Source organism: Humulus lupulus, chromosome X, assembly GCF_963169125.1.
Source record: "Humulus lupulus chromosome X, drHumLupu1.1, whole genome shotgun sequence".
Taxonomy (NCBI): domain Eukaryota; kingdom Viridiplantae; phylum Streptophyta; class Magnoliopsida; order Rosales; family Cannabaceae; genus Humulus; species Humulus lupulus.
The window spans coordinates 15,665,337-15,737,425 of record NC_084802.1 but is presented as its reverse complement, the minus strand read 5'-3'; the positions used below and the strand labels follow the sequence as shown (position 1 = coordinate 15,737,425).

Here is a 72,089-nt window from a genome sequence, read left to right as displayed (position 1 = left end):
TTGGTTCGAGCTATCGACATGAGACGATCATGAGATGTAAGTGTTCGGTCTAGTCATAACGGGTTTAAGTTCGGGGCTCGAGGTGAGTCTCGGGGTGAATTTAATGATTAGAGCATTACCGAGAATTAAAGGGTAATGAGATATGATTTATTGGTATTTGTGAATGTTGAGATTAGCGGGAATTGGAGAGCGTTAATTATAATTAACGGTATAGGTTGGAAATGACGAATTTACCCTCGGGAGTGTTTAGAAGCTTTTAAGTTGGTCTAGGGGCATTATGGTCTTTTGACCTTAAGGATTTATATCAGTTTTTGGGGGTTTGGAAGGCTGTAGAAACAGAGCAAAATAGAGCCTAACCTCATCCTTTCTCCCTTTCTCTCCCGTACAAACCTTCCTTCATCCTTTTCTTTGAATTTTGAGAGCCACCTTGAGGAGTTAAGCTTGGAGATCAAAGGGGGAAGCTAGGGAACTTGTCATGGCCATTAAAGGGGATTCAAAACCGTGTTTGAGGTGAGTTCAAGTTATGAATTTAAGGTGTGCTCTGTTTTTTTGAGTTAAGTTTTGAGTTTCTTAAGTTTTTAAGCTTAGGATTGGACTTTGTGAATTGTTGAGTTTTTGGTTGGTTTGAGCTTCAGGTTTTGGTGGTTTTGGACCATTGAGAAGTTTGGTAACATTGATTTGATGATTTGGAGATGTTTAGATGGGTTCTTGGAAGGTTTTAGAGGTGGAAAAACGAAGAAAAATGGCTGGTGCGAAGTTGGGCCGCGGCCCTGTTCTTGGGCGCCGCGGCCCTAGCTTGAAGAAGGTGGTGGAGGCTTTGTCAGGGGGGCGCGCCGCGGCATGGTCCATGTAGGGCCGCGGCCCTTAAGGGAAAAAAAAATACTAAATGGTGGTTTTGTGATGGGAACTTAACTCTAAGGGCCTAGGATCGATCCTACTACCTAGTTGAGTGGGATTTGATATTCCGGAGGCTTGGGTTGGGTTTGGAAGTATTTAATTACTCATTTTGATGAGGTTTTATATTTGGTTATGAATAGGTGACCGCTAATGGACTAGAAGTTGATCGTTCTCAATGGTCGTTCTTTTAATCGTTCTAGCTCGACTTTGAGGTAAGAAAACTGCACCCTGTGTATATGTGACATGCATGGCTGTTATTGGTGCGTGTTGGTTGATTATTGAGTATGACATGCATGGCTGTTATGATGCATGTTGGTTGATTATTGAGTATGACATGCATGGCTATTCTTGATGCATGTTGGTTGGTTATTAAGCGTGGCATGCATGGCTGGTATTGATGCACGTTGATTGCAGGATATATTGCATATGATGCATGAGAAACATGTGATTAGGACATGCTTTGTATAGTGGGTATGATATTGTTCAGAGCTTGAACCTCTGTGTTTATGCATAGTCCTAATTGTACTAATACCTGTTAAGTAAGCATGCTGAATACCTTGTTTATGGATAATAGACATGTGATATATGTTTGGCGGCATGGCGCTGACTTATTAGTCAGAATCGACAATGGTGTCAGAACCGTCTGTGAAGCTGTGACTTATTAGTTAAGTTCACCACGGGCTGAGCACTGGTCGTGTTTCACCGACCCAAGGGTCAGAAGTGGCAGTGCGTTGTGAACGCCGGGCCAAATAAAGATTGGATCCAATCAAGGTCGGCATTGAATGACTCATATGGGGTATTAATGCTGGACCGACCGGAAGGTCAATGAGAACTATAAGCGCTTGCCTGGTCTATGATCAGATGACTATAGCCAAGGTATATGACCCCGGTGACCGTTTGTCACATGGCTAAGGGACGTTGTCCATAGTTTCGACTCTAGAGTCGTGAGGAAGGTTATGTTGGTGACTAATCACCTTGCACCTGTCCTAATCAAACTTAAGAAAGAATCACTTATCAGTTAAGTCCTGGTGACCCTATCGTCACATGGCTAGAAGGAGCGATGCTCATTATTGTGACTTTTGGCTATTGTCACCTATTTTCTTGGGCTGATAGTCCTGAATGGTTATTATGGTTGTTGTTGATATTATATCATGCTTTATTATGTTTTCTTGCTGGGCTTTGGCTCACGGGTGCTACGTGGTGCAGGTAAAGGCAAGAGGAAGCTGGACCATCCTTGAGTTGAAGAGCTTAGGTGATGATGTGTACATATGCAGCTGCTCGTCTGCCACGGCCGAGGTTTAAAGTGGAACTAGGGTTGAACCCTGTTTTGCCGCTTAGAACGGCCTGTTGTAAATATTTTCTGTAATAAACTCTGAAACTTTATTTTCGGGATCCCAATGTATAAATTAAACGTTCTAGTGAAACGTTACATCTTAACCAAAGTTTTAATCCCTAAACCGCTAATCATACTTAGTTCACGATTTTGGCCAAATGACTCGGTTAGCGAGTTTAGCACTGTTTACAAGGCACACCGTAACGGTCCCTGGGGTTTGGGGCGTTACATGAACCATGTAAAAAATCCTCCTTGTTTTGTTGTATTTTTAGGCCATAGTTATTTACTGTTTATGTGCTCTACATTTACTGTTGACGAAAAACGGCGTCAACAGTTTGGTGCTTTCATTGAGAGCCTTAAGCAGTGCGATCCCTAAACAAGTTATGGCTGCAAACGATCAAAACATTCCCGAAGAAAACTATCCAAGACGCCCAGGGAAGTAGCCAATGGTAAACCCAGATATTGAAGAGAGAGGCGAGTCCTCCGATTCTCGGGGCCCACCAACACCTCCAAGGGATGAGGATATGTATTACAATCTTGAATGGTATGTTCCCATTGTGGAACTTGAAAACCGGCAGCTGAAACAACAATTGGCTGAAGCCAATAAGCGGAATGAGGAGTTGGCTAGGTTAGCCACAGAGGCTCAGGCGGCTCAGCCCCCACCGCCGCGTGAAAACCAAGCCCCTCCTCCGAGGGATGTGCATGTTCCTCCCCGCAGGCCTCGTGGGCGTCCACGAAAAAATGCTGCCACAAGGAGGCCAGAGCAACCTCCGGCACCAGCAGAGCCATCCTCTCCCTCGAGACCCCAGAGAAGTACCCGAGCTAGGGCTCCGGTTAATTCAACTGCGGAGGTACCAGCGGGAACTGGGAATAACCGAGCCCCTACAGAGGCCCGGACTCAAATCCCTGGTAACCCGCAGAATGCAACCGACCCGTCTCGAGCAAACTCCGGGCCATCTAGGCCTCAAAATGGGTGGCAGCCACCTTCACCCATACGCTTCCCGCCATCACCTATAAGATACCCTTCACCGCCTCGCAAGAATGCTCAACCAGCTCGTGATGATGAGGAAAGATGTGTGGGAAGGAGGCAAGGGAACAGAGAAGCCTTCAGGGAGTGAAGAGGCGCCTAATCTACAAGAAGTCAAATGTCCCAGTCTCACACTGCGGAGACAAGGCAGCATGAAAGAGATCCGTCTCGAAATAATCATGCAACGAGTCTTACCAGTGACGACTCAGGAGATACTAGATCGATCAATATGTATGATCGAGGTCGAAAGAATACTGGGAGCCGCAGGAATCGCTCTGACCTGCGGGAACACTTAAATCAGAATCGGGGTAATGTTAACCCGACAAACCCGGACCTGAGGGATCGCCTAAATGGGTGTAAAGATCCCTTGCAGAGGCGCGAGCCTAGAATTGTGATCAATGACATCCAATTTCAGGTGAGACCCCTCGCGGACCTGGTCCAGGAAAGAATTGATCAGTTGGAGAAGGCCTTCAGACTTTTGCAAAATGAGCAAGGTCGAGGTCAGCATGAGGATTTTGACGAGGAGCTCAAACCGTTCGCTCCCCATATTTCCAATACTCCGTTTCCTCAGGGATTTCAGATCCCTCATGTCCCAACTTTTGAGGGAAAGTCTGACCCGTACAGTCATCTAAGTACATTCAATACCATAATGAGAGCAAGTAACGTGGGTTACGAGCTCAGGTGTATGTTATTTCCAGCATCATTTACGGGAGCAGCCAAGAGCTGGTTCGAGAAATATAAAAGACACTCAATCACTTATTGGGATCAGCTATCAAAGGACTTCAAGAAGCAGTTCAGAGCCATGATGAGGGTAAGACCTGAGGCATCAACTCTGACTAACATTCGATAGCAACCAGGCGAGACATTAAAAAGTTACCTTATGAGGTTTAACTTGGAAGTTGCCCGGGCTCGAAATGTGGATGACATCGGTCATCTAATGGTTGTCCAGGCTGGAGTAATGCCAGGAACATATGAGTTTTATAACAGACAAATGACTATATTGTTACAACGTCATGCCATTCGAGCTCAAAAATGCTGGGGCCACATACCAGCGGCTCGTGAACATGATGTTTTCGGAGCAAATAGGGAACAACATGGAAGTTTATGTTGATGACATGCTAGTCAAGTCTCAACTTAACGATAACCATGTTGATGACCTCGAAGAGTGTTTTGCCGTGCTCCGGAAGTATAACATGAAGCTTAACCCTCAGAAATGCTCCTTTGGGGTATCGTCCAGAAAATTCCTGGGTTTCATTGTAAATGCTCGTGGGATAGAAGCCAACCCAGACAAGATCCAGGCCCTGATCGAAATGCCCTCACCTGGAAGACACAAAGATGTCCAAAGTTTGGCCGGCAGGATGGCAGCGCTAAGTAGGTTTATCTCGAAATCTACAGACCGTTGTCTTCCGTTTTTCAACCTATTGAGGGGAGGCAAGAAATTTGAATGGACGGAAGAGTGTGAGCTGGCCTTCTAGGAGCTTAAAAAGCACCTCGCAGAACCCCCCATATTATCAAAACCAATTACAGGAGAAGTGCTATAATTATATCTTGCCACTACCGAACACGCAATAAGTGCAGTGCTCGTGCGAGAGGAAGAAAAGGTACAGAGGCCCGTATATTATATCAGTAAAAGATTACTGGGGGCAGAGTCGAGATACCCCTCGATGGAAAAGCTAGCTCTCAGCTTAATTCATTAATCTCGAAAACTTCGACCCTACTTTCAGGTGCACCCCATCCATGTATTAACTGATCAACCACTGAGGCAAGTCTTGTCTAAGCCAGAAGCTTCAGGTCGACTTCTTAAATGGGCGGTTGAACTCAGGCAATTCGAGATCACCTACCACCCAAGGACGACCATTAGGGCACAGGCCTTGGCAGACTTTATAGTGGAATGTACTGGCATAACCAACGATGAAGTTATAACCCCGGCCCACGAGCTGTGGAAACTTTACATCGATGGGTCATCTAATGAGAATGGATCGGGGGCAGGGGTCATTTTGATTACTCCCGCTGGAAGCAGATTTCATTCTGCCTTAAGATTTGACTTCAATGCATTGAATAACGAGGCTGAATACGAGGCTTTACTAGCGGGACTCCGTATAGCCAAAGAACTCAAAGCTAAAGCAATACATTGCTACAGCGACTCTCAGCTTGTGGTTAACCAAATTTTGGGAGAATATCAGGCTCGCGGCACGAAAATGGCAACTTACTTAGAAAAAGCAAAGTCCGCATTGGAGCATTTCGAGTTTTATGCGATCGAACAGGTTCCTCGAGAGCAAAACTCGAATGCAGATGCCTTAGCTCGGCTCGCTACTTCCACCAAGAATGATGAGCTAAACGTTGTGCCAATAGAACACCTCTCGGCACCTAACATTAATGAGCCGGAGCAGGAAGACGTGTGTATGATTGATTCCGAGCCCACCTGGATGACCCCGATAGTTGAATACCTCGAGACCGGCGTCCTTCTGAAAGATCGGAACCAGGCTCGAAAGTTAATGTATCAAATTCCCCGTTACACCATTTTGGATGGAAAGCTGTATAAAAGGGGATATTCCATGCCATTACTTCGGTGTGTGACTCCACCCGAGGCCAAGAAGATCATTGAAGAAATTCATGAAGGGTTCTGTGGAGACCATACTGGGGGGCATAGCCTGTCCAAGAAAATCATATGCCAAGGTTATTTCTGGCCTACCATCAAATCGGATTCTTTCGAATACGTAAAGAAGTGTGATAAGTGCCAACGGTTCGCCACGATTCCTCGAGCTCCACCATCCGAGCTGACCATGATAACTTCCCCATGGCCATTTGCAGTATGGGGAATCGACCTCATAGGCTCTCTCCCAACTGGCAAGGGCAGAGTGAAGTATGTTGTAGTTGCCATAGACTACTTCACGAAGTGGACAGAAGCTGAACCGTTAGAAACAATAACCTCCAAGAAAGTCCTTGATTTCGTGGTAAAGAACATTGTATGCCGATATGGGATGCCGAGTAAAATTGTATTCAACAACGGAACCCAGTTCGATAGCGACTTGTTCACCAACTTTTGCGAGAAAAATGGAATAATAAAGAGTTTTTCGTTAGTAGCTCATCCCCAGGCGAATGGCCGGTCGAAACTGTAAACAAAACTCTCAAGAGTTCGCTAAAGAAAAAATTGGAGGAAGCAAAAGGACGATGGCCCGAAGAATTGCCCCAAGTCCTATGGGGATATAGGACCACAGCCCGAACATCAACAAGACATACCTCGTTCTCTCTGGCGTACGGTTGCGAGGCTATGTTGCCTGTTGAGGTCGAAATTCCTACAATTCAAACCCACGCTTATGATCAAAGCTCGAACCACACTCAGCTCGAAGAAACCTTAGACCTGATAGAAGAAAGAAGAAACGAAGCTCAGCTGAGAAACGCTGCTTACCAACAACGAGCTACCATGTACTTCAACAAGAGGGTTTGAGATCGAAAATTCAGTGTGGGAGATTTGGTGCTAAGGCGTGTATTTTTGGCAACGTAAGATCCAGCAGCTGGCGTGCTCGGACCGAATTGGGAAGGACCCTACCAGATAGAGTCAATCATCTGATCCGGTGTCTACAAGCTAGCGAGATAGGATGGGAGCCTAATACCGCGAGCATGGAATGTCGAACACCTAAGACCTTACTATCAATAGTATAAGACGGATGTTGCTTGTAACCATGCTTGTCTATTTGTACTGTTTTGCCTACTTTTGGATTTTATCAAATAAAGAGTTATTTCGTCTGACATGATTTATTTTTGCAATCTCTCTTAATCTAATAACCTATGGTCACATTCATAGGATATTAAGGGGGCATCATTGGTATATATATAAATACCACCAGCTTGAAAAATAAATTAAGATATACAAAATACATACAAGTGTTTAGATGTAACCAAATGCACGAGCTTAGATAGTTTGGACGTAACCAAATTATCAAAAGATAAAAATGTTTGGATGTAACTAAATATGCAAACTAGATTAAAAAGATAAGTGTATGGAGTACAAACCAAACACGACCTTACCAGGTTTGGAGCAAACCAGCTAAAACTAATCGACGATAAGTTGGAACATAAACCCACTTCGAGTTAAGTCGAGATCAAGGCTGGAGTATCTTGTAAAATAATAGTTTCGAACTCATAACCTCGGAGAAATAACCGAGGACGAGAAAAAGTAACTAAAAAATAAGATATAACTAAACCGTTTGCATTACACATCATACAAGTACTTTCGGGTTCATGGTTAAAGTAATATCCGACCTTGACGAATAATGAGATCGGAAGTAGATAATTCAAGCAAACTGTGCATGAATGCATTGAGCCTTGAGCCTAAATCCAAATTATGTTTGTGCGAATAAACAAACATACGCGATTCTTTAATATAAAATGTGCAAAATATCTCGAATCAAGAAATGTAATGCATATATATTAAAAGAGAAGAAAAAGAAATTGTATCAGCCCTACGGGCATAAAGTAAAACAATTACAAAAATAAAGGGACACAGCCCCGAGATGAGATTCGAGAAGGAGCAGTCTCCTTAGCCTTCTCAGCACTAGCAGCACTAGACTCCTCAGGACGAATAGCATGACTATCCTTCTGAGCAACCTTCTGAGCGGCCTCCCGAGCGGCCTCCTCCGCCTCAAGCTGAGCATTCCACTTATTTAGGAGCTTTGCCTCAAGAGCACCTAGGAAGCTAGTATCGAGGTCGTCATTATTGGCCCATATTCTGTACATAGCCAGATCAACCGCCTGGTCCTTCTTCTCTTTGTACTTGGCAAGGAGGCGAGCCTTTTCACCCTCAATTATATCAAAAGTGGCGGATTTGTTTTCTTCGAGCTTTTTATTGGCCTCCTTGAGCCGAGCGTTCTCCTTCTCAAGCTCCATGATCTTAGCGTTCTCCTTCTCAAGCTCCATGAGCCTAGCATTCTGCTTCTCAAGCTCGGATGTTTTGGCGTTAAGCTCCTCGGCTCCTGCCTCAAGCTTTGCCTTTGTTGCCCTCAGTTCATCACTCAGCTTGAGCTGATGATCCTTGGCCTCCTGAGCGTAGGATTTGCTCGAATGGACCTCGTTATTTAGTCTATAGTTGAGCTAGGAAGAAATGGTAAGAGTCTGGCATACACAGAAATCAACGTTAGCATATGAACCGTCTATAAATATAGTTAATGGCGAGAAAAGAAAGGTTACTGCGGCGGCAAACTCGACACTCTTCTCGTAGAGTGTGTTGCAGTCTCGGGCATCGTTCAAAAATTGCCAGTGAGGAGCATCAAAACTGCTAAAGCTCTGGCCCACTCGGGACAAGACGTTCGAGCCCAGCGTAGCCCCATGGGACCCAGTAGCATTGTCAATTGCATACTCCTCAACGTGAGTAGAAACTGACAACTTGTGAGTTAGGGAAGCAGAAGGTTTTTTGGGAGGTGGACCGAGCGTCGGTTGGGGCTCGACCGTAGTAGAAGGCCCGACCTGCGGAGTCGGCACCACGGCGGAGCTCGTGGCGGGTGGAGCTGGTGGAGGAGGTGTCTTTTCGGTCCTCTTAAGGACCTTGGCAGGTCGGTCAATCTTTTGCGAACCCCTGGGGCGCTTGCTCCTCTTGGCACCGCCACTCTCGAGAATATTGTCGAGATCGGAGTTGTAACGCCCTGGATAACCAAGACCATTACACTGTGTGTTTAAAATAGTGCAATACTTGCTAACTAAGTCATTTAAACAAAGTGTGTATTCAATGTCATCAACAGATTAGGAATAAAAGATTTTGGTCACAAACAGGCTATTTTCATTAAAAATGACAGTTTAACACATGGAAACTCAAAACATGGTTTAAACGTCTTAGTTACCACAAATTCCAAGAGTTACAAATAATTCAAGCCACTCTAATGTCAAAATATACATTTTAGGTTTCTGTCCCTGTACAATTCCTCGACCGTGGCAGCCGAGCAGCTGGCAATGTACACCTCGCCCCCAGAGCTTTCCAACTCATGGTTAACTCAGCCTACCCTTGCCTTTACCTGCACCACGTAGCACCCGTGAGCCGAGGCCCAGCAAGAAAGCATGATAACATAGCAAGATCAACATCATTTATCAAATATCCCACAATGCACAACCAGGAATTCAGCATTTCATAGCATTTATCCAATCAGTGATAACACACAATAGATTAACAGTTTGTCATCCAGACAGCCAACAAACCATGTTCATAACACAATATTCACGATCATAATCAACAGTTTATCACATCCATCAAATAATATTCAGGGTCAGCGCCCTTAGTCGCACCCTCTATTTAACACACTGTCTTCAGCTCTCTTGGGCCGCCCCCAGTGTAATATTCACTGACTCCAGCCAGCTTAACCGAGCTCAGTGATAAATAAGCTGCCTTGGCTACCAGTGGCCGAGCCGCGCCCTGTGCGCAAATATTGATTCCGACACTCTTAGGCCGGTTATCACATGTTCCATGGCATAATAATACCACCTCATGACATGATATACAAATGTAGGGAGCTCTTAGTCCCATCGTGTCCACATGGTTAATCACATTCACATAACAATGCATACAAACATAGGGAACACTTAGTCCCAACCTAGCCACATAATCAGGTGCAGCTTTCTTACCTTTCAATTCGCTAGCTTTGATCACTTGACTCCTTGAGCACGACCCCTCTCGAGCCCTAGCGCTCACCTAAACACAATCATAGGTCAAAGTCATCACCAAACCTCAAGTCCAAAACCTAGCCTCGGGACCAATCCCGAGCCCCCGGGAAGTCCTAGTTCCACCAAACAAGGTGGTGGAACCAAACCCCAAACCCTTGGTCAAAAACCCTTGCAAATAACCCTAAAATCCCTTTCTGGAAATAGGGCAGCACTACAGCGCTCTTAGGAGGACGCTACAGTGCTACAAGCAGAACCAAATTCCCCCAGAAAGCTTGGCCTAGCGCTACAGCGCCCAAAGGCTAGCGCTGTAGCGAGGCAATACCCCAGTTTTCCCTCCTGCGATTTTCTCGAACCAAACTTAACCAAAACTTCTCCAAACCTTCACCAAACTAAAAAACAAGCTTATTAACACACTCCACTCATCCCAAGCATCCCAAATACTCAAAACCCAAGCACATGCATCCCTAATCTCAAAATTCACCATAGCCACTTCTAGACTTCAAAACTCAGCAGAAATCAATCAAAACATCAAAGTTAAAAGCTTAGAACTTGTACCTCTTATGGAAATTCGACCTCAAGTTGCCTCTAGACTTCCTTAGCCTGCTCCTCCTCAACTCTTGGCTCCAACTTCCCTAGAATTCCTCATCAACTCAGCTTAGATACCTTAGTTAAAAACCAAAACCAGAACTGAAGAAACTTCAAGGTCTTACCTCAAGTAGATGGCCTATCCTTGCTAAACCCTTGCCAAATCTTCAAGCTTAGCTCAGAAACCTTATGGCTTAATTGACCTAGCTCTCCTCTGAATTTTGCTCCAAGAAGAATGAAGAGAAATGGTGAGAAAAACCACAAACCGACTCTAGGAAAACTTCTATGTTTTCCCCTCCTTTCTTTTCCTTTCTTTTTCCTTCTCTTCAGACTTCTGTTACATTCTACCACCTCCACTAACATAAAGCCTCAATAGTATCTATCTTTAAAAAGCCAATTGACCAAAATGCCCTCCCTATTAATTCTAAACCCTTTAGTCCACTTAGGGGCATTTTAGTCATTTCACCCCAATTCCCGTTAACTCCTCGAGTGTCTCTAATATTTACCGCTTACTACCCAATACCTAATTAATCACCAATAATATTCCTCGATATCAGAATAGACTCCAGTATACTCACTAAATTCCCATTTATACCCCAGGCTCACCCCGAGCCGGGTATAAATCCCCGCCATGACTTTTCGCTAATCTGCTCACTAGGATAGTCTCGAGTCACAGATCACACACACACATATATATATATCCACATAATAGTGTGGTCTCAACATTAGCTTACCAATATATACACAAGTACGCAATTACGCTCTCAATGAGCCAAATTACCAAAATACCCTCCCAACAGAGTATATAACCCCATGCATGCTTTTTTCATCATATAATAATATGACCCACATAATCATGCATATAATCATATAATGGCATAATAAATCAATTATGGCCCTCACGGCCTCCTAATCAAGGTCCTAAACCTTATTAGGAAATTTGGGTCGTTACAGGAGTCCATCTCACCTACACAGTCACACCGCAGTATGAGTTAACAAAAAAGAAAGAAATGTATATAAAGTAACTCAACATCACACCAGTATGCAAAGTGATGAAAAGGTGAGTGGAGAAAAACCTAACTGGAACTCTCCGTCGAGCTTGAGCTCGGAGACCATGAAATTCCCCCATCTTCAGAAGAGGCGGGGGGAGTACCTTCCCTATATGTGGACGTCAACCTCGAAAGGTCCCTATAGTCATTGGTCCCGTATTGGACGACTATTCCATTCCACACCTCGTTCAGGCTATACATAGCATTGTATTGCCCGAGCCAGCTATCAAACCTATGAACCCGTTCATCTACCCAAGTCCATACGTAAAAATGGTTCCTATCGTCCTCGCACAATACTAACCTATCGGGTTTGTGTTTTAGTAAGGTGGGGGACCACATTTTTGAGCTTAGGATGACTGTACCTTGATCATCCGAGCCCGAGCTCGAGGCTTCATCATTGGCCTCGTTCCTTGATTGCGGGCTCCTTCGGCAAACTAGAGGCGGGGGCCTCACCTCTCTCCTTGGGGGGAGGATGCCTATTGACAAAGGCACGAGCTCCCAGCGGTCGTATTTTTTGTTGGACCAGTCCGAGGTGGACTGGCCATCTCCCAAGAGCCACTATTTTTCCCAATCCCAACTCTTCAACTAACACATTAACTCTCTAACACTATTTAAACCTTTTTTTTTTGAAAAAATTGCAAAATAATCATAAAAATGAGTAATTTTCTGTAACGCCCTTGTAACGACCTCCTTTCTTAACATACATTTATATAGTGTAAAAAACAAAGTTTTACCTGAATATAACACTACTGAAATTATGAATTTACAAAAACTTTATTAAACAATACATAAACTAATGTTCATAACTTCAAACCGTACAATACTCACAACTAAATAAAAAACTTTATCTTACATACAAATCTTAATACTTTTATAAATAATTTTTGTGGCGTTACTACACCTTAACGTAGAAATGAAGATGTATCCAACTGATAAATTGAAAGCTTTATGTAAATTACAACGTTCATGAAATACTTTTAAAGCTTTAAGTAAATTATAAAGTTCACAAAATACTTTTAATGAAATATAGTTATAAAGTCAAGTTTCTCGTTTATTTATAAAATAGCATAGCAGAACTCCACTCCCTTCAGGTCAGCCCCATATGTACAGTTATGTTGGCTCCACGTATACTCATCAACAATTTATATTTGGGGCCTCTTACCTACAATACAAAACATTATCTGATGAGCTAAGGCTCAGTAAGTAGAATAACTACCTCATATGCATTAAAATAAACATGCAACATGCTATGTATTTTCTTTCTTTCACTTTCCTTTCTTTTGGGCCCTAGAGGATGCTGCTGCCGGCATTACATAGGGAATCACATTCCCACCTGAACATAAACATGATAATAGGGAATTTCTCCCTCATAAACATTCATTATATAGGGACGTACATCTCCCTCCTTACTTATTTGGGACTTAGGTCTCCCAAGCAGCACCTCTACTTTAACGCTTTTAGTAACTCGTCTGTGAACATTAAGCGTGCTTATGCATAATAAATATAACATTCTTGAAAATAACTTATGCATAAGAACATGGCAGGATAACATATAAAGCATATAAATGCACATAAGACACGTAAAAGACTTGTATTGTAGATGAGGATTCTACTTACCTTGCGTCTTGATAAACAACCGAAATTGTTAGCTTCCTGATAAAAACACAAACTATTAACTTACATAAAATCTACATGATGTAATTTTAGTTTATAGTTGTTGTTATTCTATTTTTCTTTTCTTATTATTTTATTGTTTATTTTATGTCCAGGCATATGGTCATACTATAATTGTCCATGGCAAGATCCCAGTCTAAAAGTCATGGTCATGGTTATACGGAAATGTCTAGGTCATAGTATCAGTCCATAATAATAGGGAATAAAGTCATATAATAAAAGTCCAAATAGTCCAAAGTGTGACCATAGCCTATATAAGTTTAGTATTATAAAGATACATAAAAAAAATAGTTTATATTTCAATTTTGGCATTTGTAAAATATGACGACATGGTAAAATAATCCATATATAAATTTTAGCATTTTAATGGCATAGTAAAGTAATCTATATAAATTTTGGCATTATAATGGCATGGTAACATAATCCATATATAAATTTTGGCATTATAGTAAAATAATCTATATATAAATTTTTGGTATTATAATGGCATAGTAAAATAATCTATATATAACTTTTGGCATTATAACGACATAGTAAAATAATCTATATATAACTTTTGGTATTATAACGGTATAGTAAAATAATCTATATATAACTTTTGGCATTATAACGGCATAGTAAATTAATCTATATATAAATTTTGGCATTATAACTAATCTATATATAACTTTTGGCATTATAACGGCATAGTAAAATAATCTATATATAAATTTTGGCATTATAACAGCATAGTAAAATAATCTATATATAACTTTTGGCATTATAACGGCATAGTAAAATAATCTATATATAACTTTTGGCATTATAATGGCATAGTAAAATAATCTATACATATATAATAACTAAATAACTGAAAAGAAAGGCTCGGGAAAGAGCTTACCTAAAAGGTTTTCGTAGGCTAGCGTTTCGGACAGAACTTCGCCTAGATCTTCAAGGTTTAGAACTTTAGAAGGGTGTTAAGAAGATTTTTGGGTAGAGTAAGAGAAAGAAAAATGAGGTTTTTTTTGTGATTTCAATATGAGTTTTGGAAGGGCTATTTATAGGAAAATTTTTGGTTACTATGTTAATAAAATATTTAAAATATAAAGCATAGTGGAATAATAAAATATTCAAAATATAAACATGGTGGTTTGCTAAAGTCATCATTATATCACTACTGCATCATCATGTGGGAACCATGGGGTGGACCCCGCTGTGAGAACCATGTGGACCCTACCGTGGGACCCTTGCGGACCCCACTGTGGGACCCACTATGAATAGTACCCGGTGAATAGTAAAAAAATGAAAATTTCCCAATCTTCTTATATTACTTAGTTTAACATTTTTTACTCACAAACTTTTCTGAAAATGTTTCTCTAACACCCATAAATTAATTATTCCCACCTGTTGGTTACTTCAACAACTTAGAATTGTTAAAATCCCAAAATAGAAAACAACTATATCCCCAACGGTCAGGATCACTATTCACCAACGGTCATAAACGACTAGTTTTTGTCCTATAAATACTTGTTCCTTCAACCATTTACTTGCACAACTTCTTCATCTCTTAACCTTCTAGATAAAATTCATCATCAAAACATGAATTTCTCTTTATTTTTCTTAACTTTAGTGATTGTTTGCTTGTATTTAGCATCATTCTATGGGTATTATACTAATGAAATGCCCATGAATGTTATAGTTGCATATTCATTAGTTATTCTTCCACTTTACTTAATAGCTCTAGCATTCGGTTAGCATTGTAATGCACTCAAAAGTATGAATAAAAATATCTTCTCTTATTTTTCATAATTGTTGTAATGTAAATGGGAGTTACAGCCCTGGATAGCCAAGACCGCTACACTATGTACTTATAAAGGTGCACGACTCGCTAGTCAAGTCATTAATTTGAAAACGTGTCACTAGACATGTAAGATCTATGGTTAAAAAGGTTTCGGTCTCAAAAGACTCATTTCATATATTTAAAATGTAATAAACAAGGGATCCCATAAACACAAAGTTACAATAAGTTTACAGACTTCCAAAAGTACATACGTATCCACTAGCCATACTAAGGCAAAACAGACAGTCTTTAGGTTCCATGTCCTTGCCTAGACCTCAACTGTGGCGGCCGAGCACCTGGCTATGTACATTCCACTCGCCGAGCTCTCTAGTCAGGGCTGATCTAACTTGCCCTTGCCTTTACTTGCACCACGTACCACCCGTGAGCCAAGGCCCAGCAAGAAAACATCACAGATAACTCAAACAATAATAACAGACAAATAGCTCAGTATGCATGTATACTCACTAGATAGTCCACAACAGATAATCAGCATATACAATCCAATACAAGATACATTCGACCACATATACTGCTCATATCACATAATAATCAGGGCCGACGACTTAGGCCGAGCCATCTGTTTAACCCACTGAATCTGGCCCGCTTAAACCAAGCTCAGTGCATAATAAGCTGTCCTCGGCTACCAGTGGCCGAGCCGCGCCCTGTGCGCTAGTGAGACCCTTGGCACCCCTAGGCCGTTGGTTCACTAAATGGCTTGCATGGCATAATACCATCCTTTCAAGCTTTTACAATAGGGAGCCCTTAGTTCTGTCTCATATAATCAACCAGGTGCAGTTTTCTTACCTTTAGCTTTCAGATGAGTTAGTTACGGGCGATACTCCTTGAGCGCGATCCGATCCTTGAGCCCTAGCTTAACACCTAGTCACAACCATGAAGAAAGACACCATTAACAACCTTAAATGAGCTTCCAAGCCAAGTTATAGTACTCGGAACATTGAACTTCACCAAATATGGTAAAAGACTCAACCCCGAGCACCCTAGGTTAAATTCCCAAGCCTAAAATCTTAAAATCCCAAAATCCCTTAAGCGCCGCGGCATAGGCCACCCATGTCGCAGCATGGCCCCCAAACAGAGCCATCCAAGGCACAAAAACAGGTAAGGGCCGCGGCATTGCTTGGACCATGTCGCGGCCCGCCCTCCTTCCTCAGCATGCAACAACCTTGAAGGGCCGCGGCTCACCAAGAACCATGCCGCGGCCCGACCCTTCGAACCCAGAAAAAACCACCATTTTCAATCTCTAAACCTCACCTTAAGATATCCCAAAGACCCCAACTCAAAACCAATTAACTCCCAACTTCTTTAACATGATCTAAGCAACATAATTCCCAAGAAAACACAGTCTATCACACTCTAATCCTCTCCTTTCCATTTCTGAAACCCAAGTGATACAAACACCCAAACCAGTCACTCAAACACAATCTAGAACCTCTAAACTTGGAGTTAGAACTCACATTTGCTGTAGAATCACTTCACCAAGCTGTGGCCAAGCTAGGTCCCCAAGTTCCCTTCTTAATTCTGCCTTAGAACATCACAACTAAACTTGCTTCAGCACCTAGCTAAAACCCAGCTAAAACTCATAATTCAACCACAAAAAGCAGAGTTAGATGCTTACCTTAAATATTGCTCCAGTTCCTTGATTAAACCCTTGAGCTAGACTCCCAAATCCACTCTACAAATCTCAGAATTCCAACTTGCTTCTCCCTTAAGTTTTCTGTGTTTTTCTCTCCTTGGTTTCCTTTGAGCGTGTAAGTGAGCTGAGAGAAAATGCTTAGTCGGTTTGTGTTTTTCTTCTAAAGGCTTCCTTAAGTCTAACTTATCCATTAAGTTAATCCTGAGGCTCGGGGTACCGGAACCGTCCCCGAGGCTAAAATGGTAAAATCCTCCAATATTCCCGCCTAGACACCCTAACCTCAAATATATCTCCAATTATTTATTTTCATCACCCGATAGTCTAAATCACTACCTGATACCTAAAATACCCCTGACTTGCCCAAAGTCAATTATAATACCCCGTTGTGACTTTTCCTGCTATCTAGCCCTAGGATCGCCTCGAGTCGCCGGCTGCAGCTTTATCCACATCATAATGTGGTTCTCGCATATATCACATATCATATTACCACATAATATAATCAGTTATCATATAAGCATCATTAAACATATAATTACTCATTAAATCACAATTATTCTAGTAATGCCCTCCTGGCACACTAATCAAGGCCCTTAAGCCTTACTAGTGAATTTGGGTCGTTACAACTATCCCCTCCTAATGAGAATTTCGTCCTCAAAATTTACCTGAATAGCTCGGGATACTGATCCCGCATCGCCGTCTCCAACTCCCAGGTCGCCTCCTCGACCTTGCTATTCCTCCATAATACTTTCACTAACAGAATTGTCTTATTTCGCAGAACTTTATCCTTCCGATCTAAAATCCGAACTGGTCTCTCCTCATAGGATAAATCTGCCTGTAGCTCCAGGTCCTCATGCCTCAACACATGTGTAGTATCAGAGACATACTTCCGCAACATAGAGACGTGAAACACATTATGAACTCCTGAAAAGGACGGTGGCAAAGCCAGCCTGTAAGCCACCTGCCCAACCCTCTCTAAAATCTCAAAGGGTCCGACAAACCGAGGGCTCAGCTTGCCCTTCACTCCAAACCTCCTCACACCCCTCAACGGTGAAACTCGCAGAAACACGTGGTCCCCAACCTGGAACTCCACGTTCCTACGCTTAGGATAAGCGTAGCTTTTCTGTCTGCTCTGCGAGGCAAGCATTCTAGCTCGGATATTTTCAATGGCCTCATTAGTCTTCTAAACCATATCTGGGCCCAAATACCTTGTCTCACCCATCTCATCCCAGTGAATAGGTGATCTGCACTTCCTTCCATATAACATCTCATAAGGAGCCACTCCAATCGTGGACTGGTAACTGTTGTTATATGAAAACTCAACCAATGGAAGATACTTACTCCACGAACCCTCAAAGTCAATCACACATGCCCTAAGCATGTCCTCCAACACCTGAATCGTCCTCTCAGACTGCCCATCAGTCTGAGGATGAAAAGCTGTGCTAAACTTCAGCTGAGTCCCCATGGCTCTCTGCAAAGCTCCCCAAAACTTGGAGGTAAAGATAGGGTCTCGGTCAGACACAATAGACTTTGGAACCCCATGGAGACGAACTATCTCCCTCACATACAACTCTGCATACTGTTCCACCGTATAGGTCGACCTCACTGGTAGAAAATGAGCTGACTTGGTGTACCTGTCCACTATCACCCACACCGAGTCATGAAGTCCAACTGTCCTGGGTAATCCACCAACGAAATCCATCGTAATGTCCTCACACTTCCACTCTGGAATACCCAAAGGCTGAAGCAATCCCGCTGGTCGCTGATGCTCAGCCTTAACCTGCTGACAGGTTAAACATCTAGATACATACTCAACTACATCCTTCTTCATCCCGGGCCACCAGTATAATGTTCGTAGATCTTGATACATCTTCGTGGTACCCGGATGAAGTGAGTACGGCGTAGTGTGGGACTCATCCAATATCTCTCGCCTAATCCCCTCATCTGCCGGAACACATATCCGTCCATGATACCGAAGCAGACCTGTCTCTGAAACTGAATAATCCTTAGCTGTCCCCGCTAAGGCATGCTGCCTACTATCCTGCAACTGCACATCAGTCAACTGACCCTCCTTGACCCGTTCCAACAGGGTCGACTGCAAAGTGATATTGGCTAACTGGCCCACCACCAGTTCTATCTTTGCCCTAACCATCTCATCAGCCAATCCCTTTGAGATATGAGTAGAACTATACAACTGTCCTGGGCCCCTCCGGCTCAATGCATCTGCCACTACGTTGGCTTTCCCAGGATGGTAAAGGATGTCACAATCATAATCCTTAACCAATTCTAGCCAACGTCTCTGTCTCATATTCAGATCCTTCTGCGTGAAGAAATATTTCAGACTCTTATAATCAGTGTAGATCTCGCACTTCTCACCATACAGATAATGACGCCACACCTTCAGTGCAAACACAACTGCCGCTAACTCCAAATCATGAGTCGGATACCTCTGCTCATACTCCTTCAGCTGTCGAGACGCGTAGGCTATAACTTTCTCATTCTGCATCAGCACACAGCCTAAACCCAACCTCGATGCGTCACAGTAGACCACGAACTTCCCTTCCTCCGAAGGAAGACTCAACACTGGTGCAGAAATAAGCCGTCGTTTCAACTCCTGAAAGCTGTTCTCACACTTCTCTGACCAGACGAACTTCTGATTCTTTGTTGTTAACTCTGTCATCGGTGAAGAGATCTTCGAGAACCCCTCTACAAATCTCCTGTAGTAACCAGCCAACCCAAGGAAACTCTGCACCTCTGAGGCATTCCTCGGCCTCGGCCAATCCCTAACTGCCTCCACCTTGGATGGATCCACCTTAATCCCTTCTGCCCCAACTATATGTCCAAGGAAGGTCACCTCTGGTAGCCAGAACTCACACTTCTTAAACTTAGCGTACAACTGATGCTCCCTTAACCTCTGTAAAACCTGCCGGAGGTGCTGCTCATGCTCTGCCTCTGAACTGGAGTATACCAAAATGTCATCAATGAAGACAATGACGAACTGATCCAAGAAATCCTTGAACACTCTGTTCATTAAGTCCATGAAAGCCGCTGAGGCATTGGTCAGACCAAAAGACATGACCAGGAACTCATAATGCCCATATCGTGTCGGGAAAGCTGTCTTTGGTATATCCTCATCCTTGATCCTCAGCTGGTGATAACCAGATCGAAGATCAATCTTTGAGAACACCGTCTTACCTTGCAGTTGATCAAACAAATCATCAATCTTTGGCAGATGATACTTATTCTTTATGGTCAACTTGTTCAATTCTCTGTAATCGATACACATCCTTAGAGTCCGGTCCTTCTTTTTAACGAACAACACTGGAGCACCCCATGGAGAGTAACTAGGCCTGATGAATCCCAAATCCAAAAGTTCTTGCAACTGTATCTTCAACTCTTTCAGTTCCGCTGGTGCCATTCTGTACGGTGCCCTGGTGCTAACTCAATCTCAAACTGGTTCTGTCCCTGGTGCTAACTCAATCTCAAACTGAATCTCCCTACGCAGCGGCAACCCTGGCAGATCCTCATGGAAGACATCCAGAAACTCACACACTAATCTAGTCTCTCCTGGCCCTGCCGGCATGACCCTAGCGGTATCCACCACACTAGCCAGAAAACCTATGCATCCTCCCTGCAACAAGTCTCTGGCTCTCAATGCTGAAATCATAGGTACACGGGGTCCAGACACCACACCCACAAAGACAAAAGGGTCCTCGCCCTCCGGCTCAAAAGTAACCATCTTCTTCCTACAATCAATCGTAGCCCCATACCTAGCCAGCCAATCCATTCCTAGAATCATATCGAAATCTCCCAAATCTAATTCAATCAAATCCACCGAAAGCTCTCTACCACCAACCATCAATGGCAGTGCCCTAATCCACCTCCTAGAGACTACCAGCTCCCCTGTAGGCAACAAAGTCCCAAACCCCGCAGTCCAATACTCACTAGGTCTACACAGTCTATCAATTACTCTACTAGAAACAAAAGAATGTGGAGCACTAGAATCAATCAATACTGTAAAAGGAAAGCCAGCACTAGAAAGCTGACCTGTCACTACTGAGAGACTAGCCTTAGCCTCCGCCTGAGTCAAGGTGAATACTCGAGCTGGGGTCAAGCTATCCACCTTTCCTGCTTCCCCTTTCATCACCGTTGGGCAGTCTTTCCTGAGATGCCCCACTACCCCACAAACGAAACATGCCTTGGCCGTGCACTCGCCCAAATGGCGTCTTCTACACCTCGGGCACTCTGGATAGGTCCTCCATGCCTCACCGCCACCCTGATGGCCACCCTGACCACCCCGATCCCTCCCATCAAGACTAGGAGCGGCCGACGTGTCAGGAGTCTTCCTCTTGAAGTCACTGGGGCCTCCGCCCCTACCTGTCCCGGAATAAGGAGGCACCGCCCTGCGGCCCTCACGCCTCACTGCGCTCTCCTTCCATATTTTGTTCTCCGCTTCCTCAGCGGTAAGAGCCCTCTCAACGGCCTGGGCATAAGTTATTCCTCCAGGTACCGTGGTAGTTCTAACATCCCGGGCTATCATAGCATTAAGCCCCCTAATAAAACGATCTTGCCTAGCAGCATCAGTAGGCACAAGATCTGGTGCAAATTTCGCAAGCCTATCAAACTTCAGGGCATACTCTGTAACAGTCATACTGCCCTGTACCAGACTTACAAACTCATTAACCTTTGCTGCCCTAACAGCAACATTGTAATACTTCTGGCCAAACAAATCCTTGAAACCTTCCCAAGTCAGTGTGGCAACCTCTCTGGTCTGCGATGCCACTTCCCACCAAATACGGGCATCCTCCCTCAACATATAAGTGGCACAGGCCACTCTATCCTGTCCTTCAATCCTCATGAAATCCAGAATCACTGTGATCATAGTTAGCCACTGCTCGGCTTTCAACGGATCTGGTCCTCCCACAAAGACTGGGGGTTGCTGCTTCCTGAACCGCTCATATAACGGCTCCAACCTGTTAACAACCTCCCCAGGCTGCACAGCTGGTACCACTGCAGGTGGTAAAGAAGGGGCAGCACTCCCTGATGGAGCCTGCTGCTGCAAAATACGAATCAACTTATCCTGACTCTGCAATCGAGCCTGCATCTCAGCCATTAACTGCTGCCAGTTCTCAGGGACTGGCGGAGGTGTCTGGCCCTGGTCATTGCCCCTGGTCCCGGACCCAGTGCCGGCTAGTCGTGAAGATTTCCTTGCACGCATAACTATCCAAGTCAATCTGCAAATATCGACTTGGCGGTCAGACCACAATGACAGGGTAAAAGTTTCCCCAAAACTCAACAATAGAACATAACCATTCATAGACAACCAACACATATAAGCATCCATATACCATAAACAATTAATCGTCATATACTCATTTACATGCATGGCAATGTTGATAAACATGCCTCAATACCTTCACACAGCAGTCAAGGGCCAGGCCCTATCAGTATCTCATGCTTCCTAGCAATTCAGTCAATAAAAAAATGCATAACTCATCTCAGATACATAAGCACATAGGCACACATATACACATTACCAAACCCCAACTTGAGCTTGTCTCCAGCAGTGAATGTACATATCCAGGTTGTCTTCAGGAACCCTTAAACCTAGGACGCTCTGATACCAAGTTGTAACGCCCTGGATAGCCAAGACCGCTACACTGTGTACTTATAAAGGTGCAGGACTCGCTAGTCAAGTCATTAATTTGAAAACGTGTCACTAGACATGTAAGATCTATGGTTAAAAATGTTTCGGTCTCAAAAGACTCATTTCATATATTTAAACTGTAATAAACAAGGGATCCCATAAACACAAAGTTACAATAAGTTTACAGACTTCCAAAAGTAAATAAGTATCCACTAGCCATACTAAGGCAAAACAGACAGTCTTTAGGTTCCATGTCCTTGCCTAGACCTCAACTGTGGCGGCCGATCACCTGGCTATGTACATTTCGCTCGCCGAGCTCTCTAGTCAGGGCTGATCTAACTTGCCCTTGCCTTTACCTGCACCACGTACCACCCGTGAGCCAAGGCCCAGCAAGAAAACATCACAGATAACTCAAACAATAATAACAGACAAATAGCTCAGTATGCATGTATACTCACTAGATAGTCCACAACAGATAATCAGCATATACAATCCAATACAAGATACATTCGACCACATATACTGCTCATATCACATAATAATCAGGGTCGACGACTTAGTCTGCGCCCTCTGTTTAACCCACTGACTCTGGCCCGCTTAAACCAAGCTCAGTACATAATAAGCTGTCCTCGGCTACTAGTGGCCGAGCCGCGCCCTGTGCGCTAGTGAGACCCTTGGCACCCCTAGGCCGTTGGTTCACTAAATGGATTGCATGACATAATACCAATCTTTCAAGCTTTTACAATAGGGAGCCCTTAGTCTTGTCTCATATAATCAACTAGGTGCAGTTTTCTTACCTTTAGCTTTCAGATGAGTTAGTTACGGGCGATACTCCTTGAGCGTGATCCGATCCTCGAGCCCTAGCTTAACACCTAGTCACAACCATGAAGAAAGACACCATTAACAACCTTAAATGAGCTTCCAAGCCAAGTTCTAGTACTCGGAACATTGAACTTCACCAAATATGGTAAAAGACTCAACCCCGAGCACCCTAGGTTAAATTCCCAAGCCTAAAATCTTAAAATCCCAAAATCCCTTAAGCGCCGCGGCATAGGCCACCCATGCCGCGGCATGGCCCCCAAACAGAGCCATCCAAGGCACAAAAACAGGTAAGGGCCACGACATTGCTTGGACCATGCCGCGGCCCGCCCTCCTTCCTCAGCATGCAACAACCTTGAAGGGCCGCGGCTCACCAAGAACCATGCCGCGACCCGACCCTTCGAACCCAGAAAAAACCACCATTTTCAATCTCTAAACCTCACCTTAAGATATCCCAAAGACCCCAACTCAAAACCAATTAACTCCCAACTTCTTTAACATGATCTAAGCAACATAATTCCCAAGAAAACACAGTCTATCACACTCTAATCCTCTCCTTTCCATTTTTGAAACCCAAGTGCTACAAACACCCAAACCAGCCACTCAAACACAATCTAGAACCTCTAAACTTGGAGTTAGAACTCACCTTTGCTGTAGAATCACTTCACCAAGCTGTGGCCAAGCTAGGTCCCCAAGTTCCCTTCTTGATTCTGCCTTAGAACATCACAACTAAACTTGCTTAAGCACTTAACTAAAACCCAGCTAAAACTCATAATTCAACCACAGAAAGCAGAGTTAGATGCTTACCTTAAATCTTGCTCCAGTTCCTTGATTAAACCTTTGAGCTAGACTCCCAAATCCACTCTACAAATCTCAGAATTCCAACTTGCTTCTCCCTTAAGTTTTCTGTGTTTTTCTCTCCTTGGTTTCCTTTGAGCGTGTAAGTGAGCTGAGAGAAAATGCTTAGTCGGTTTGTGTTTTTCTTCTAAAGGGTTCCTTAAGTCTAACTTATCCATTAAGTTAATCCTGAGGCTCGGGGTACCGGAACCGTCCCCGAGGCCAAAATGGTAAAATCCTCCAATATTCCCGCCTAGACACCCTAACCTCAAATATATCTCCAATTATTTATTTTCATCACCCGATAGTCTAAATCACTACCTGATACCTAAAATACCCCTGACTTGCCCAAAGTCAATTATAATACCCCGTTGTGACTTTTCCCGCTATCTAGCCCTAGGATCGCCTCGAGTCGCCGACTGCAGCTTTATCCACATCATAATGTGGTTCTCGCATATATCACATATCATATTACCACATAATATATTCAATTATCATATAAGCATCATTAAACATATAATTACTCATTAAATCACAATTATTCCAGTAATGCCCTCCTGGCACACTAATCAAGGCCCTTAAGCCTTACTAGTGAATTTGGGTTGTTACATTTTCTTAATATAAATAATAAAAATAAATTATATCATTAAAGATTATACTTTTATATAAAAAATTATTTTATCATGTATAATTTTAATAATTTTGTATTAAAAATAAAAGAAAACTAAAACAAGCTGGGTTCTTGTCCCCCACTCTATTGCCTATTAAGAACCCTATACTCGCCTCATTAAGGTTGAGTGTCCAACTAACTTCGCTAGTTAAAACGAAAAATCCTACAAAGTTTGGTAAATGTATTTGCTTTAAATGTAGGGTTAATCAGGTTATGTTATGTTAGTCCTCAATATATATTCACGTTTGCTAATTGGCATTTATTGAAGAGTTGGAAATTAATAATTCTACTCACATTCATAATTCATAATCAGGTTCGAGGTTTTATGTCGTTTGATTTTTGCAGGTTTTCACAGTTTGGTGGTTCTTGGTGGTGGTGGTTCTAAGGGGTTGTGGCAGTGGGTTTGAGGTAAGCCCTCCCTCTCTCTCACTAGAGTTCTCTCTTACTCTCTCACACACATTCTGTTTTTCTTTCTAAGTGGTGGCGACGACATTGGCTTGGTGGTGGTCATTTGATTTTCTTTCTTTTTCTTATTTTTTGTATGGTGGTGGTGGTGACAGCAGGTTCGGGGGTGGTAGAATTCTAACATTGGATTTGTTTTATTATTATTATTTTGTTTAGCAATAGTGTAAAACTGGTGCTATTAACTTCAATAGTGTCAGTTCTAAAGTGACGCTTCTGAGCTACACTAATTGCGACGCCCGAAATCAACGTCAAAAGAAGTAGCTTCACGACACGATTACTAAACTGTAATCGTAATAAAAATAAATCAATGGGAGAAATGAATGAGAATAAAATATTAAAGAATCAGAATAATTAATTTATTATTTTGTTTACTAAACAGATCGGAAAGGGAATAAAAAACATTTTATTTTGGTTACATAATCAGAATGCTTTAATTTGACTAAATTTCCATTTATAGAAAATGTATATTTTTTAAAGAGAATATTTTTTAAGGGTAAATTTGTCTTTTAACTTTTTAACAATATAAAATAAAATAAATAAAAATTGATTATTAGTAATGACATTACTTAAGAAAATAAGAAGGGAAGTATTATCATTGTTTTATGAGGAAATTACACTTTATATGAGATTTTTAATAGAGTGCAAAAACATGACTTTTTAAAAAAAAAAAGGTAATCTATGGCTTTTTTAAAGAATTTTCACTTTTATGGGTTTATTTTCCTATATTTTTGTATAAAAGTTGGTTTATGCCATAGTTTTACTCTTAATTAAGTTTTATTAATTTGGAAGGGTATGTTTGTAATTTGATTATTTTTTTTTAGCTTATTTGTTTTTTTATTAAATTTTCCTTTGGTTTGTTTTGCAAATTTATTTTTTGTAATATGAATTGTTTTTAAAATTATTTTTTATTTATTATAAACATTTTTTCCTTTTTTTTTAGATTGTACGTTTCTTTTTTAAAATCCTGTGTAAGGTAACCAGTTACTTGATTGATATTTGACAGTTATGTAAAAAAAAAATCCTATAGCTAGGTTAAATAACATGTACTAGGAGAGGTAGCCAGTTATCCTGAGATGAGTAACTTTCTACCATAAGAGGGGTAACCAGTTACCTAAGAGAGGTGACGAGTTACTCATATTAGACATGAAAAGAAACATCAAATTTGAAGGAAAAAGAGGAAGAACACTTCATTAAAAAATGAAGAAGAATTAACTATGATTTTGGTAACATAGGTAACCAGTTACCATAAAGAACCCATAATTATACACACATCAGAACGTGAAGGTAACTAGTTACCCCCAGAGATATACACACAAAGAACGTGAAGGTAACCAGTTACCCATTCAGGTTTTCATATTTTTATTAGTTTTATTTCCAAATTTTGGTATTCCTATAAGTGTTACAGTAAAAAGAAAATGCTGAAAAATTTGATTTGAATTTTTTTACATATAGTGGAAAAAACTATAAAAAATTACAATAATAAAAGATAAAAAATAAAAAAAATAGTAAAATAATTATGTAATGTTAAAATATGTGTGAAAAAAATGAAAAAAAAATAGAATGAGAAAAGAATAAGTACAAAAATGAAAAAAAAAACAAAAGAAATAATGAACGAAAAAACAGATAAATAAATAAAAGTAAAAATAAGAAGAAGAAGAAAAATGAGAAGAAAAAATTGAAAAAAAAAAGAAAAAATGGAAGAAGAAAAAAAAGCTCATATGTGTGAAAAAAGAAAAAAATATGGAAGGAGAAAATAATAAATACAAAAATGAAGAAAAAATAGAAGGTAAAAAAAGAAAAAAAAAGAAAGAAAACTGAAAAAATATGAAAAAAAAAAATACAAATGAAAGAAAAAAATAGATAAATGAATAAAAATAAAAAGAAGAAGAAGAAGAATGGAAAAATGGAAAGAAAAAATGATGAAAGAAAAAATTGGTAGAAAAAATAGAAGAAAAAATAAGTAATGAAAAAAAAGAAAGAACAAATAATCAAAAAATGAAGGAAAAAATTAAAAATTAAAAAAAAATAATAATAAAATTACCTTCAAAATCAAAGAAAACATAACTATGATAAAAAATATGGCATTTCCATATTTTAGTTAGCTACCAATTGTGTTTACCATATTTTAACTTTTTATTTAATAAATTTTCCCATACAAATTAAGAAAAGTATAATTCCTATATTTTTGTACATTGATGGTATAAAAGCCATATTTTTTAAAAATTCCCTTGTTTTTTCCAAATTTACACGAGCCCATAAACTATTCCTATTACTAAAATTTGTACGCAGTGCAAAAAATGACATAAAAAATCTAGCATATTTCACTTATAATAAAATTTAATATTCGATGTTATAAAATAAGCTTTATATATGTTAGCTACAAGGAAAATCATGTTTGTAATCGTAGTATTGTCAATTATCTCAAGAATTTTTAATATCCTCCTTTACCGCACATATCCTTATATTTCTCTAGTACTCTTTAGGGTAGGTAATCATTTGGTACTCTGTATTTTTGTAAAGTATCATTTTGGCATCCTCTATTTTTAATAATGCTTATATGGTACCCTGTATTTTAAAATCGTACATATTTGGTACCCTAAACTCAAATTTAATTAATAAAATTTTACTAATTTAATAAAACTACTGTCAATTATGTAAGTTCCAAATTTAAATTTAATTACTTGATTACATATAAATGATAACAGTTTGATCATATTGACAAAATTTTATCTATCAAATCTGAGTCTAGGGTATCAAATATGTATAATTTTAAAATACAGGGTTCCATATGAGCATTATTGAAAACAGATGTACCAAAATAATACTTTGCAAAAACATATGGTACCAAATGAGTAAATTCCCTTCTTTTTATCTTCCCTTTCTCTCTTCGTTTCATTTAGCAACTTAATTAATTACATAAATACTTATTAAAATCAACATAAATCAATATATTGACAAATTGAGTTGGGAGTCTAATTTTCTAATTTTATCTTTATTTATTTCTTTTGGACAAAGCCTTTTGTTTTCTCTTGGGAATATATATATATATATATATAATAATAATAACTATAAATATGTGACTGCTTTTTCTTGTTTGCAATTTACAATCTCAGTACGTATATTCTTCGTTGTTCTAATTTCTTAAGCCGCCGGCTAAAGCCAACCGGCAACCGATATGATATAATAATAAATAAACAAAACGATGTGTAATTGAAATATTTTCTGTGCGTGACTATCTACAACTCCATTGTACTTGGTATATTAACCATTAAATAAAGTGTTATGTAAAGTAACATTGTATTTAACTATATACTTAAAATAATATGGAAAAGTGATTATATGAAAGCATTGAGACTTGTATAAATAATGGCTCTTCGCTGCTTAAGTTGAATCACACTACTACAAATATACACACACTATTGTTCTCTCTCTCTCTCTCTATATATAAATAGAGTAAATATATTATAAGTAAGCAATGGCCTCCTCATCATGGTTTTACTGCTTTATTTTGTTAACAATTTCTAGTTTCTGCTTGAACCTGAGCCTATTTCCTTCGCTTGTTAACTCCCAAGAATCAGGCACTGCCACCTTTTACACACCGCCCTACCAGCGTAAGTAATAAATTTTAACTCCTAAATATGTAGGGAAAGACTTTGGTAGGTGAGTCTCCTCTTGTTATAACTCAATTTTTATATATACCACGACTTATATTGTATTTGGGGCAGATCTTCTACTAATTTTTGAGAAATTTAAAATTATTTATTGTGTCAAAAACAATATTATTTAAACAATATTTTACCCATGTTTTTGTATAGGTGTGAAACAACTTGTTTGAACTCTATTTTTGGCACAGTAAAATATTTAAAAAAATAAAAAATTAGTAGAAGATTTTTTATAACTACACAAAACACTATCATATACAAATATTAGAGTTAAAACTACTCAAGGGAATACTACCCTTCCAAATCTTTTCCCCATATATATATATATATATATATTTAAACAAATAGTTATAGAAAACAATAATAAATATTTGTGTAATGTGTTTTTATATGTGTAGCATCTAGTTGCTTTGGTTTCGAGGAGCAAGGAGTGATGATAGCAGCAGCAAGTGATGGTATATACGACAATGGAGCGGCATGTGGTCGAATGTACCAAGTGAGTTGCCTGAGTGGGACCAACTTAGGCACTCCAATGCCTTGTTTGGGTGGCTCTGTTACTGTCAAAATCGTTGACCACTGTCCACCTGGGTCCTGTAGGGGTACTATTGACTTATCACAAGAAGCCTTTGCTTCCATTGCAGATCCAGCTTCTGGGGTTATCAACATCTCTTACCAGCAGTATGAACTTACTTATCTTATCATATCACTTCTAGCTTTCCAATATAATATCCACTACTTCATTTATTATTCTATTCTAATTATTTGCATTTCTTATTATAATATGTATGTGTTTCATAAATTTGCAGGGTTTAAAGAAGACATATTCACCCAGAAATGCAATGCAATGTTCTCAAAGGTGCAATAAAGCACCAATATTTTTTATTCTTGTTGCTATAGCTACAGTTTGAATTAATATGTTTATTTATATTCCTTTATGTAAAGAGTATAATAGTATGTCATGATGCAACTAGACCCATCAAATTTGGAAATTGTACTCTAATATCGATATTATAAAATTTGTCTTTATCTTGATTACTTTAGGCTGTTTTACTCTATAAACATTCTATACGTGTGTTCATTACTCATCCATATTCGTTCGTTTAGGCTTAATAAATTTCCCATTAAAAACTCTCATCTTGTTCTCTTATCTTTAAAGAGTTTTGCATCTCAATATTGATTCATTTCAATCAGTTGTTTTGTATTCTTTTACTATTGTTGTATTTTTTAATTCAGCAAACTACTCTGTAAATATTCATTTTTTTATATTTACCTACTGTAACTAATTTCAGTTACTTCGGTAACTCTATTGTTGTATCTATTGCCTCTATAAATAGGAATTACTTAGTCAAGAGGGATATTTACATAAAATGCTACATTAAGCCGAAAACTTACATCTATACGGTCACACGGTAGTTTTTTCATTTTTACTATTGAAGAGTTTTCTTTTTATTTTTACGGTTTGCACGTTTCCAACGCACTTACCTATTCTGAAATGATCCGCCGATTTTAAAAAGCTTCATAGTCTCGCTAGGATGAAGAGCATCAAAGTTTGTTTATGCCGGAAAATGTGAATGCCACTGCCACCACCAACTGCATCCATGGCCGACAAGTTGCAGTCAGAGAACGACGAGTCGTACCTCTGTAATTTCTATTAACGACGAGTTCATGGTGAAGAATGTTACCGATGCATATAGGAGTGCTCCCTGTTTTGTCTTCTCTGCACAAAAAATTATGACACTATTTTTTCACAATGATTTGGGCACCTTAGTGACCTGAATTTTTTACTTTCTGTGTTTATGAAGGTGTACATATGTGTATAAGAGAATGATGGTGAGTGAGTGTGGGCCCAGGAAGGTTTCTTTTATTATTATTTTTTCAAAAATTAAAATAAAAAAAATCATTAATAGTCTTTTCTCGTTACTATAATATGTGACTATTAGAAATAACAACACGTATTTTGTGAAGAGTTTACCGAATAAAGAAAGGGAATTTTTGTATAAAAAAATGATATCAGGGTTAAGCACACTGCTTTTTTGCAAGAAAGAGTAACACCACATATCACTAGTTATATATATAAATATATAAAAGAAACCATTTATATAATGTTGACATCATTTAGCTTAAAAAAAAAACATAACAACTGAAAATGTATATATGGTGTGTTTCCATGTGGAGTTTTCGATAAATTTGAAGAGTTGGCATCAACTCAAAAGCTTGAGTTAAATCTATTATCTTTCTTTTAGTGGATTCTAGGCTTGTGTGTGAATGTGTGCTGTTGTAATAGATTCTAGGCTTGTGTGTGCAATTGTAGTGGATTATAAGCTTGTGTGTTATTCAATTGATTAGATTTAGTTATGTATTTTTGTTAAATCATTTGTGTTAGGTGATGGATAGTGAGGAAGTTGATGAAACTCATGCGAAAGAGAATCAATATCAACTTTCTCCTTCCACTGATAACCCCACAGATAAAGGTCAACTCAACAGTAGAAGGAAAGAGGGGTAAACCTTCTTCTAGTACTAAGCCTCCCCTCCCTACAAAAAAGGCAAAAGGGTCTTCCATTTGGGAACATTTCACCAAAGAAGACCCTCCTCCTCCCCCACCCCCATCAACAACCAATCATTTGGAAGAGCCTCCTCTGCCTAAGTGTATGTGTAACTATTGTGGATCTGGTTTTTTTTTTGTGATATGAGAAAATATGGGACAAGTCATCTATGGAACCATTTTAGGAATGTTTGTGAGCTTAGTACATAGAGGATAGATGACCAAAAACATAAGATTTTAAGTTTTGAACATGTTAAGGAAGGAAATGAGGGGGAAACAAGCTTAGTAGCATTGGCTTATAACAAAGAAGCTTGTAGGATATCCCTTACACAATCTATTGTGTTAGATGAGTTACCATTTAGATATGTTGAGGGTGAGGGCTTCAAAAATTTGTGAAAACTCTTCAACCTAGGTTTGTGGTCCCTTCTCGAATGACAGTTGCTAGAGATGTTTTGAAGTTATATGAAGAAGAGAAGGTGACATTGAAAAAAGTTTTGAGCAATGAGAGGCTATCTATTACTACAGACACATGGACTTCCATCCAAAATATGAATTACATGGTCATCACAGCTCATTGGATTGATAATAATTGGGCAAACCAAAAAAGAATTATTACCTTTTTCCAAGTGATAGATCATAAAGAGGAAACTATTGGCAAAGAGATCGAGCGATGTTCGAATGGTTGGGGTATATCTAAGTTGTTTACCATTACGGTAGACAACGCTTCCTCTAATGATGTTGCCATTAGGTACTTGAAGAGGAAGTTCAGCGAGAAAGAGAAAGAACTTATTTTGGAAGGAAAGTTCTTACATAATGGGTGTTGTGCTCATATAGTAAATTTAATTATCAGTGAAGGATTGGAAGAAAAATATGAGTTCATTGCTGCAATTAGAAATGTTGTGAGATATGTTAGGTCTTCCCCTTCTAGGCTTATAACGTTTAAGGAATGTGTGAAAGAGGAAGGCATCGAATGCAAATGACTTCTCTATTTAAATGTCCAAACAAGGTGGAACTCGACATTCCTTATGCTTAATTGTGTACTCAAATTTTGAAAGGCATTTGAAAGAATGGAAGGTGATGGAAATCATTCGAAATATTTTAATGAGGCTGCAAAGATGGGAAGCCATAGGAGGGACCACCATCTGAAAACATTGGCAGGATGCGTCAGTTTTTGTGAGATTTTTGGAGACATTTTATGATGTAACATTGAAGTTTAGTGGGTCCACATTCGTCACCGCCAATAAGTACTTCATTGAAATATGCAACATGCAACAGGAGTTGAATGACTTAACACTTGATGATGAGGAGGATGAGTCGTTGTGTGGCATGACAAAGAATATGAAGCAGAAATATGACAAGTATTGGGGAAAGCTTGATGAATGTAATGAGGCACTTCTGATTGCCTTGGTTCTTGACCCCAGATACAAGCTTGATTATCTCCATCATTGCTTTAGTGATATCCATGGTGATGTAACGTGCACTATGATGGTTAAAGGGGTGGAGCAAACTATACGGGTAATGTTTGATCAATATCATGAGTCAATTGATACACATGTTGATCAATCAATGACTCAGTCTCAAGTTATTGTTTCTGGTTCGTCCTCATATGTCATGTTTGTTCGGCCTACCGCTAGTAGTACCAGTAGCAAGAGTAAGAGGTCACGTAACTTGCATGATGAGTATGTGGCGCGAAAAATGGAGAAGGAGGGTGGTAAGAAAAAAATGAGGTTGATCAGTATTTGGAAGAGGCAGTTGAGCTACCAAGCCAGAATTTTGATGTTTTGGGATGGTGGGCGAGTAGTGGATGAAAATACAAGATCTTGTCGCTCATGGCTCCTAATGTGTTAGCTATACCAATTACTACAATTGCTCCTGAGGCAGCATTTTCAACTTGGGGTCGAATTTTGGATCCTTTTCGGAGTTCACTAAGCCCAAGGATGGTTGAAGCATTAATTTTTCTCAAGAATTGGTGGAGCGATTCACATCAACCTATCATTGTTCGAGACTACATGGATGAAGCAGAAGTGCTTCAAACCTCTGATGATCTTGAGTCTGGTAATTTTATTAGGATTTTTCATTATTTCAATTCAAGTGTCTAAGTGTTTTATATTCTAATATTTATCTTTATTTTAATAATATTTGCAGAGATGATGATCGATGCTACTAGGACTAGTGTTCCCTCTGTTCATGCTCCATATTTAGTTTCAGCATCAACAACCTCATTGTCTTCTACACAACAATCTAGGAATTGAAAAAAATAAGAACTTTCTTATTTTCTTAAGTTGTTATTTATTTACTCTTTATTTTATAGTTTTTTTTAAATGTTTGGATTTGGACATTGAAGTTTCAAAATTTGGAAGGAGAATAAAAGAAGGATAAAGAACTTTGTATTTTGAAAGAACCGAAGTTCATTTAGGGAATTATGGTTGTATTTTTTGGACTTTATGAACCAAATCTTTTAGTGTTTACTGTTTAGTATTTAATATTTACTATATGGACATTTGTACCTATTTTGGACTTTAGACTTTATGACTTATTTTCTTTTCTTATGTTTGTATTTTGAATTTGAATTTTTGATGGACATTAGTTAGGGAGAGACTTTATGAAGTTTCTAACTTTCTACAAATTATGTTGAAATTATGTTTGGTATGATAAAAATGTGGCACGAAATTTATGTTTGTTTTTTTATACATTATGTTCAAATTAAGTTTCTAAAAAAACATGACAAACATAAAAAAAAATACAAGACAAAAGTAAAAAAGAAACTCAAAAATGACATTTTTGTAAAAAAAAAGCCGTCAAAGCCCATTGAAGGCCCAAACTCGAAAATTGACTATTTGACACCCGAACCCGAGCCCACCTGACACCCGAAAACCCTATAAATATGAAATTGTTTCGGACGGGTTCAGTATCATTCTCTTACACACGAACCTGACCAGACCCAAACCCGAGCAACCGAAAACCCAAAAACCCGTCCGATGTTCAACCCTACTTTAAGTTGTTTTACACTCAATAAAAACATTGAATTGAAATCTACAATTCTTTATAATGTACCATTTAGATATCCAACGTACCCTTTGGATATTGATGTATATGTAGTTAATAAAGAGCATGTATAGCACCACAATTAATTGATATAGACATAGAAAATCCTAATAAGAAAGGGATAACATTATATGTGTTAGTGGATGATGTTTGGTATTATTGGTGGCCAAAATAAAAAAAATGTTATAAATGCACTTTATTTCTAATTTTCTTTGACATTATATATAAATTTCATGTACTAAAACCAAAGTGAAAGAGCTTTCATGTCAATATCATTGCAATAAACGACATTTTTATGATTTATGCATAAAATGTTTTCTTCACACAAATTATAATAAATATTCTGAGCCTACTCTTAACAGTACATTCAAAAACCATATATGTACGATTACTTGGAATTAATGAAGCTACTAAAGAAGATGGTGTAAATTAGAAGAAAAAGAAATTTGTGGAATTAATTGAATCTGCATTTTCAATTTTATACAACAAACTGTTATATTATTTTAAATAATATGACCAAATGTGATTTGTCACACCTTGTAACATATTACTGAGAGAAATAAAATTGGACACATGTGTGTGCCTAAATGTGACATATTTTAGAGTTACAAAGTTAGTTCGAAATTTATAATTCTCAAATGTTATACAATAATGTGTAGATTGTATGTTACACATTTGAGTTTGGATTTCATAAAGCTATAAGTGATATGGATGTTGGAGACATGATTTTAACTCTCATAATGTGTTTGGAGGTTACAAAGTCATGTGGGAGGAGGATAGAACCATTTGGAAATGCAAAAGTTGAGTTTTGCTGAAATTGGAGTTGTGGCCACAACCACTGATTATCCTTGGCCGCAGCCTTGGGGACAGAGGCCAGTGGCCGCGGCCAGGAACATCTCTGGTCGCAGCCAGGGATGCTGACAGCTAACTCCAACTTCTTTTTTCCATCTTGAACGGTTCTAACACCTAATGTAACTCTCAAAACTCATTTTTAATTCCATAAACATCCAATTAAACATTGTTAATAGTCATGAGGGTTGGTGGATTTTGAAATTCAAAGGGTGTCTCAAAACTCTATAAATAGGAGCCTAGTGCTCACTTGTAAGACAACACTATTTCTATCTACTAGAGTACTTAGCTAGAAATACACACAAAAAAATGATTGATTATTCCAGAGAGCTATTTCCAATATTGATAGAATCTCTTAGTGCTTAAGATAGGGGAAATAAGTTTTTGGCAAAGGTTGTAAACCTTGTTAAAGTTGGTGATCCCCAATGCTCTTCACTTTAGTTGTGTGAGTGAGAGAGTTTATTTTATTTTCTCTTTACATATTTATTTGTATATTTTGTTTAAGTTGTAGTTCTTATAATTCTCTTCTTCCTCTTATTTCTATATTTACTTGTATTTTGGTAATTGAGTTGTAATCTTATTTAATTAATAATCTTGCTTGTGTTATATACAAACCACAAGAATTTAGATGGTATTAGAGGTAGGAATATTTTCAAAACGAAATAGTTGCTGTTTTACAATTTTATTTCTAGGTGTGTAAATAGTCAAGTCAAAAGAAGGTGATGATAAGTGGAACTAACTTAATGAGTGCTCCTTAAATGTTCAAATATTAAGAATACTTGTGTAAAAGAATGAATCTTTATTGGGTAAATGATCCCACAATCAAAACTATCCTTATCATTGTTTTCTTTGAAAACCTCAGTTACATTTTTTGAACTTGACGACCATATTGATGTACTCAATTTTCACCACAAAAAGATTGTAATGCCTTACAACATTAAGTGCTTTGCCGATTTTTATTTTGAAAAAAAAAATGGTAGATCCCAGCTACAAAATATTATATACTAAGACATTTAAATATAATCTTTTAAATGTGAAAACGTCTCTAATGTCCCAAAAGCAATTATATCACTTTTCTAATGCCTTCTTAAGTGCTATATAAGAGACATTTTTTTTTATAGCATTTAATCATCTCTTTCATTATGTGGGTAATAACATTTTGTCCTTTCTATAACACTTTTAAACAGCTTAAATTTTAACACAGTTTCTCTGCTCACATAACTCTTAATGAAGTTTGCTAAAGGATATCATATTATTAATGTGACATAATCGATGATTTTTTTATTATTTTCATTTTTGTGTGTTAGATAATAATAACAATGTTTTTATTAATTCAGCTTGATGAACAAACTAATGCTTGTATGAATTGATAACACTTTATTACTAATATCTAATTCGCTACCAATTTTCCAAGTACTAAGGTGTAATATGATATCTAAGTTTTAAATATTGAAACAAATATCATAAACACGAAAGAAAATATTGGCGTTAACTAGTTAAGTATATTATATGAAAGAACTAAAAGATTAAATACAAACTTTTAACTGATAATCCAAACTAGTACAAAGATACAAAAGGAGATATTCCATAATCTTCTACCCAATACACTTAACCAGAAAGTGCACAACAACCAAAACAAGAAGACATGGAAAGAATTCAACCATTCTGAAAGCAAGCTGAAAGTAAACAGTCGAGTCCATTATTATAGTCTGATCCATCGTCCACCATCTTTGCATGTCCTTCTTCTGTTGCTTCAATCTTTCGATTTCTTGTTGATTTGCAGCTACATATGCGTCAAAAACAAATAATACAAAAAATTATATCAATAATATACTAAAACTTAAACAAGAAAAAATTTCAAACATAAATGACATATTGAAGAAATTACTAATGATGCTTACCTCATTATAATTTTATCAGCTGGCCATGCAATTGTATTACCAACAGCTTCTTCAATACAAGTTATGGTTGGAGTAGGCCTCCACAAAAATGCACCGGGTTGTCTTACAGAATCTATTCCCACTTTCATAGCATTGGGTCCGAGAGGAATATGATGGACGAGATCCTTTGGATCGGATGAGATGAAGTGCCCATCTGCAATAGTTTCGCCAGATCCACACCAATCTAAAATCTTGCATCTATCACCATGTGTGTTAACCTTTGCATTCTTCAATAATATTTCAACACAAGATTCATTATTAAGACTTTGCAATAAAAAAAATAGTTTCAAATACAAATGAACTGTTATGATTAAAATGTTACCATATCACCAGACACTTGAATATGTGATTGCTCCACAGTCTGGTCAGATTGATTCTATTAATATCATGAATTAATCTTTAGAAACATTAAAAGAAATCTAGTATTTAAAGTTGTTAATTAATACATTGGGAATATCACTTACCTGATTTTTCATTAACGAATGAATTAGTTGATCCATATGTGTCATTCGTTCTTTTAACTCTTTGTATTGATCTTTTAACTGAATCATATGCTCCATATGTATCATTTTCTCTTTCAACTCTTTGCGTTGACCTTTTAAATGAGTCATATAACCATCTCTCATTGATCCAATTGCCAACTTTGTTTGAGTAACTCCTCTTCCATAAGCTCTCACGTAACTGTTCTTTTCAGGACCAATCACTTTTGAAAGAATATCCTCGTTAACACCAGTAACGGAAGACATAATTGTATCTTTTTTATATTCTTCCACCAACTCCTATACAAAATAAAGGTAAATTAATTTATACTGATGGAAATTTAGAATTCAAGTAGAAAAGACATAACTATGATAGATTAGTTCATACAAAAGTTTCAGCAACATCTGCATTTATAGGTTCACCATTTTTCTTCTTATGTGCCTTCGTCCAAACATCAATCCTGGAAGGAACTTCTTTGCTTGCACTATCATTCATCTATCCAAAGGTGAAAAGTATATGAGCCAATTTGTAACAAAACCAATTTAATAAAAAAACTATTTCAGAATAAAAATTATTTTACCAAATCATCAATCAATCGTGCATATCCTTTGCGGCTACAAGTATGAGGAACATAATTCTTCCGTCTCTCTCTGAATTTCTCACTTTTAGCCTATTACAATACATGATTAATCATATGATAATATAAGCCAAAAAATTGTGGAAGTATAACCTGTTGTTAATCATAAATCAACTTAAATTTGAAATTAAAGTTAGCATTCAAGTACCTTAAATTCAGAACTGGTTTTCTCCCTGACAAAAGTTTTCCATTCATCTGCAGACTTGATGTTCTTAGGTCGTAATTTTAATCTCACTTCTTCATTTGGTGCCTCTTGAAGTTTAGCAACCAATCTTGATTTTGAAGCTCTCCATAGATCTGCCATACTTCTAATTATATAACGTTTTTGCCAATCTTCATCAACCTTATATCTTGCCTGGTTAAAATTATAACATGCAAAGCTAATAGTGTAAGAAAACTTTAATCAACTTCATGGTCATAAAATAAACTACAATAAAGATCAAATTACATACCTGAACATAGTTCCATAAAATATCTTTCAATTCTTTAGTAACCTTTCTCCAATCAGGTATGGTTATAGGTACAATTTCTCTCACCAATGGTCCTAAAAATGAAGACAAAGTCACTGATGTCTCACCAATTGGTTGACCCGTAGAATTAAACTTCACTTCTAAACGACTGTCAATGTCTACTGCAAGAGTCTTCATTTTAGTTGGTCCTCTTGTATTCTTTTGTGTAGATTCTTTAGCAGGGGTTGCAACTTCCTTAGGTACTTCTTTGTCCATCACCAAGTTATGATCACCTGTTGTTATGTTTTCAAGATTCTCTACTTCTAAAGACTGTAGGTGATGTGATTTTCTTGTTGATATTGCAGGGTTAGGATTTGCTTTTATAGGGGCTTCTTGTGATTTCTCAGGCGACTCAAGTGGTGGTGTGGTTGATCTCTGTTTCTTTGAAGGGCTTGCTTCTGAAATTTTCTCTCTTCCCATTCTTTTAAGAGATCCCCTATTCTTGGCTGCTGGTGTAACTAATATTGGACAAGGTGAGGCTTCGTAGGGTTTTTTGGACAATTTTTCAGTAGAGACTATAGGAGGAGGTGATGGTACTTTATCTACAGATGATTTTCTAAGAGACTTCCTAGTACCGGCCGTAGGGGAGCATCTGTGAGCTATTGGTGTTTCTTCTTTATGAGGCTTGGCTGCTGGTGTAACTAATATTGGACTAATGGAGGCTTTGTACGGTTTTCTGGACAATTTTTCAGTAGAGACTATAGGAGGAGGTGTTGGTATTTTATCTACAGATGATTTTCTACTAGACTTCCTAGTACCAGCCGTAGAGGAGCCTATGAGAGCTATTGGTGTTTCCTTTTTAGAAGAGTCCTTCCTTGTTACCATTGTTCGACGTGACCTTTTCCCGGTTGGCATATCTTTAGTATTTCTTTGTACAGCTTCTTCCAAAAACCCTAACTTTGATTGAAGACGAGTCCTCCTTCCATTAACTTGCTCAACTAATTTGCCTGTCGGTATGTGCATTGTCCGTTTGTGTACTTCCTCAGTGGATTTCACCTTGCAAAATTTACTCTTCCTTCTAACAGTCATGATTATAAAGCTAGAAAATAAAAAAATAAAAAAAACCTGAAATTAGCAAAGCACAAGTTTAGGTAGCATCATCAACTTTCTAAAAAATAAAGATATACAGTACAGAATATAAGAAAAGCAGCATCAACTTCCTAAAATGAAACACAACAGAATATAAACCAAATACAGAATAGTAAATATCCTTGTACAGCCAATAGCAACTTCCAAAAATAAGAAAAAAGAAACCAAGCCAGCTTCACAATGACATGGCATTGTAGATTTCACATTATGACTCCAAGTCACTATATGACCTGGTTACTGCATTGGACATATAGTTCTATAATTACATCGCAAGTTCACATAACATACAAAGGCCATATTGGTCGTTATTAAAAACATAACTAAACAAACCAGCTAAATTAAAAACCTTTTCAAACACCTTAAACACAAATTTTCAAATATCAGTTGAGGATTACTAGCACAGATGACAGCAAAAAGATGTCCTGCAAAAGGAAAAAGATGCTGGGTCTTTGCTCTTTTCTTTCTTTCTTTCTTTTTTTGTAATAAAAAGCATAAAAAAAAACAGAGTGCACTATGCCCATCAATGTATTGAACAGTATCAACTTGAAAGATATGGTAGACAAGAAGAAGAGAAAATACTCGAAGTCTATTCACATTACCTCTAGGTACCATCATCACACTTGCTCAAAAACACTGTTACACATGAATTGCCTAAACAATTTGTGTGCCAGTGTTAAAAATATGGAAAGCATGTACTTCAATTTTAATGGTCATAAAGCCGAAAAAAGCTTGGGTAGCAGCAACAACTTCCCATATTATAATAGAAACAAAACCAAATCCAGACCAAATGCAAAATTCAAGCAAAACCTAGCTTGGGCAGCAGCATAGACTTCTCAAAACATCAATTTACTAAACATAGTCCAAACCAAAGACCACAAACAAAACAAATTATAACAGAAACATCATCACCAAATGCATTCCAACAACAGAATCCAACCCAAATAAGCAAAGTTCTTGTTGTGTTGATATAGTTCCAGACCTAATATCGAGTAATGGTTATTTATCATAATTAATTACCTTTCCCAGTTGAAACTTGGAGTGTTCCTATAGCACGATTTCCAATACTACCATAATATGATCAAATAAGAACAAACAATCATATATACCATAATGGGACCTCAAATAATGCTACCAGGCCCCAAATTACTACCAAATAACACATAGAATAGGCACAAGAAATATCTCAGCATTATATGTAATACTGTTCTGTGATTTAGTGGGAGATACGGGTTTTGTAGGGATCTCTTCTCAAAACTAATCTAACAAGAAGTTTACGACCTCAGACACAAAGTTACAAAAGTTCTTGTCCTGAAGCTGCTGCAGAGAAAGAATCATAAATAAAAACAACATTTCCTTGTCTGAACTCAACTAATCAAAGAGCCTTTTTTTGCCAAACACCAAAGTACAAACCATATAAGTTTCTCGCCAAAATATAAAACAAAACTTTAATTCCTTTAACCAGTTGTTAAATTATTATGATATGAAAAAGAAAATGTCTTTCAAAATCGCCATAGGCCAAAGACTTTGGCGTTGATAATTATATTTCAACAAAAATACAAAAGGAAATGTAATGATAGTTATCCTGTGTGGGCCTCCAAAAAATTCTAGTGCATATCACTGTATATCATATCAAGTATCACATGGCATCATATAGACATTGACTGAAAAATCAACCAATACTTTATATTATCCATTCTTCAACTTGCAGGGGTGCATGCAGATATTGAGAAATTCAAAGATCTTGCCAAGTCAAAACATGAAAATCCAGCAAAACCAACAAGAAGATGTATCAGTTAGCAATTAACATTGATTTTAGGTTGATCCAAACAATACTTGTCTATTCTGGCCTGAAAATGAACATGCTCAAAAAGAATTTGGCACAATATAAAAGAATCTATGAAATTCACTGGTGGCCAAAAGAACGAAGATCTCACAAACAAGTAAATTTCTTCCCTATTTCCACTTCAACTTTCTGCAATGTAAGTAAAGATTCTTATCCATATAAACTTCAGCATTTTGGGGATTTTCTGCAATGCAACAGATTGTTCAGAAATGATCCTGAAAGAAACTACTAATATATGTAGAATCCAAGGCTGATATGAATGTGAATAATCTAGCCCTACTCCTCTCACTTTTTCAAGCCAGCTATATTTAGATTTAGTTTCTTCTACCATGGTCATTTGTGTACTTGTAGAATATCAAGATATGGGTCTTTACAGTAGTACATGTGTGTACATACATACAAACATATATATAAAAAAAATGAAAAACAAAAAGTATACCTGGTAGCGATAACGATGACGATGACGATGACGATGAAGGGTATAGAAACGGCGAAGTGGGTTGTGCGGAGGGAGAGAGAATTTAGGGGTTTAAGGGTTTCTGAGTGAACTTTTTTCGAGAAAGAAGAAATAGGGAAGCAGAAGCAATGTTTTGGGTAATACCCAGTTAAGTGATTGTTGAAGAAGATATTTGACGAAGAGAAGAGTGAGTGAGAAGCCGGGTAATAGTGAACAGGGGATTACGTTTTTTTTTTTTTAGAATAATAAATTACAAGAGCATATTTATTTTTTTTATAATGTCTGTGCATTTTTTTTTATTTCGGTATCTGAATAGTTATAATCCTAACAAAATTTATATGATAGTATATATTATAGCTATATAGAACATTCTACAAATTTTCAAGAAATTCTGAATAAATTATGATACTGAAACAGGTCTAAACTATCTGTTGCACGTGTGCCAGTTTTTTTGTGTACGTGTGTAAAATTTGACAGTTTGAATTCTGTTTTCGGCTTTATAAACTATTCAGAATTTTTTGAAAATTTATAAAATATTCTAAATACCTACAATATATACTGTCATATAATTTTTTATTTTAATTATAACTATCTAGATGTAGCCCAATTAAAGTTTTGAATGACAGAACTTTAGACTTCTAAAGAAAATGCCACCTTTACTTATATGAAGGTGAGTGATGTTAGCTACACAAACATTACACTAACCTCATCCCTTTTGAAATGTTCTATTAAAATTAAAGAATAATGATAAGAGATCAAAACATTATACCAATTGACGCAATATTATTTTTTAAAATAGTTAGTCTCGTCTGAAATAAATTTAATTGGTTAACTAAAATTATCACGTCAGTTGGTGTAATGTTTTAGTGCATAATTTTAGTACATGTATTATTACTTACACCTCATCAAAAATAAATCTTAGGTGTGTCTATTCATCTTACATGTTTCGATAATGATTTTTTTTATTGATGATTGTGCACAAAATATGCAACGCGACATTACCTATAATAACTTGATAATTTTTTTTCATCAACCACATTAATTTAATATTTAATCCAAATAAACGATTTATTTGAAACATATTTGCAATATTTACTAGCACATATTATTCATAATACTTAAAAAAACCTTTTAAGATTTTTAAAGCATCTTTAAATTGAATTGAACTTGTGATATTCATTTTGAAAAGTTGTCAAATGTTAAATTGATGCCAATTGGGGATTAATTTTGTAAACGTATATTTTTTTTTCCTTTCTAATTCCAATTTTGTATATGAAGACTCACATAAAGAAAAAAAAAACCTTTATTTTGACAGATTATTGAAAATAGTTAAGATAAGTTGTTTTTCTTGCAATTCCTAGTAAACCATGGAAATATATTGTGGTTAGAGTAAGGTAAAAAGCAATTTGATGCTAAATTGTGATGAAATGAGCACAATGACCAACCCATGCAAGTTTAATTAAATTTAGACCTAAGTTAGAAATCTTTCTCCCCAACAACAAGCGAACGGGCATTTTATAGGTGTATTAGTAATTGTGTGGTTAAAAAGAAAAATATCAGCTGTGATACAACAACGTATTGGACCTAAATATATCAGAACTTGATCAATTTTATATAAATGTTACAGATATTTAAATTGCATTAATGGAAAGATATAAAACATCTTACAACTCTAAATAAAAGAATACAATAGACAAAATGATAGATTAAATAAATTACAATTCTATTGCAAAATATACATGTAAATGTGAAAAGATTTAAAAGAAGAGAGTAGTAGAAAATACAACTCTATAACAAAATGATACAAATAAACTAAAGGATGATGAACAAGAGATAAAGATGGAAATACAACTCTATAGCATAAAGATACAACTAAAATGTAAATAGGCAAATGAAGAGATGAAGATAAAAAGCAATAAAAGAAATGAAGAACGAGAATAAAACAAAACATCTCACTTACACAACCAAAGTGAAGAGTTTTGGGAATTACCAACTTGAACAAGGTTTACAACTTTTGTTTAAAAACTTATTTTCCCCTATCTTAAGCACTAAAGGAATTCTCACAAATGAAATAGTTTTCTGGAATAAACAAGCATCTATGGTGAATTTCTAGCCAAGTGCTCTAGTGGATAGAAATTGGTGTATCTTGCAAGTGAGCAATAGGCTCCTATTTATAGAGTTTTGAGACACCCTTTGAATTTCAAATTCCACCAACCCTCATGGTTGTTACCAATGTTTAATTAGATGTTTATGAAATAAAAAATGAGTTTTGGGAGTTACATAAGTTGTTGGAACTGTTCAGAATGGAAATGGAAAAATGGTATTGGTTGTTAGCCTCACTGGCTGCAGCCAGAGCCATTAGTGGTTGTGTCCACGAGCCTCTGTTCCACAGGCCACAGCCCATTTTCAGCACACACTTTTGTGCAACTTTTCCTGTTGAAAAATAGAAATTGACACCTCAGCATATTCATTGGATACCTATGATTATTCCTCATTTACAGCTATCCAGGAGACGATTCTAGAATTAGACACATCCCACAATTTGTGGAATTTATCTTATACGTGTGCCAATTAGAATTGATTGGAATATTTTTTAGTTGTCACCATACAGTGCTGCTGTAATATATATACCACATTTATGTATTGTATCAATAATCAATTTACGAAATCATTAATATAGCAGAATATTCAGTATATAGACCTTGTCTGCTTTATTTCTTTCTATCTTTATTTATTTTGATTTGGTATCAGAAGCCATGGCATCTTCAGGGTCTCAATCTGTTTCCTCCGTCAGCCATGAACGACGTGAAAACCAGCCCCCAGCTCCACCGGTTGTCGACGCTGCTATTCCTCCTCCAGCTTCACCGGTTGTTGAAGCTCCAGCCTCGGTCGTTCCTGCTACTCCTTTTCTTGCGCCCATCACTGTCCACCTAGATCGTGAGAACTACCCCTACTGGCGCTCCCAGGTTCTCCCTGCTGTCCGTGCTCACGACTATGAAGGCTTTCTCTTTGGTACCAGACCCCACCCACCGCAGTTTCTTGATCTTCTTGCAAATCCAAACCCTCTCGTCCCAAGGCAGGTAAAACCCCATTTCACTCTCTGGATTAGAACCAACCAGGCTATTTTAAGTTGGCATTTGAACTCTATCTCTAAAGTTATGCTGGGTCATGTGCTTCGCTGCAATTTTTCTCAAGAACTATGGGTTCTCCTAGAAAATCTCTTCACAACCCAATCTCGCGCTCGCATTCTCCAACTGCAATTTCAACTCTAATCCATGAAAAAGGGAGCTCTGTCTATTCATGACTATATTTTAAAAATGAAAACTATAGCTGATGGTCTCACTGCTGCAGGACAGGTTTTTAATGATGATGACTTGATTCTCTATATCCTTGGTGGCCTTGGACCTGAGTATGACTCAGTTGTCATTAATCTTACATCCAAGGTTGATCACGTTACCCTTTCTGAGGTTTAGTTTCTCCTCCAGAGTCAGGAGATGAGGATTGATCAAATCAACTCTGTTGTAACCATTGACCTCACTGTTCCATCTGCTAATTTTGCAACTCAGAATAGGAAACCTCTTGTTCCTTGTCACTCTGGCAGGTCCTCTCCCTTCCTTGGTCATGGTCGAAGCAACCATGATCGTCTTGCTTGCCAACTTTGCAACAAAATAGGCCATCCAGCAGTCAAGTGTTACTATCGCTTCGACAAAAGCTTTGCTCCAGCTCCCTTCAATCCCAATCAACCTGCCACTTCTCAGCATAATGCTCATGGCAGAACCGATGGTAACTACCAGCAAGCTTTTATAGCTAACTCTGGCCAACATTCTCTTTCTGATGATGCAAATTGGTATCTTGACAGTGGTGCCACAAACCACATCACTGACCATGCTGGAAATCTCCAAGCTCAAACTGAGTACAATGGTAAGACTCACTTGACAATCAGTAATGGTCAAGCTCTTCAAATTTCTCATACTGGCAATTCTGTTATTAAAGCAAGTGGTGCTGCAAAATCTATCAAAATCAATAACATTGTAATGCCCCGGATTCCCTAATATGGTTTAATGGCTGGTTTAGTAGGCCGGGAGGGCCATAACTGTTTAATTATGCCATTAAATGTATTTATGCATGTTTATGAGAATTATATTATAATATGATGTTAAATGCATGCATGTGAGTCCACATTTGTTTACAGGGGTGTTTTGGTAATTTGGCCCGTTGAGGGTATAATTGTATACTTGTTTGCATGTTAATGATATATTGTGAGACCACATTATAATGTGGATTGGTTCGAGTATTTCGGCATGAGACGATCTTTAAATGTGGTTTATCGGTTTGGTCATAACAGGTTTGAGCTCGGGGCTCGGGGTGAGTCTCGGGGTGTTTTTATTGATTAGAGCGTTCCCGGGGATAAAAGGGTAACGGGATATGAATTATTGATGTTTGAGATTATTGAGATTAGCGGGAATAGGGAAGCGTTAATTATGATTAACAGGATAAGTGGAAAGTACCAATTTTACCCTTAGAATAGTTTGAGAAGCTTTTGATGACTTAAGGGTATTTTGGTCATTTAGGTTTGGATATATATGACTTAAGTTGGTTGCTGGCTGTAGAAGCTTGTGGATTAAACAGAGTAAAACAGAGAGACTTTCTCCTTCCTGTACACCACACCTTTCCAATTTCTTCTTTGGTGTTCTTGAGCTCTAGGTGGGGATTCAAGCTAGGGAATCCAAGGGCTGAGTTAGTGGACCTGGTTTAGCTATTGAGGAAGGTTCAAAGCTAGTTTCAAGGTGAGTTCTAGTCACTAATTCAGGTTGTGCTCTGTTTTTTCTCTTTAGTTTTTCAGTTTTGATTCTTGTTGGAAGATTGGATTGGAGGAGGTTTTAATTGATGATAAGTTTGGGTTTTGATGAGGGTGAGTTATGGGTGGTGTTTAGAGATTAAAATGGGTGTTTGGAGGAGGTTTTGGGTTGGTTTGAAGGGCTGGTTTGAGAGGAAAAACACAAGGGAAAATTTCTGGTGCGTCTAGCCTTTATGGCTGGTCTGGGCTGGGCACTGCAGCGCGATTGTGGTGCGCCGCGACCCTTGGCGTCTGGCAGGGAAGGCCCTCTCTGTCTGGAGGGCGCGCCGCGGCGCAGCAGGGGAGGGTCACGGCCTTTAAGGTCATTTTGGCCAGAATTATGTTTTTAGCTTGGGGATTCAAACCTTAGGCCTCGGGGTTGAACCTAGTACCCGGTTAGGTAGTGCTTGATGTCTCGGAGGTTGGGTTTTGGTTTGGGAATCCTCAGTTATCATTTTTATTGATGAATCCTATATTTTGGTTATGACCAGGTGATCGTCAAGGAATTTAAAGGTTGATCGTTCTCAGGGGTCGTTCATATAATAATTCTCACTAAAACCAGCGGTAAGAAAACAATTGCACCCTGTATAAGTATATGACATGCATGGTTGGATATTGAGGCATGTTGGTTGATATATGTGGACATGGACTGCACATTAAATGCTAGTGAACGTTGATTACTTATTTATGGCACTGACTAGTCAGGGACCGACCCTAAAGTCGATGAACACGCATTGAATGGCTCTATGGCATTAATGTGGGACCGACCCTAAGGTCGAAGGACTTATAAGCGCTTGCCTGGTCTAAGACCAGATGTTCATAGCCAAGGTATATGACCCCGGTGACTGTTTGTCACATGGCGACGGGACGTTGTCCATAGTTACGACTCTAGAGTCGGGAGAAAGGTTATGTTGGTGACCAATCACCATGCACCTGTCCTGATCAAACTTATGAAAGAACTGCTTATCAGTTAAGCCCCGGTGACCCTATCGTCACATGGCTAGAGGGAGCTGTACCCATTATTGTGACTTTTGGCTATTGTCACCTGTTTGCTTGAACTGTTGGTCCTGAACGTTTATTATGACTATGGTTGATATTATATCAGGCTTTATTGTGTTTTCTTGCTGGGCCTTGGCTCACGGGTGCTATGTGGTGCAGGTAAAGGAAAAGAGAAGCTCACCCAACCCTGAGTGGAGAGCTTAGGCGATGTTATGTACATATTGGGCCGCTTGACCGCCACGGTCAGGGAGTTCTCAGAGGGACTAGGGGTTTACCCTATTTTTTGCCGCTTAGGTCGGCGGGGATTGTAAATTGGAAACCGTAGCGACCCTTTTGTATTATGAACAGCTTGTAAACATTTTGAAAGGCTAATGGACAGTTTATTTACTTAATAAAATGTATCCTTTCCTTTTTACTGGTTTTTCACCTTAACCTAATAATAACACTTAGATCACGTTTTAACCAAAGGACTCGGGTAGCGAGTCAAATTTCGGTTCACTGTTCACCGTAACTATTCTGGGGTAACCGGGGCGTTACAAACATTCTTTGTGTTCCTTCTATTACTAAAAATCTTTTAAGTGTTTCTCAACTCACCAAAGATAATAATGCCTATGTCACCTTTTATGATAACTCGTGTGTTTTGAAGGACATGGATACAAAGAAGGTTCTTCTTCAAGGGAAGGTAAGCAATGGACTCTATCAACTCACAGCTCCTGCTACATGTTCTCCAAGTCTCAGTTCAACTTGTCCTACCGCCCAAGTCTCAGCAAATAAAATCTTAAGTCCTAGTCAAGAGTCTGTCAAATCTTGTTTTAGTGTTTCTGTCAATGAGTCTGAATTATGGCACCTTAGGTTAGGCCATCCTTCCTTTAATGTACTCAAGCATGTTTTAACCAATGAAAAGAAAGCTTTGTCTTCCACTTTGCATTTTTGCTCTAGCTGTCAATTGGGTAAAGCTCATCATAAAACATATCCCTAAACTCTTAAAGAGTCCAAACATGCACTTGACTTAGTGCATTCTGATATATGGGGGCCTGCCCTTACCTTGTCTAGACATGGATATAGGTATTACATTCACTTTATTGATGACTTTAGCATGTATACTTGGATTTTCCCATCAAAAACCAAAGACGAGGCTCTTCAAGTGTTCAAAAACTTTCAGGCTCAAGTTGAGCGCCAACTCAACACCAAAATCAAAACTGTCCAAACGGATTGGGGCAGTGAATATCGGTCCTTTGAGCCTTTCCTTCAAACATTGGGAATTAGATTTCGTCACCCTTGTCCACATACACATCAACAAAATGGCAAAGCTAAACGAAAACATAGGCACATCGTTGAAACAGGTTTAACTCTTCTATCTCACTCTAGCATGCCTCAACGATTTTGGTGGGAGGCTTTTCAAATAGCCACATTCCTTATTAATCATCTCGTTACTCCTGTTTTACACTACAAAAGTCCCATTCAAAAATTATTTAATCTCACACCAAATTATAAATTTTTAAAGGCTTTTGGTTGTGCTTGTTATCCATATCTTCGCCCCTATAATTCAAACAAGCTTCAATTCCTTTCAGCAAGATGTGTTTTTATAGGTTACAGTCCAAGTCACAAAGGATATATATGCCTTCATTTATCTGGCCGTGTCTATATCGCGAGTAGTGTATCATTTGATGAGTCTGACTTTCCTTTTGCTACAGGGTTCGCTTACACTACTACTTGTACAGATTCTGCCATCACACCTTCTTAGTACCCGCAATAATTACCCTATTTACCCACTGTGACTTCTGAACATGCAGCTAGAACTGTGGATGTTGATACGATATATTCCTCTCCTTCACTTGCAGAAGACTCAGCTTCATATTCACCTTTGACTCCTGCTCAATCATCAAAACCAACAAGTTCAGGTAGTTCATCTTCTTACTCAACTCCTCCTTTGCATGTTCACTCACCTTTGCAGCAAGTGCCTCACCCACAAAATCGACCAGTTTTATCTTCTCCACAGCCACTCCCAAAACCGTCCCACCCTATGATTACCCGAGCCAAAGCCATTATCTACAAACCTCGAGTTTTTCATGCCTTTTGCCCATCACTGCTTGCCTTAATAACAGAATCTGAACCTGAAACCGCTGCACAAGCTCTCACTCTTCCCCATTGGAAATCTGCAATGGATATTGAATACTCGGCTCTCATGAAGAACAATACTTGGACCCTTGTTCCTAGAACTTCTGTCATGAGTATTGTTGACAATCGCTGGGTATTTCGTGTTAAAAAGAACCAAGATGGTACCGTTCAGCGCTACAAAGCACGTCTTGTTGCTAAAGGTTTTCAACAACAACCATGGGTGGATTTCTTTGAGACTTTTAGTCCAGTTGTGAAGAGTTTTACCATTCACATTATTCTTTCTCTCGCTACCTCCAAAAATTGGAATATCCAACAAGTGGATATTGATAATGCATTTCTCAATGGCACTCTCACTGAAACAGTCTACATGTCACAACCCCTTGGTTATGTCAATGCTGCCTTTCCTCATCATGTTTGTAAACTCAACAAGGCTTTACATGGGCTTCGACAAGCTCCTCGGGCGTGGTTTGATCGACTAAAGGCAGTTCTTTTATCTCTGTTGACGGTAAGAACTCGTCAACGATTAAAGGTTAGAAAGCTTTGATTTCTATACTATAGAAAGCTTTGATTAAAGCTTCGAATCAACAGAAGAAAACCAAAGCAACAATGAAACCAGGATCATATATTTCTGAAGTCTCTTTCATACACTCAGTTTTCCAACCCCTTAACCTGAGGGGTTGGGGCCTATTTATAGGGGGGCTCTATTGGCCCCTGATACAAACAAGCCCCAGACGACAGGGACGTACGCAGGTACTCTGATAGTGTAGTGGCTCAGGGCGTAGTGGTGTCTACCCTGATAATGCCAGAGTCGTGGCCTAGGACATAGTACTGTCGGCTTTGGCGTATGGTCGGGGATGTCCAAGTGGTACCACCACTCTTCATACAGGTCCGTACCGCCACTACTCCTCAGATGCAGATGACAGGGTCGTGCCTCTGTTCTCTTCACAACCGTACGCCCCGTGTCAGTACACGTGTCCTGTACCCGGTCGTCCTCATCAATCCCTGTTTGATACCCATTGCTGGCTTGGCAATCCCATTAAGTGTCTCTAAGTGCTCCTCATGCCAATGTCAAGGAGGCTTCAACCTGTATGTGTCATGAGAAGCCAAGGCATTAGGAGTCGAGGCTGGCCTACGCAGGTCACATGGAGGCAAGGCTGAAGACACGGGCAGCGCAACGTGGCCGCACCCTCGCATAGCGAGGGTTTCTCGCATAGAGAGGGTCTCTCGCATAACAAGGCTGCCCCTCTTCCCCCCGGGTGCAGGCGTGGCGAGGCTCGGGGCACTGGCGCCACAACAAGGCCACACCCTCGCACAGCGAGGGTGTCTCACGTAGCGAGGCTGACCTTCTTCTCCCGAGTGCAGGCGAGGCGAGGCTCGATGCTTGATGGGACGGGGCACACGCAGATGGCCAGCCAGGGACCCTCGCATAGCGAGGGTGACGTTCGGATTGGCAAGCGGTCGAGGGCCCTCGCATAGTGAGGGTGGCCCTCTTAGCCCAATTCCCTCACCATCGTGTGACGTCCTTATCCCCTTGTGCTGACAATAAGTAGCTTTTAGGATGTCTCGTAGTATAGAGCTTCACTTGTGAATGGAATTCACAAGGGAAAAATTTCCACATTTACAATCTCTAAACTTTAAGAACTCGGTTTCAGATTCCTCTCTCTCTCTTCTACTATTGCAATGCAGGTGCTGAACTTTATCTCCTCTATATGTCAATGATATTCTCTTAACTAGCAGCAATCATCAACAAGGCAAGCATATTATCACTCAACTCCAGTAGTTTTTCTCTCTAAAATTTCTAGGGTCTATGACTTATTTTCCTAGTTTCAAAATCACTCGAGGAGCATACGGTATTCATCTTTCTCAAGAAAAATACACGATTGATTTGCTTTGAAAAACTAATATGCTCAAGTGTAAACCCAGCCCAACACCTATCTTTCAAGGAGAAAAGTTAAGTACTGGAGATAGCAAACCTTTTGATCAACCCTCATTCTTTCAGAGTGTTATGGGAGGCCTCCAATACCTCACCTTGAGCAGACTTGGCATTGCGTTCACTGTAAATAAGTTAAGCCAATTTATGCATAGCCCTACTCAACATCATTGGGTTGTTTGCAAAAGGCTCCTGAGATATCTTCGTGGTACTATAGGACAGGGCCTCATCTTCAAACCTTCAAGTCATTGGACAATCGAATGCTTCAGCGATGCGGATTGGGTTGGTTCTATTAATGATTGAAAGTCGACTACTGGTTACTGTGTGTATTTGGGAAGCAATTTGATTAATTTGTGCTCCAATAAACAAAAGGTTATTGCAAAATCATCAATTGAAGCTGAATATCGTGCTCTATCTCAGATTGCCACTGAGGTGGCGTGGCTGAACTCACTCTTCAAAGAACTTTGTCTTAATCACAGTGTCCCTGCCATGATCTGGTGTGATAATGCAGGAGCTAAGCAACTTTCCTCTAATCCTGTTTTCCATAACTGAACCAAGCACATAGAAGTTGATGTGCACTACATCCGTGACATGATCAAACAGGGTCTCGTTGAGGTGTGACACATTCCAACACATGAACAAACAGCAGATATTGTCTTGGTACCACAGTCAATAAACCAATTTCTACATTTAAAAGACAAGCTTGATGTTGTCTCGGTACCATAGTCAATCTTGAGGGAGCATGTTGAAAAATAGAGATTGAAACCTCAACATATTCATTGGATACCTCTAATTATTCCTCATTTACAGCTACCCAGGAGATGATTCTAGAATTAGACACATCCCACAATTTGTGGAATTTATCTTATACGTGTGCCAGTCAGAATTGATTGGAATATTTTTCTGTTGTCACCGTAGAGTGTTGCTGTAATATATATACCCCATTTATGTATTTTATCAATAATCAATTTAAGAAACCATTAATACAGCAGAATATTCAGTATATAGACCTTGTCTACTTTATTTCTTTCTATCTTTATTTATTTTGATTTTTCCAAACGGTTTTATACTCTTTTCACATGACTTTGTAACCTCCAAACACATTATGGGGGTTAAAATCATGTCTCCAATAGCCATACCACTTATGACTTTGACAAATTCAAATAAAAAATGTGTAACATCAAATCTACACATTATTGGGTAATATTTGAGAGTCACAAATTTGTAACTATTTTTGTAACTCCAAATATGTTACACATTTGAATATTCACATTATCTAAAAGTGTAACTCTTATATATATTATTTTATAATATGTGACACACTTTGTCACATTTATTTAATTTAAACATTATATTATAAATAATATAACAATAACAACTATCTTCAACATGGTGGATCTCGAATGACTATGCATATAATTTACCTTTATTGTCATAAGCAACCTTGGCAGCCACCAAGCTTGCCCAATCAGCTGGAATTTTTAGAGGGAGGTTGCGAGGCCACTGCTAATAATATGGATGTGGAGAGAGAGACGGAGAACAACACTTAACCAAGCCCTCAAGCATTGATAATGCCTATTGACGTGTGTGTTGGGTATAATAAGTTTATGTTTGGTAGTTTTGTAAATAAAAAATGTGTTGTATTTTCGTAAATAAAATATCAAATGTAATAATGTGGGGTGCAAATATTCCTAAATTAATTTTTGAAGGGTATTCCTAAGTTGTTTAATATGCCAAAAATTAATATTACTATACATCATGTGGTTCATAATTATTAATTAAATGCTTTACACTTAAGTGGAATAGAGTAGCCAAGAATGCCACAGAAGTAAAAAATAAATTATGGTGCACATATGTCTCGTGATTTGAGAAAAAGTTAGCATTAGTGAAATATAATGAAAATTTATTCAAGTAGATTTTATAAACTAAAATATATTTTAATTATTTGACTAATGAGGGGGAAATTTTTTTGAGTTTGTCATTGTTTTTTTTTTTTAGTTTAAGACATTGAAATGAATCAGATATTTATGGTCAGTGTATTAATATTTTGTTAATTAATTAAGGATAAGAAATGATAGATGCTTATTTGCTAGATATATTATTCATAATTTGAGAACTTGCTACACCTAATTATTTAGTTTTAATTAACGGTAGGAATATTGTTGTATTATTTATTATTAGTGTTCTAAAACTACTACAAAAATAGTATTTTGCGTCAATTAAGCGCATCAACTTACGATGTAGGTCTAAGCTAAAATGTTATGTCAGTTGGCCACCGACGCAGCTTTTATTAACAGAACACTGATGACTTTCTCCTTTTTTGTCGGTAAGGCAATTTATATATATGTGCGTGAAAAAGGCTGAATCCCATTTTTTTTTCATTTATCCTAACCTAATTTTTAACACTTTTTCCCTCTCTCTTTCTCTTTTCCCTCAGCCGCACTTCTCCAAAATTATCTCTCTAATCTCACTTTTTGCTCACATCATTCTCTTTCCGCAGATCAACTCTTTCGAGGTTAGCAATGGGTGAGCATAGAGGATGGCGTCGATTTATAACTGACAATGCTTTTACCATCGGTTAACCGACGTTTATCCTAGGGACGCTATTAGTATTTTCTTTAGCGTTAGTTGTTAACTGACACTTTTGTGACATATATAGCGTCAGATTTGAGCTGACATTTTTAGCATCGGTTTTAAACTGACGCTAAATTAAAAAAAATACAAAAAAATAAAATTAAAATATTAAATAAAACTTTAAAATTCAACAAAAAATCATAATATTCAAAATTAAAGTCAGATTTACATATTAAACTTAAATAAATTTACAAATTAAATTTAAAACTTTAAAATCAAATTTACGAAGCTTAAAAAAAATCATATTTAAAAACTCCTTTGAACTTGTCCTCCTCAGTTGGCTTCACTACAAACTTGCAACTATCACCTTTAACCAGAAAATTAGAAAAATAAGTAACTTAGCCATCAAATCACTTAGACAAAAATGCACATTGTTTCTAAATGTACATTAAACAAAAGTTCACTTAGAAGCACACGCTATAGAAAAAACAGGTCTACAACGACGTCAAAAGTCGTCTTTGTAGGCTTTTTAAGATGACATGTCATCGCAAAAATTTCGTCGCAGTAGGTTCGTCTGTGTTGGGACCATTGCGACGACATCAAAATGTCATCACAGTAGGACACTTGCAAAATCTATTTTTTTTTTTTAAATTTGAACCCTATTGCGACAATATGTCGTCTCGGTAGGTCTTTTTCAAAATATATATTTTTTAAATTTTGGGACCTACCAGCGATAGGTATTTTTTGAAATAAAATAAATAAATTAAAATAAACAATAAACATATGACAAATATTTTCAATAAATAAATTACATTTACAATTAATTTATAAATTTCTCTAAACTCTAAAACTAACAATGCAATTTTACACAAATAAAAACTCATTAGAACTTTATAATTAATCTATTTGCCCAAAAATATATAAACTTAATTATCTAAAATTAAAAGTTTATATAATATATATATACATATACATATTCATATATATTGTACAATAAAAATAAACTAATCATATCCATATAACATATTAATTAAATCACATTTACATATACATTTAAAAAAACTAATAACGTTAAATATAAGAGAAATAAAATTAGGGAATTTTTCAAAAATATGACTTTTATACCATCTATGCGCAAAATTTATATGGAAAAATTTACTTTTCTTATACTTTAGAGAATTATACTTTTCTTAATTTGTATGGAAAAATTTATTAAAGAAAAAATTAAAGTATGAGAAACACAATTAGTATCTAATTAAAATATGAAAATGCCACATTTTTTTTATCATAGTTATGTTTTCTTTGATTTTGAGGGTAATTTTATTTTATTTTTTCCTTCATTTTTTGATTATTTTTTCAGTTACTTTTTTTTCCTTATTTTTTCTTCCATTTTTTTCTTTTTTTTTTGTACCAATTTTTTCCTTCATCCTTTTTTTCTTTCCAATTTTCCATTCTTCTTTTTCTTCTTCTTTTCATTTTTATTCATTTATCTATTTTTTTTCTTTCATTTGTATTGTTTTGTTTTGTTTGTTCATATTTTTTCAATTTTCTTTCTTTTTTTTCCTTCTATTTTTTCTTCATTGTTGTATTTATTATTTTCTCCTTCTATTTTTTTTTCTTTTTTCACACATATGAGCTTTTTTTTCTTTCTTTTTTTATTCTTCCATGTTTTCTTTTTCATTTTTTTCTACCAATTTTTTCATTCATATTTTATTTTTTCATTTTTCCATTATTTTTCTTCTTCTTCTTTTCATTTTTTTTCCTTCATCATTTCTTTTGTTTTTTTTCTTCATATTTTTTTATTTTTGTACTTATTCTTTTCTCATTCCATTTTTTTTCACACATATATATTAACATTACATAATTATTTTACTATTTTTTAATTATTGTCTTTTATTATTGTAATTTTTTTTATAGTTTTTTCCACTATATGTAAAAAAATTCAAATCAATTTTTTCAGCATTTTTTTTTACTGTAACACTTGTAAGAATACCAAAATTTGGAAGAAAAAAAACTAATAAAAATATGAAAACGTGAATGAGTAGTTGGTTACCTTCACGTTTTTTGTGTGTATATTTCTGAAGGTAGCTGGTTACCTTCACGTTTTGGTGTGTGTATTTATGGGTTCTTTATCGTAACTGGTTACCTATTGTTAGGAAAAAATAGTATTTGTCTCAATGGAAATGGTAAGAAAATTACAACTCTATGCAAAAATATTACAATAAACAAGGATTGATTAAATAAAGTGTTACAACTCTATAACTGAAAATACAAATGAACAAAAGAAGAAGAAGAAGAAGAGAATAGTGAAATACAACTCTAAGCAAAAGATTACAAATAAAGTAAAATGTTTGAAACAAAAGAAAAGAAAAGATTACAACTTTTAAACAAGAAATACAAGTAAATAGAGAAGAAGAATATAAAAATGAAAAATAATAGAATAAAAGAAAGGAACAAGAAACAAATGATAAACAACTCTCACACACACTACCAAAGTGAAGAGTGTTGGGGATCACCAACTTGAACAAGGTTTGAAACCTTTGTCCAAAAGCTTATTTCCCCCTAACTCAAGCACTAAGGGATCTCTCACAGATTATAGGAAATGCTTTATGGAATTATCAAGCCTTAAGGTGTTTCTAGCCAAGAGCTCTAATGGATAGAAAAATTGTGTCTTTCAAGTAAGATATAGGCTCATATTTATAGAGTTTAGAGACACCATTTGAATTTCAAATTCCACCAACCTCCATGGCTGTTACCAATGATTAATTGGATTATTATGGAATTAAAAATGAGATTTGGGAGTTATTTGGGTTTTTTGAGCCGTTCAACAAAGATTGAAAAAACTGAAAAATTGGTCAGAAATACACCTGTGGCCGCGGCCAGGGACATCAATGGTCGCGGCTACTGCTCTCTGTCCCACAGGCCGTGAACACCAACATTCTGTGGCCGCGGTCACTGACCAATTTCAGCACTTGAATATGTGTTATTTTTCCAAACGGTTCCAAACCCTCCCAAATGATTTTGTAACCCCCAAAACACATTATTGGGGTTAAAATCATATCTCTAACAACCATTTCACATATGGTTTTATGAAATTCATCTCAATATTGTGTAACACCAAATTTACACTGTACGCCCTAAGTATCAGGACGTACCTTGTTGAGGTAGCTCGGGAGAAGCGAACTAATAAAAAGCCATAAGCAGTACGCCACGTGTTCACCATTCATTCAGGGAAACCTGGAACGATCCCCTGGACGAATAGCTCGAACTGATGGATTGTTTAGCTGCTTATCACTTGGAACCATTATGTAAACATGACATCAAAAGGCACGAGCTAGCACTACATTAAGCTCGTGGTACATCAGAGGCCTGACATACCCTAGGATCATTGTACATTCAACCACACAATATAAATGTGCATATAACAGACATCACTTGTCTGTTTTATTCCCGAATTCCCGGATACACAATATAAACGTGCGTGATCAGACATCCCACACCTGATTTAGGCCATGTGGCCCATTATCCATTTTTACCTACTGATTAGACCACACTTCAATGTAAGGTTTAGATATTAATCATCAGTGTCATAGAGATGACGTGAAGGATAAAGAGATCACGGGATGACCCCAATGCCTACTCAGAGATCATTCTCCTATAAATACCAAGACCCTGGGTAGTGCAAATGGTTGGATTCTTCTTGTAAGGCAAATACTCTATAAAAATAGCAAGAGGGATAAACAGTAATAATATTGACTCGTGGACTAGGGGGATTTTAACATCCGAACCATGTAAAAAGGAGTGATCATTTTTCTTCCCTTGATAATTGATTGCCAACATCCTTGAGTATTATCATTTTCTTATTTCGGTTTACCATTAAGTACTAATCCATCCTAGTCATTCATATAATTCACTGTTGGCGAAAATCCGCGTCAACAGTTTGGTGCTTTTATTGAGAGGATTTAGATTAGTGCTACCACAAAAGCTTGATCATGGTGGTCACTTGTTCGAGGCATGGTAATGAGGCAGATCAACATGGTGGGCAGGAGGCGCACCATACCACCGTATCCAACGCACAAGACCCGGAGATCTAGCAGCGATCGGGGAAATAGCCGATGGGCCATGACGACATTGGGAGTTTAGCACCCCTACCTCCAAATCACCAGGAAACTATGTTTGATGATTTTCCCAGGGCCCATCAGTGAGTCAGTCGGTCAGTCGAACTTCAACTCCAAGTTCGGCTCCACCATCGAACGCACACAGGAGAGCTCGTGGCAACTCGCGGAGGAGGTCCGAGGAGAGCTCACATCGACAACCTGCTTTGGCCAGCCCTCCCATGCCGCGGTCAGATTGCCCGGTGCAGAGAGCTGGAGGCAGTGGGATAGAGCGACCGCGAGCTAGTTTGGTCCGGCCAGACGGGACTAGAATTGTTTCACCAGTTAGGCATCCACCTTCGTCGATAAGATATTCGTCTCCTCCTCGTCCTGCTTGAGATATTCCTGCATACGGGAACAGCAGGAGGAATCCTCCTCCCGCCGTTCCTGCTCATCACCCGCGAGCGCACGGAAATGTCCCAGATCCTCTCTCTTGACAGCAGACTCTGAGATTTTCCAATGGGAGCTATTGGACTGAAATCCACCGAAGTGGCAGATCTGGTGGAGACCTACAAAATCATCTAAGTTCGGCACAAAGCCCTTGGGCCACCTCGCGAACCGACCTTCGAGATCGCCTCAACTCGCAGAGGGGAGAGCCGGACAGAAACGAAAGTCATGCTCGCTGAGAGGATGGTCCTTCCGAAATACGTGACAATGGGAATGTCCCACCAAACCAAGCTCAAGCTTGGAGGGACAATAACCCGCCTAACGCGTACAATGGGACGGGAGTTGTTGAACAGCCCCAGAACAACCCAGGGATCAAAGACCAAACCCTCGAAAGGTTAGCTCTGATGGAGGAACTAATGAAGAGGCTCCTGTTAGAGAAGGGAGAAGACGAATACAACTTGGGGGACGAGCTCGAGCTTTTTTCCCCCAACATCGCAGCAACGGCATACCTAATGGGTTTCAGGATGCCCCATCTGTCTAAATTCAATGGAGACAGAGATCTGTCGGATCATTTGGGGATGTTCAATACCCTGATGATGGCCCATAATATCGGTCCCAAGCTGAGATGCCTGATATTCTCTTTGACTGTGATTGGGCCAGCTAGGCAGTGGTTCAAGCAATGTAAGAAACAGTCGATCAGCTCGTGGAAGAATTTCTCTGCCGATTTCAAGAGGGCATTCTGAGCCTCTCAAGCGATTTGCGTCAAAGCAGATACCCTGGAGAACGTGAAGCAACAGCCCGGGGAACCCTTAAAGGCTTATCTAAGTAGGTTCGCAAATGTTGCGGCCTGAGCTAGGGACGCGGACGAAAGTTCCAGACTCATGGCTATGAGAACTGGAATCCTTGTTGGGGGCAGGCTATGGAAAGAAATCCAGAGGAAAGGTGTCAGCACTGTGGATGAATTCTTGAACAAGGCCCAGGAATGGATAAACTTGGAAGAAGCGCGAGCATCGGTTGCGGGAACGAGCCAAATCCCTGACCAGCCCGTTGGAGCGGAAACGGACGTCGTAAATACGACTCAGACCGTTGCCCAGAATAACCAACGGGGTGGAAGCAAGAGAAAGGGAAACGACGAGGGTGGCCAGCACGTTTCGAAGAAGAATAAGCCCGTGGAAAAGTTCAAACCGGTCTACGCGGTTTATACCGACCTCACAAACACTAGGGAGCACATTTTCCTAGTGAATTCTGCCCGCCTTCCCTAGAAAAAGACAGAGCCCTTGAAAAATCAGAAGGCTAAGAGAGACCCTTCCAAATTCTATCGATTCCACAACGACATCGGTCACAACACCGATGATTGCAGGCATCTGAAGGATGAGATCGAGACACTCATCCGGGCTGGACCCTTGGCTTAGTATGCTCGGAATCGGGTCACTCCTAATCAGCCCGCCAGGCAAAACGTTCAATCAGCTCTGGAAGTCCCAGCAAATCCGATCGGAGCCCAGGCGGGACAGGTACTCCCTCTTCCAATAATAGGAGGAGAGATAACCACCATTTCTGGAGGCCCCCATCTGGCAGGCTCGAGCAGAGGTGCTCAAAAAAGATACATCAACAAATTTAAGTCTCATAATAGAATCGAATTTGTCCCAGAGCAACCCATACCCAAACAACAGTGATTGGAGAAACAGCCATGTCCAGTTCCCACATAACAATCCTCTAGTTATAACCGCCCAGCTCGCAAATCGGAGAGTCAGGAGGATACTAGTTGATAATGGGAGTTTGGTGAACTTGTTGTTTTGGTCCACGCTAGAAAAAATGGGGTTGTCGGTGACCGAACTGAAGGCCACCTCCATCATGCTGTATGGGTTCTCTGGCGAAAGGTTGGCAGTAATAGGTACGATTGAGTTAGTAATAACCTTGGGAGAGGGACCCCGAACTGTCTCCAAGCTCCTCGAGTTTGTGGTCATCGACTATCCCACCGCATACAACGCAATTTTGGGTCAGCTTACGTTGATGGCATTTGAAGCCATAACTTTTATCCACCACCTCGTAGTCAAATTCCCCTCCTCTACGGGGATATGTACGATCTGAGGTGATTAGCTCGCTGCCAGGGAATGCTATAGCATTTTCATGAAGGGAAAATCATAACCCGGGTAGTAAACGATGGCCATTCAGGGTGGAAGCGAGGAACCCCAGGAAGTGAGAGCTAGCCCTGGGATAAAGGAATCTCGGCCAGCCGACGGCGTGGGTACCACCCTGAGTGACGATATTGACCCTAGAATTGGCGAAGATAGGTCCGAGATCCAGGCTATCAAAGAGCTCGAAGATATAAATATCGATCCTAAAGGCCCTTCGAGGGTGGTTAGGCTCGGGAAAAACCTTGGTGATAAGAGAAAGGCGGAGCTGCTGAAATTCCTGCAAGGAAATCTAGACGTTTTCGCCTGGTCTCATGAAGACATGGTGGGGATCAGCCCGAGCATCATCATGCATACCTTTAAGTTGGACAAAAGCATGCCTGCGAAGTCGCAGAAATAGAGGCATCTAGGCACGACCTGAGTTGCGGCCCTGGAAGAGGAAGTTGCTCGACTTTTAAAATGCGGTTTTATCTGTGAGGCAAAATACCTGATCTGGGTCGCCAATCTTGTTCTGGTCCCAAAACCTAACGGAAAATGGCAGACTTGTATCGATTTTTCTGACCTGAATAAAGCATGTCCCAAGGATTGCTTCCCCTTACCAAGAATTGACCAGTTGGTGGATGCCACAGTAAGCACGAGCTCATGTCCTTCATGGATGCGTACTTTGGTTACAACCAGATCTCTATGAATCCCATGGACCAGGAGCATACTAGCTTCATGACCCCAACCAATGTTTATTGTTGCAAAGTCATGCCCTTCGGGCTGAAGAACGCCGGATCTACATATCAGAGATTGGTCAACAGAATGTTCATTAATCAGATCGGGAAAAACATCGAAGTGTATGTTGACGACATGTTGGTCAAGTCAAAAACTGTCGATGACCATGTTCCCGATCTGAGGGAATGTTTTGAGATCCTAAGGAAGTATGGTATGAGGTTGAATCCCCAAAAATGTACCTTCGGGGTGGCGTCAGGAAAATTTCTGGGTTCATAGTCAACACCAGAGGAATAGAGGCGAACCCAGACAAAATCAGATCGCTACTCGAAATGCCATCGCCCCGGTCGTGAAAAGACGTCCAGAGTCTGACAGGAAGGGTGGCAGCCCTTAATCGGTTCATTTCCAAATCTACCGACAAGTGTTTGCCATTCTATAACCTGCTCTGGGGGAATAAAAAGTTTGAGTGGACCGAAGAGTGTGAGCGAGCCTTCCTCGACCTAAATGCACATTCAGTCGAGCCGCCCGTGTTGTCCAAGCCAAAGGCAGGAGAGCCTCTTTTTCTTTACTTAGCTGTTATAGAAGATGCAGCTAGCGCCGTGCTGGTCCGGGAAGAGGACCGGGCTCAAAAGCCAGTCTATTACATTAGCAAAAGGCTCCTCGGAGCTGAATCTCAATATTCATTGATGGAAAAAATGGCTTTTTGCCTTATCACAGCCTCTAGAAAGCTTAGGCCGTATTTCCAGTCCCATTCAATCCACGTCATAACCGATCAACCTTTAAGGCAGGTACTACAGAAACTTGAAGCATCGGGACGTCTATTGAAATGGGCCATCGAGCTCAGCCAATTCAAAATTCTGTACGTACCACAGACTGCAATCAAAAGCCAAGCCCTGGCTGATTTCATGGCTGAATGCACTGGATTCCAAGAGGAACCAGGGGAAGAGCCGGTCAGGCGTTGTGGAGAATCTTTGTGGATGGTTCGTCTAACGAGAACGAGTCCGGAGCTGGAATCATTTTGATATCCTCGGAGGGACATCGTTTCCAATTCGCGTTACAATTCAGATTCGAGGCGTCCAACAACGAGGCCTAGTACGAAGCTCTATTGGCTGGGCTTAGAGTGGCCAATGAGCTGAAGAACAGGGCCATCCAGTGCTACAGCGATTCCCAGCTTGTGGTAAACCAAGTATTAGGGGAATACCAAGTGCGGGGAACCAAGACGGCGGCCTACCTAGCCAAGGTAAAGAAGGAGATGTCCGAATTTGAGGACAGCCTAGTCGGGCAGATCCCTCGTGAGTAGAACGCCAATGCTGATGCCTTAGCAAAACTCGCCACCTCCAGGGAAGCTGAGACCTTGAGCCTAATACCGGTGGAATTCTTGGAAAGACCAAGCATGATAGAGGATACAAGGGAGATCGAGATGATCAATGCCAGACCAATCTGGATGACGCCCATAGTCGAGTACCTTACAACAAGGAAGTTACCCGATGAGTGAAATAATGCAAGGAAGATACTCTATCAAGCTCTGAGGTATACAGTCATAGACGGAATGTTGTACCGGCGTGGCCTATCTCTACCTCTTCTGCGATGTGTTCTGCCAGAGGAGGCTAAAACTATTTTGTAGGAGGTGCATGATGGTTTTTTTGGAGATCACGCTGGGGGGAAAAACCTGGCCTTAAATATATTAAGGCAATGGTATTATTGGCCCACCCTATCAAAGGACTCAATTTCTTACATCCAAAAGTGTGACAAGTGCCAACGGTTCACCACGATCGCCCGAGCTCCACCAGTCGAGCTGAAGATGATCTCGTCCTCGTGGCTGTTTGCGGTCTAGGGGATTGACTTAGTTGGAGCCCTACCCACGGGGAAAGGAGGAGTTCGCTATGCAGTAGTGGCCATTGACTACTTCACGCAGTGGGAAGAATCAGAGCCCCTAGCAACAATAACATCAAAGAGAGTCCTTGATTTTGTGGTTAAGAATATTGTCTGCCGGTTCGGGCTGCCAAGGAAGATCGTGTCAGACAACGGAACCTAGTTCGATAACGACCTCTTCACCGAATTTTGCGAAAGACACGACATAATTAAGAGTTTTTCCTCAGTGGCCTACCCCCAGGATAATGGGCAGGTTGAGGCTATGAACAAGACGCTCAAGACAAGCCTTAAAAAGAGGCTGGATGAGGCCAAGGGAGTTTGGCTCGAGCAACTCCCGCAGGTTCTGTGGGCGTACTAGACCTCGCACCGAACTTCGACGGGGCACACCCCTTTTACCCTGAATTTCGGGAGTGAGGTCGTCCTTCCTATCGAAATAAAGATAGCCTCGCACAGGGTCCAGGCCTTTAGCCAGGAGCAGAATGACAAACTGCTCAGCGCGTCCCTCGACTTGATTGATGAAAAGCGAGAAGATTCACAACTACGGCTCGCGCATTACCAGCAAAAGATCACTCATTATTTTAATTCAAAGGTTAAGAGGCGTGCCTTTGGATTAGGAGACCTGGTACTCCGAAGGGTGTTTCTGGCAAGCAAGGACCCCAAAGATGGTGCCTTAGGCACGAGCTGGGAAGGGCCCTATTAGATCATCAAAATTGTACAGGAGGGTACTTTCAAATTGGCCCAGCTTAATGGAGAAATGGTGCCACGGACCTGGAATGCTGTGCATTTAAGAAAAGTATTATCAGTGATCAAATCACTCCTGTATGTAAGGCTTGCATATAAAAGCCAATTAACTATAAAAAAAATGGTTTATGGTTTCATTTATGTCTAAGTACGATTTTGTTTGTATGATTAGTTCAAGTAACCAAACAAGTTCACTTCCTGGTTACTTGGGGGGCAGATCACCCGACCAGGTTCCAAAACTTAGAAGTTGGTTAAATTGATTAACCAGTGTTTTTCCTAAAAAACACGAGGTGTCGATAAAACTAACATGAACTAAGTTTTTAAAATTATGTATCCTAGACACGACCAGGTTCCAAAACTTAGAAGTTGGTTAAATTGATTAACCAGTGTTTTTTCTAAAAAACACGAGGTGTCGATAAAACTAACGCGAACTAAGTTTTTAAAATTAAGTATCCTAGACACGACTAGGTTCCAAAACTTAAGTTGGTTAAATTGATTAGCCAGTGTTTTTTTCTAAAAAATACGAGGTGTCGATAAAACTAACGCGAACTAAGTTTTTAAAATCAAGTATCCTAGACACGACCAGGTTCCACAACTTAGAAGTTGGTTAAATTGATTAACCAGTGTTTTTCCTAAAAAACACGAGGTGTCGGTAAAACTAACGCGAACTAAGTTTTTGAAATTAAGTATCGTGGACACGACCAGGTTCCAAAACTTAGAAGTGGTTAAATTGATTAACCAGTGTTTTTTCTAAAAAACATGAGGTGTCGATCAAACTAACGCAAAAAAAGTTTCTACCGAACGCATCATAAAATATGAGAAAAATATTGAAGAAAAAGTAAAACTTGAAATAACTAAAATTAATGTATATAAATTGTCTCGAGGAGAATAACCTCATGCTCAGTATTTACAGACAAAAGTAAATAAAAGTGAAAATACAAAAAAAAATTCCAGGCTCCCCCAGGCCACTCTGAGGACGTCACCTCCTCAGTCTCATGCTCGCCCACAACAGAAGTCTCCTCGGTCTCAGTCGGTGCCTGCAGCTCCTGTTGCAGCCAAACCTTGAACTTCTCAAGGTAGTGCCCCCATACGTCGGAGGCCATGAAGGAGAAGTTGCCATCCTGGTTGAAGGCCTAGCAGTGGTACAACATACTCCCCATGGAGGACGTCGATGCCTTCTTCTCCTCCAAAATGGCCGCCTCGACCTCCAGCAATTTTGCCTTGGCTCCCTCGAGCTCGACTTGAAGGGTTACCGAGGCCACCTTCGCCGCCTGCTCGCCTTCTCGAGCAGTGGTTAAGGCAGCCTTCGTCGTCTGTTCGCTCGCATGGGCTGTCGCCAAAGTAGCCTTGGCGCTCTATTCGCTCTGTTGGGAGGCAGCGAGAGCAGCTTGGCCCGCAGTCAGCTCGGCCTTGAGTTCTTCGTTCCTGGCCCTGGCCCAAGATATGCTACGATGTTGTGCCAGGACCTCCTACAAAAAACAAAGAAACAGTTAGTCACATACCAGAAAAATAAAATACCTATAATAAAAGTAAGGTCAGGGAAAATGCTTACTGTGAGGTTCATCCCCAAGGCAGACTCCATGACATTCTCCGGGCTCCTCTCCTCAATCGCCCTCAGGTCGTTGAGCTTGGCCTTGTAAAAATGCTCCACCGAGTAGTTCACTGTCTCGTAGACGGTCCCCCAAAAAGTGTCTGGAATCAGCTCTAGATCCTGGGGGTTGATGGGGATGCGAATAGTGGCGACAGGGACCACTGGAGCTTGGGGACCAACCAGTGCTACCGGTTCCCGAGCAGGAGGTGGAGGAGGGGGCGCAGTCGAACCTCTTTTCTCCGAGGCTGCAGCATGCGGAGCTCCTGAGCCCAAGCCTTTCCCCTTAGCCGAGGATTGGGAGGCAGTCGCAGCCGGGGGCGATATTTTCTTTGAAGTAGGCCGAAGCCTCTTGACAAGGGGACCCTCGCTGGATCTCCCTTCTTTGAACATTAAGCGGATGTCAGGTTCCCCTCTTTGTGCCATCTCCTAGCCTGAAAAAAGAATGGGAAATGCATTAAGAATGCATATACGTTCTTCAGCAAAAATAAATAATAATAATATTAATAATAAATACATACGAAGTAGCAAAAATCCTACCCTCCGAGCTAGAGGAAGAGTCTATTTCCATGACCTCCGGCCTCGGAGCTGCTACAGGGGAAGGAGAGTCTAAATTAACCACTTCTTGGATTAGGGGTGGTTCCAGGTCAGGCTCTACCTTGGGACTAGATTCCTCCACATATTGCCTAAGTCCAGGAGCGACTATACCCTCGAGAAGGGAGGGCCATGACCTAAGGTTGGTCCCGTACTCCTCGAAAAAGGCCGACCTAAAAGAAAAAGTGTTGTCTACTACTACAGTACCCCTAGGATGACCCATGTCATGATGCATAACTAATTGGTCAACGCATTAGAGCAAGGTTATGTCTCGATCTGGGTCATTTTGGTGGTGGTGCACAAGCTGGTTTGGGTTAAACCTAACTAGCCTAAGGTTTGCGGCTGCCCTATCTAGGTCCCAAAAGGGGTATGGGTTACCTTGGCCAGAGGGGCTGGCTGCTGCCCCTGACTGAGCTCGGTCCAAATCGGGGTCACGAGCAACCTCCAGAGCTTGTCTCTTCTGCACGAGCGGCACCTCGGCCTCATCTTCCTACTCGTCGCCATCGTCGGCCGCGGAATCGCCCTCAAGAATAGGCGCCAACACGCGGGCTACTGGATGATTGGCCCGCGTCCTCTTCAAGGCCAGAGTTTGGCCTGCAGAGATTAACTTACACGGCAACATCGTGTCATTAGACACGAGCTGGCGGTAGTCCTTTTCACTAGGCGGGAGCCCCGCCAGGGTATCATATTGACCCCCAAGGGTCACGGATCTGGCCGCCCTCGCGAAAATGGCTGCATGATGATGCTTCAGTCAATATACACATGAAAAGACAAAGAAAAAGGTAATAAAGATTACACGAGCTGAAGATAGAAAGAAAGCTTACGTGGACAGTTGAAGTAATGGTACTCACAGTTGCGAAACCCATTCGACATAAAGAATTGATCTTTGAAGTCGTTGGGATGGCTGGGAAGTTCAATTACCACGGATGAGTTTGGGAAGCGGGTCAGGTAGTAGAACCCATCGCCTTGTCCCCTTTGATCCGGGCTGGCCTTGAGACAGAAGAAGTAGAGGATGTCTGCTGGGGTAGGGACCTCCCACTCGTGCTTCAGAAAAGATACCTCAGCCCCGTTAGCAGATGATAGGAATTCGGAGTAAGTTGAAATGGTGCCAACTTCACGTAATTGAGAAAGTCGGAAATGTACTTATCTAGGGGGAGGAAGGCCCCAACCCTGAGATGTTCATCGCTCCAGGCCGTGCGCGAAGTCTTCATCGAGGGGTGCGCAGCTCCTCTCACCCTCGAAGGGAGGTCGGGCAATAAAGACGTCGGTCCCAACCTCGATGTTATGGGAAAACATTATCTTGTTGACCCTCCCTTGGGTTGTGCTCTTCGAGGCTTTCCTCTCCGCCTCAAAGAAAGCATCAGGTCCCACTTCGATCTCCTTCTCGACCATGGGACCAAACTGGGGGATGGAAGACTCCACTGCAACCTCCTTCCCTCTGCTGGATTGCTGGGACGATGAGCTGGCCGCGCTTTTCTTAGACACATTCCTTTTGGGCCCCATTTGATCGCCTAGTGAACAAGAACGATGAAAAACTTAGTAGGCGACCTAAAAGCTATGAAAGGACAAACAGTGCGAGAAGAACAAGGGTTTTTCATGCACAAGCTGAGGTAATCTCAGCCCGCGGGTTTGAAGCCATGCGCTGCCGTGGCCACGCGTCCAATTTTCCAACGGATCCCTGACTTGTGTCAGGAGGGTCAGATTATTACTTGCCTTGGGGGAGAGGTTTTGAGAGAAAAACCACCTAGGAAGTGTGACCCCTAAGCTACCTGGTTTTACACCCTAAAAAGATCTCATCTTCCATACCCCGAATGGGTATTTCCTAAATTTACCCAGAAATATTACCTAGAAATTTACCCAGAAATATTACCCAGAAATTACCTAGTTGTGAACATCACGATCCTAGACATGTTTCAAGTCTACTCAATATACCTAGAATCAGAACCTATGCTCCAAAAGCCAGTCAGAAACAACCTACTGTTTATGACTATGAGATGTAGGTTTGCATAACAAAGAAAAAGGGAAATCAAAACATACAACGAGTAGGAAACTTACAATATATTTTTCAAACGAAGGTTGCTGACAGCGTAGAAGTAGGAGTCCTGGAAGATTCCTTAAGGATGGACTTTTGAAAGGTTTTTGTGGCAAGAGTATGGGGATTTCTAGGATTATAAGCAGAAGAAGAAGAAGAGCTTTTTAAATTTCGAAAGAGAAAATAAAGGAAAATTTCGAATGAAGGGTGATAAGTACTGAAAACCGCCAACCTTATTTATACGTAAGAGGCATGAGGAAACGAGGATCGCCTGATCAAATTAATGCGAAATACGAGGGTCATAACTCAAAAGACAAAACAGCGAGGTGGCCAAGCCATTTAATACGATCCTCGAAACCTAAATAGACGCCAATCACGGCGTTCCACATGTCCGATACTCAAGTAACGCACAAGGTCCAGATAATCGAAAAGGAAGTTTAAAAGCCCCCACCATGAAAGACAAAAGTGACGTCATAGATCACGGGCTGGGGCTTGGGGGGAAAATGTACGCCCTGAGTATCAGCACGTACCTTGTTGAGGCAGCTCGGGAGAAGCAAACTAATAAAAATCCATAAGCAGTACGCCACGTGTTCACCATTCATTTAGGGAAACCTGGAACGATCCCCTGGGCGAATAGCTTGAACTGATGGATCGTTTAGCTGCTTATCACTTGGAACCATTATGTAAACATGACATCAAAAGGCACGAGCTAGCACTACATTAAGCTCGTGGTACATCAGAGGCCTGACATACCCCAGGATCTTTATAAAGTCAACTACGCAATATAAACGTGCATATAACAGACATCACATGTCTATTTTATTCTCGAATTCCTGGATACGCAATATAAACGTGCGTGATCAGACATCCCACACCTGATTTAGGCCATGCGGCCCGTTATCCATTTTTACCTACTGATTAGACCACACTTCAATGTAAGGTTTAGATATTAATCATCAGGGTCACAGAGATGACGTGAAGGATAAAGAGATCACGGGATGGCCTCAATGCCTACTCAGAGATCATTCTCCTATAAATACCAAGACCCTAGGTAGTGCAAAGGGTTGGATTCTTCTTGTAAGGCAAATACTCTGTAAAAATAGCAAGAGAGAGAAACAATAATAATATTGACTCGTGGACTAGGGGGATTTTAACCTCCGAACCACGTAAAAAGGAGTGATCATTTTTCTTCCCTTGATAATTGATTGCCCATTTCCTTGAGTATTATCATTTTCTTATTATGGTTTACTATTAAGCACTAATCCATCCTAGTCATTCATATAATTCACTGTTGGCGAAAAACCGCATCAACATACACAATAAAGGGTAATATTTGGAAGTTACAAATTTGTAGCTGAATTTGTAACACCAAATATGTTACATATTTGGATATTTCTCATATATCTAAATATTGTAACTCTCTATTATATGTTACAACATGTGACACTCTTTGTCACATTTATTTAATCTAAAATATTATATTATAAAATAATATAACATTTCCCCACTAGATTAAATAGTTATCTTATTGTAACACTTATTTAATCAATCATTATATTTTAAAATATAACATATCCCCCACTTGATTAAATAAGAACTCTCTCTTATAGGAGTCATTGCATTAGTGCATAAAGTAAAGTGTTTTTCAACTTGAACTTTACTATAGTGTAGTTATCACAAAATTGTCGAAAATTTGGTTGCACTAGGCATTGAACCATATTTTCATGATAACAAATCGGTGATAACATACACACCTTTGCGATGTTCACTTGAGACCTCTATGTCTCGCTTTGCACAATCAATGGCCATGTGCACTTTCCATTCATGGACATTCTTCAGAATACTCCCAATTCTCATGAGAGGCGACACCACCCCTAGGTCCATATAGGTAGAATTCTTACAGTATTTTGTTACCAAAAATACTTGTCTTCACAAGACTGAATTCTATTAAAAAACCTTTTGGTTTTAACCCTCAACTTGGTAATTCACAAGTACTCAATATCTCAGATGAGACTTCTTTTGAGTACAACCAATATTCACTTGATTGACTTGTTGTTACCTATTGAACCTAACACTAGTTGAATAACTAGTGTTAAGATAGGTTGCCATCAATCGTGAATCTCTTTAGGGAGTTTAAGTCCCATCCTTCGAGATGATGTAGCCAATAAATCCCTCGTTAGTGGCTTAGTGAAAAGGATCCGCCAGATTTTCACTTGTTCTCACATAGGATATTGAGATGACTCCTCTTTGAATCAATTCTCTTACATATCCATGTCTTAGACTAATATGTCCAGACTTCCCATTATACACTCTGTTGTATGCTCTAGCCAATGTCGCTTGGCTATCACAATGTATCAATATAGTGGATACATTCTCTTTGATTAGGGGTATCTCTATCAACAGATCCCTTAACCATTCGGCTTCTTTGCCGGTAGCAGCCAGAGCTATAAACTCTGCTTCCATAGTGGAATGAGATATATAGCTTTGTTTCTTGGAACCCCAAGAAATTGCACCCCCACCAAGTGTAAATACCCAACCAGTTGTGGATAAGTTGTCCCCAAGATTGGATATCCAGCTTGCATCTGCATATCCTTCTAAGACTGAAGGATATTTGGAGTAATGAATGCATAGTCCTTTGGTTCTCTTGAGATAACTTAGGACTCTTCCAATCGCCTTCCAGTGATCCACACTTGGATTACTTGTAAACCTACTAAGTTTACTTACCGCAATTGCTATGTCAGGTCTAGTACATTGGGCAGCATACATTAGACTCCCTATAGCACTAGCGTACTCCAATTGTGCCACCGCTCTTCCTGCATTCTTCTATAGTTTTACACTATGATCGAATGGAGTATTGGCATCTTTAACCTTGAGATGGTTAAATTTGTTCAATACTTTCTCAACATAGTGGGCTTGACCCAACGCAAAACCCCTACTATGTTTCTTTACTTTGATACCAAGTATGGTGTCAACTTCTCCAAGATCTTTCATCTTGAAGGTTGATGATAGAAACCTCTTCGATTCTTCCATCCCTTTCATGCTATCACTTAGAATAAGCATGTCATCCACATATAAGCAAACAATGATCACATATCCATTACAAGTTTTGGAATACAGACACTTGTGTCCATTATTATGTTTAAACCCATTAGACATGATGGCTTGATCAAATTTCTCATGCCATTGCTTGGGAGCTTGTATCAATCCATATAAGGATTTTACAAGTCTACATACTTTATGTTCATA

The 72,089-nt window shown here is 39.4% G+C and overlaps 1 protein-coding gene and 1 pseudogene across 1 annotated transcript; one reads left to right on the top strand and one right to left on the bottom strand.

Moving 5' to 3' along the window:
- Positions 1-36,698: 36,698 nt before the first annotated feature.
- On the bottom strand, positions 36,699-42,389 carry LOC133807298 (uncharacterized). The gene is made up of 9 exons (XM_062245538.1): positions 42,154-42,389; positions 38,726-39,821; positions 38,422-38,628; positions 38,217-38,306; positions 38,024-38,131; positions 37,621-37,935; positions 37,479-37,532; positions 37,118-37,383; positions 36,699-36,999 (listed from the first exon to the last, which is right to left on the bottom strand). Exons 2-9 carry the CDS (start codon positions 39,809-39,811, stop codon positions 36,873-36,875), a joined length of 2,253 nt encoding a protein of 750 aa, XP_062101522.1. The 5' UTR covers positions 39,812-39,821; positions 42,154-42,389; the 3' UTR covers positions 36,699-36,872.
- Positions 42,390-45,527: 3,138 nt separating this feature from the next.
- LOC133807500 (small nucleolar RNA Z247) lies at positions 45,528-45,621 on the top strand (annotated as a pseudogene).
- The last annotated feature ends 26,468 nt before the right edge of the window (positions 45,622-72,089 follow it).

Coding starts and splice junctions, on each gene's coding strand:
- LOC133807298 (XM_062245538.1), bottom strand. CDS start 39,811: ATGACTGTTAGAAGGAAGAGTAAATTTTGCAAGGTGAAATCCACTGAG. Junction 38,307..38,421: donor AAACCAGTTCTGAATTTAAG/GTACTTGAATGC, acceptor GTATTGTAATAG/GCTAAAAGTGAGAAATTCAG. Junction 37,000..37,117: donor GCTGATAAAATTATAATGAG/GTAAGCATCATT, acceptor ACGCATATGTAG/CTGCAAATCAACAAGAAATC.